The 62126-nt window shown below is 39.6% G+C and overlaps 1 protein-coding gene across 1 annotated transcript; it reads left to right on the forward strand.

Moving 5' to 3' along the window:
* Positions 1-4925: 4925 nt before the first annotated feature.
* Positions 4926-60463, forward strand: LOC128644188 (NADH dehydrogenase [ubiquinone] flavoprotein 2, mitochondrial; the record flags this gene model as incomplete). Its single annotated transcript, XM_053696890.1, is given in 4 exon segments — positions 4926-5085; positions 32770-32829; positions 60131-60193; positions 60347-60463. Coding segments are annotated over 4 exon segments (282 nt in total), but the record flags the coding sequence as incomplete, so codon positions are not given.
* Positions 60464-62126: the final 1663 nt, after the last annotated feature.

Below are 62126 nucleotides of genomic sequence, written 5' to 3' on the forward strand. Positions count from 1 at the left end.
TTTGGGTTAGAGTAGGAGTATGTGGGTGGTGGGTTTTAATGTTGGGGGGGTTGTATTTTTTTTACAGGCAAAAGAGCTGTTGACTTTTGGGCATGCCCTGCAAAAAGCCCTTTTAAGGGCTGATAAAAGAGCTGGTTACTTTTTAATTTAGAATAGGGTAGGGACCTTTATTATTTTGGGGGGGGGGGTTATTTTATTAGGGGGCTTAGAGTAGGTGTAATTAGTTTAAATTTCTTGTAATATTTTTTTATTTTTTGTAATTTAGTGTTTGTTTTTGTAATTTAGTTTAGTGTATTTAATTCTATGTAATTGTAGGTAATTTATTTAATTAATTTATTGATAGTGTAGTGTTAGGTTTAATTGTAACTTAGGTTAGGATTTATTTTACAGGTAATTTTGACATTAATTTTAACTAGGTAGCTATTAAATAGTAAATAACTAATTAATAGCTATTGTACCTAGTTAAAATAAATACAAAGTTGCCTGTAAAATAAATATAAATCCTAAAATAGCTACAATATAATTATTTGTTATATTGTAACTATATTAGGGTTTATTTTACAGGTAAGTATTTAGTTTTAAATAGGAATACTTTAGTTAATAAGAGTTAATTTATTTGGTTAGATTCAAATTATATTTAACCTAGGGGGGGTGTTAGGGTTAGAGTTAGACTTAGCTTTAGGGGTTAATACATTTATTAGAGTAGCGGCGAGGTCCGGTCGGCAGATTAGGGGTTAATACTTGAAGTTAGGTGGCGGCAATGTTAGGGAGGGCAGATTAGGGGTTAATACTATTTATTATAGGGTTTGCGAGGCGGGAGTGCGGCGGTTTAGGGGTTAATAACTTTATTAGAATAGCGGTGAGGTCCGGTCAGCAGATTAGGGGTTAATAAGTGTAGGTAGGTAGCGGCGACGTGGGGGGGGCAGATTAGGGGTTAATAAATATTATGTAGGTGTCGGCGATGTTAGGGGTAGCAGATTAGGGGTTCATAGGGATAATGTAGGTGGCGGCGGTGTGCGGTCGGCAGATTAGGGGTTAAAAAAATTATTATAGTGGCGGCGATGTGGGGGACCTCAGTTTAGGGGTACATAGGTAGTTTATGGGTGTTAGTGTACTTTATAGCACAGTAGTTAAGAGATTTATAAACCGGCGTTAGCCCAGAAAGCTCTTAACTACTGACTTTTTTCTGTGGCTGGAGTCTTGTCGGTAGAGGGTCTACTGCTCACTTCAGCCAAGACTCTAAATACTGGCGTTAGGAAGATTCCATTGAAAAGATAGGATACGCAATTGGCATAAGGGGATCTGCGGTATGGAAAAGTCGCGGCTTGAAAGTGAGCGTTAGACCCTTTCCTGGCTGACTCTAAATACCAGTGGGCGGCCAAAAGCAGCGTTAGGACCCCTTAACGCTGCTTTTGACGGCTAACGCAGAACTCTAAATCTAGGCGTTATTTTCCCAACATAACAAGTTGTTTTGTCAACATAAACTTGTTTTATCGACATAACAAGTTGTTTTGTTGACTTAAAAAGTTGTTTTATGAAGATTTTTTTACACTCAGATTGTTACATTTGCCAGACTAGATTTCAGTCAGGAAGTTTTACAGTGAGGGAGCATAGAGATTGAAAGGGAAAGCAGCTGCCCAGGCTGTCACAGCAGCCCACAACCTACTAAATAATCTTTCCAGCAGTATAGTATATTTACCAGCAGCCAGAGCAAGAACCTTTATTTAGAACTCTGTGCCTGTCTGGGAACATTTATCTTGCCTTCATATCTGTTATCCTGTCAATTCAATGAAGTGGTTTTCTGGCTGCTCTTTAAACACTTGGAGCCTGGAACCCTTTCTCTGTCTTTTACTATTGTGCTTCTCTTCCATGTATATCTCTCCCAGGCTTTATTTCTACTTGTCTCTGCTGCTTTTTCTCTCCTCATGCTGGTATCCCTCTCTGTATCTACATGTGTGTCTCTATTTTACTCCCTTTTCCTGTATTTACCAAGTCCTTTCGACCCTTCCTCCTCCCTTTCAATCTCTATGCTCCCTCACTCTAACAATTCCTGACTGAAATCTAGTCAGGCAAATGTAAGAATCTGAGTGTAAAAAACAATCTTCATAAAACAAACAATTTATGTAGACAAAAACAACTTGTTAGGGCAACAAAACAACTTTTTATGTTAATAAAACAACTTGTTTTCTCAACATAAGTTAGAAAAAATTAAAATTGCCTCTCTGGGCTTCCGTAATTTCTATATAATTGTCCTAATAAAGAACATTAAAAAAAAGAAAAAGTTCTAGTAAACTTCCCATTAATACAGTGAGGAATAAGCAAGAGAAAAGTTGACAGTACCCAGAACTCACATAGTACCATAGGACGACCGCAATATCTAAAACCGGGTCAGTGTCAGAGACTGGTTGTAAAATAAAACGTAACTTTTACTATTCACAGATAAAATTGGCAAAGTGTACCAGAAGGTGTACTACATAGAATAATTGTAAGAACAAACATTTAAAACTTAGAGTAAAAAAGAAGATATGTGCTGATTGTGTGAGACTAAGGAACTCAATTATCAACCGGGATAATTATTAGAAGCACAGTCCAGCTCAACACTCACACAAATGCACGGATTGCACTGAAACTATCTAGAAAAGGGGATTGACCCCAACAACGTTACCTATACTGTGCAATACTGGCATTAAGGGCAGGAGCAGAGCTGAATGACTAAGTGACTCAATTATTAAGAGGCAAGTGCCTAAATTTGTCAAATATAAATTCCCAGGAAAATACACAAATAGTGGTCTCACACGCACAGACAACACCTGATGCGCATTTGCCGCTAGCACAGCTTTCTCAGAGGCTAACCAGAGTCTGGTCATTAGCCCGGTATTTGTATTGTATTCCGCCAATCGGAATTTGCTACAAACACACACCTCTCAGATTGGCCTATCCTGAGAGGTGTGTGTTTGTAGCAAATTCCGATTGGCAGAATACAATACAAATACCGGGCTAATGACCAGACTCTGGTTAGCCTCTGAGAAAGCTGTGCTAGCAGCGAAATGCACATCAGGCGTTGTCTGTGCGTGTGAGACCACTATTTGTGTATTTTCCTGGGAATTTATATTTGACAAATTTAGGCACTTGCCTCTTAATAATTGAGTCACTTAGTCATTCAGCTCTGCTCTTGCCCTTAATGCCAGTATTGCACAGTATAGGTAACGTTGTTGGGGTCAATCCCCTTTTCTAGATAGTTTCAGTGCAATCCGTGCATTTGTGTGAGTGTTGAGCTGGACTGTGTGTCAAATAATTATCCCGGTTGATAATTGAGTTCCTTAGTCTCACACAATCAGCACATATCTTCTTTTTTACTCTAAGTTTTAAATGTTTGTTCTTACAATTATTCTATGTAGTACACCTTCTGGTACACTTTGCCAATTTTATCTGTGAATAGTAAAAGTTACGTTTTATTTTACAACCAGTCTCTGACACTGACCCGGTTTTAGATATTGTGGTCGTCCTATGGTACTATGTGAGTGCTGGGTACTGTCAACTTTTCTCTTGCTTATTCCTATATATAACAGACAGTCAGCACCCCCCTTCCTCGTATATATTACCAGCTTAGCAAACTGGTTTAGAAAGATAGTGTACTAATACTAATTGATATACCTATATATTACATTTGAAGGGGCTCTTTATTAGCGAGATTACACCGTTTCATTATATTTAAACCATTAATATAGTGATTCTCAACCGCGGCCCTCAAGTAACCCCTAACAGGCCAGGTTTTCATTATAGCTGAACTAGAGCACAGGTGAAAAAATAATCAGCTGATGGGTGAGAGCAGGTTAGTAACCATGGTTACTGCCTTACTGATGAGCAGATTATTTCACCTGTGCTCTAGTTCAGCTATAATGAAAACCTGGCCTGTTGGGGGTCCTTGAGGACCGCGGTTGAGAAACACTGCTTTAATAGATATAATTGAAAAGCAAGTGCATGGGTACCAAATGATACTTAGCTGATTGGATATATTATAGCGTTATAATGTTGCAAAGAAAACTAGAGCTGTACCCATATCGTATTTGTATTTCACTGTGTTTATCATTATAGTTGTTATGCAAGTGACTTTATAGTGTGATGTTGTGTGTAAACCTTGACAGTTGGGTTCATTATCACAAACACATTTTCTCAAGACAGACGCGCCTTAATTAAAGGGACAGTAAAGTCAAAATTAAACTTTGTGATTCAGATAGAGCATGCAATTTTAAACTCCAATTTACTTCTGTTATCAAATTTGCTTTGTTTTCATGGTATCTTTTATTGAAGAGTAAAACTAGGTAGGCTCTTAATAGCTCAGAAGTGTGCACATGTCTTTAGTACTCCATGGCAGCAGTATTTTGCAAAATTGTATACCAAAGCTACAAATAATGTTGCAAAACACTGCTGCCATAGAGTACTAAAGCCACATGCACACTCCTGAGCCTAACTAGTTGTACTCTTCAATAAAAGATACCATGAGAACAAAGCAAATTTGATAACAGAAGTAAATTGGAAAGTTGTTTAAAATTGCATGGTCTAGCTGAATCATGAAAGTTTAATTTTGACTTTAGCGTCCCTTTAAAACAAGGCTAACCATGAACCCTGTGTGCATTTTACAGTTAACTACATATTTCTAATATTGTATCTACTGAGATGAACTGCTGTTGCTATTACTTTCGAGCAGTTTAATAACTAGGAGTTATAGTGACTGTATCACGGCATTTGCAAGCATTCTAGTACATTCCCTGCGTAACTGATGTACCGAACACCACCAGGAAAAAGCAGCCGCTAGTCGGCAGCACTACTACACATATCATTGCGCGAAATGACGTTAAAAAACTCCCTGAGCACAGCTTCTGCCTTTACAAGTCTCTATCTACAATTGATTATTCTCCACTGACAAGCTCTCTGACAGTCACGTGTTACCTGTCTTCGCTTCTCTGTAATCATCTACTCTAGCCTTATTAGATAATTCCCACCTGGCTTAGCGGTTGCAAATTAGCTATTCTTGCTGCAGTGATGTTTTTGTGCACAAGGCTCCGGGCCGGGGTCTCAAGCTCGGTAAGTTATAATGTCAGAGAGGGGCACGTAACAAGTTCCAGCGGTTGCATGGAATGGGTGATCGTTTCTAGGCTGGTGAAGTCCAATAGCAAGCGGATGTGACAAGGACATGGAGGCTGGAGCCTATATGTACCACTGGACGACCTTCACCTTCCTGCAGTCTGCGTTACATTAGAAGGGCGAGAGTTTGGGATATCTGCATTATTGTAGGAATAGAGCTCCCCTGATATCAGGTCAAAGTGACAATTTTTTTTCGCTGTATCAAAAACATGGCATGTTTATATCTAATACGTTTTTAATGGATGTGCTGAACAAATGGTATGCTTGTGTTCCATGCCACTTCTTATTGGGCTGTCTTAATTAGTCCGTGAGAAATATATAAGCAACCATTAGTTGTGCACAAACATGCATTTCCTGCTAGTGTCAAAATCAAACTAAACCTTTTTGCACGCAAAACATTTTTGTAAAAAAAATGTTTAAAAGGTGCTTTTCATAGACACATTAGAAATTTTTGTTTCAATGTTACTTTAATTTTTTTGTCTTCAATGAGACTGTGATTTTTATATCTAATTCAGTCTGGTGAATGCTTAATGTTTATATTAATATTTTTTACATTTATTTGCAAGTGATTCCATAATGCTGGGTGCATTAGTAGTGACACAATAGCTTGTTTAAAAAAAAAATAAAGCAAACCAAACAAACTGCATTAAAGTGCCATAAAACATGTTGAGATCTGTGCATTTTCTAAAATGTCTAATTAAAGGGACATGAAACCCAAATTTTTTCTTTCATGATTTAGAAAGAGCATGTCATTTTAAACAACTTTCTAATTTACTTCTATTATCTCATTTGCTTCATTCTATTAATATCACTTGCTGAAAAGCATATCTAGATATGCTCAGTAGCTGCTGATTGGTTGCTGCACATAGAGGCCTTGTGTGATTGGCTCACACATGTGCATTGCTATTTCTTCAACAAATGATATCTAAAGAACTGAGCAAATTAGATAATAGAAGTAAATTGGAAAGTTGTTTAAAATTGCATGCCCTATCTGAATCATGAAAGTTTAATTTTGACTAGACTGCCCCTTTAATTAAAAAATAGTTTGTATAAAAAAATGGTTTTAAAAATTGCTGGCAAGTTTTTTTTTTTTTTTAAATAATTTAAAAAAACAAAACAAAATGACTTACATAGCTGTGCTGTCTGGAGTAGACAGATTCCCCCCTCCCCTTATCAGTGTTTAACATCAGAAACACAGGCATTGCATTTTAACTGAGTTCACAGCAGCGTATTTGCTTCTAGGTATGCTCCAGCAGATAATGACTGTTAGTCTTGCATTATACCATATCAATGGGGGATATATATATGCAGCCATAAAAGGAATTGTGTGGTGAGTTGGATGTACATTTGGACACTTAAAAGAAAGTGTTAATGATGAGGCACTGCAGTATAAATCTGCAGGTAAAGTAATTAAAGTACATATTATATTTCTGTCTCTATCCCAACTTGTTTTATGTCCCTTTTAATACAAGAGAAGAGTAGGGCTTTGTGACAACTTACAATCTACAGCTGCAAGTACAGTGGGTTTTGGAAATGGAGAAATAGAAATATCACAGTACAGCCCATTCTTTAAGATCTTTCAACATTGTGATTATGCAGCTGAATACCAGCTTGCTATTTATTATGCATATGTGTATATATTATACATATGTATTCAACTGTCATATATTGCAGCCTAATCCTAAATACAATTTGGATGTGTAATAAAGGGCATCAATAGTCCCCCCCCCTTCTTCCTTTTTTTTTTTTTTTTCTCCCTTTTTTTTTCTCCCTTTTTTTTCTCCCTTTTTTTTCTCCCTTTTTTTTCTCCCTTTTTTTTCTCCCTTTTTTTTCTCCCTTTTTTTTTCTCCCTTTTTTTTTCTCCCTTTTTTTTTCTCCCTTTTTTTTTCTCCCTTTTTTTTTCTCCCTTTTTTTTCTCCCTTTTTTCTCTCCCTTTTTTTTTCTCTCCCTTTTTTATGCTACAAAAGTGTCATCTCTTTATTTTATAAATCGGCCAATACTGATGTTTTGGGTATAACACTTCAGCATCTTTCAAACTGATTTCTTGTCATTTAACATACACACTCGCACACAAACACATTTATATGCATTCAGTGACTATTACCTCTACCTCTGTGGCCATGCTAAAAGGTTGACATCATTTAAAAAAAAAAATTATCACCAGGACTCATATTGTGTCTAAAGTAAGTAACCAAGCTATCATTTATAAATAGCACAGGCCATATCTGTTCTCACACATACAGAAACATCAGCAGAATGGCGATAGTCATGCTGACCATGTCTGGGAAAAAAATAATTGGAAAAGGTTAAAGCAGCTATAATCAGATGTTAGTTCGTTTTCATTTTTCAGCGTGTGTACTTAAAGCTCTGAGTGATTCTATCAATTCTACATCGAAAGTATATGTATTATCTATATATCTATATATCTCACACATCTAGCAACACAGCTTAGTAACTCACTTGTCTTTTATTTTCAATCCCAGTTACATCCCAACATTTCCGTCCAGGCACTGGACCTTTTTTTTCTAGGGAAACTTCACACAAGTTCACAAAGTATTCCAAACAAGGGAGGAGCCATTGTGGTTCAAAACTTTTCTGATTATAGGCCGGAGGTACTGAGACAAATAAGTGATAAAACAGTGTATGAAAAATTGAGTATGGATCCAAAAATTAAGTTCCAAAAGGAAATAACAGAACTTCTAGATAAAGGTGTGGTTAAAAAGGCTCTGGACACAAATACAAGAAAGTTTTTGGAACAAAAGTTCCTGATAAGACTGATTGAGCTCCTTAATCTTGTTTTGACAAGGAACTATTTAAAATTTGAGAGGGAGTTTTATATACAAAAACTTGGGACGGCAATGGTATGGAGTCTAAAGATTAAGTTTACTATGCATGCAGATTACACGCACATTAATTATCTAGACGTGATGGTTATCAAGAATGAGGGGGATCTAGTGATGGATCTCTATTATAAATCCACAGATAAGAACACACTTCTTTTAGCATCTAGCTTTCATCCAAGAAGCTTGTTTACATAGCTTACCCATAAGCCAATATGCAAGGGTCAAAATAATTTTGTCTCAGGACTCTGCTAAACAGATTAGGGAACAGGATATATATGAACAATTTATTTAGAGGGGGTATAAACCTTCTATGGTTAGAAGGGCTCAGATTAGGGCCAGAGAAGGTCTGTAAAAATTGGCTCCTAATGAACCACCCTTTTTTGTCTTCACCCCAGTCAGTGTATTATTTGCAGTCAATGCAGTTGAGTAAATCAATAATGCAATATTGGCATGTATTATCTGATGATACTTTGGGCAACGTCTGTGCCGATCGCCCCTTGGTGGGATTCCTAAAGAGGAAAGAACCTGAAAGACTTGCTAAACAGCACAGATCCTGTATAGAGCTATGCCATGAGAAGTTGGATAGCGAAGCCAGGATGTTATCATTCAGATGGTTGTATGACATGTAGCTCATTGATTGATGGTCCATCATTCAGTCACCCTCGCACTGGCAAAAATGTAACTCTGAAGCACAGACTCGCATGCACATCAGATATGGTGGTCTATATTATTAAGTGTCCGTGTGGGAAAGACAGGGCGCCCCTTTTAAAGTGAAAGTAAATCCTTGCGTTTTACAAACGCTAGGATTTACTATTGAAACAAAGGGCACTTTCATTCATGAAGTATAAGATACTTCATGTAGAAAGCTCCTTTATTTGATTCAATCAATCGCCGTTTTTAGCTGCTACAGCAGCCCAGGGCTAAAAAAAATTTGGGCTTAGAGGTGATGTTTTTATCTCTTAGTCAATTGCCGTGCGGTAAATCCGGCTTGGCACTCATGGGAGCTGGATTTACCACACTGCTATTGGCTAAGAGGTGAAAACATCACCTCTTAGGCAAATTTTTTTTTAGCCATGCTCTGTTGTAGGAGATAAGAATGGCGATTGATTGAATCAAATAAAGGAGCTTTCTACATGAAGTATCTTTTATACTTCATGAATTAAAGTGCCCTTTATTTGTTTCAATAGTAAATCCTAGCGTTTGTAAAACGCTAGGATTTACTTTCACTTTAAGGAAAGGTTGGCTAACCACCGCTCAATTATAAGAGCAGCATCAAAGGATGGTGAGAGTGATCATCCTGTGGCGCTGCACTTTCTGCAATCAAGATACACTGTGGCAGATTAAAGATGTATGCCTATTGATAGAATTTTAAGACCACCTAGAGGAGGTGATGTGAAGAAATACTGCTGTGGAGGGAGATTGAATAGATCTATAAGCTCGGGACATTACACCCTAAAGCAGGGGTCGACAAATCTGTTTAAAATTTAGGAGCCAATAAGAATATTTAGGAGCCAGACAGTTGTATTTCTATATAGACATATGGAGAATAGCCAAAAAAAAGTTAGGCGCCAGGGGTAAAATTCTAGGAGCCCATGGCTCCTGAGTTTGTTGAGCTTTGCCTGAGGATTGAATAAACCGGTGTCTCTGTCTTGTTTTTTTTTTTTTTTTTGTCTGAATAAAATTCCCAGCCTGGGGCGATCTGTGAAGGAAATTTTGAAAATGTATTTTAAAAAAGTTTTTAAAATTATAGTTGCTCTTAATATGATTTGCCTTCTAATAAGGATATAACTACAAATTAAGTGAAACCGCAGATAAGCAATAGTGATACTGGGGTTAGCCTGGAGCTGTATTGGATGTTATATGATTAAAGGGATAGTGTAGTCAAAATTAAACTTTCATTATTCAGATAGAGCATGCAATTTTAAAGTGACACTGAACCCACATTTTTTTTTTCATGATTCAGATAGAGCAAGCAATTTTAAGCAACTTTCTAATTTACTCCAATTTTTTCTTCATTCTCTTGCTATCTTTATTTGAAAAGCAAGAATGTAAATTTAGAGGCCGGCCCATTTTTGGTTCACAACCTGGGTTGTGCTTGCCTTATTGGTGGTTAAATGCACCCTCCAATAAAAAAGTGCTGTCCAGTGCTGAACCAAAAATTGTCTGGCTCCTTAGCTTAGATACCTTTTTCAAATAAATATAGCAAGAGAATGAAGAAAATTTTGATAATAGGAGTAAATTAGAAAGTTGCTTAGAATTGCATGCTCTATCTGAATTATGAAAGAAAAAAAATTGGGTTTAGTATCCCTTTAAGCAACTTTACTCCTATTATACATTTTTCTTTGTTCTCTTGGTATCCTTTATTTGAATATAAGCTTAGGAGCCGGCCCATTTTTGGTTCAACACCTTGGTAGCTTTTGCTGATTGGTGGCTACATTTAAACACCAATCAGCAAGTGATACCCAGGTACTGAACCAAAAATGGGCCGGATTCTAAGCTTCCATTCTTGATTATTCAAATAAATATACCAAGAGAAAAAAGAAAAATTTATAATAGAGCATGCAATTTTAAGCAACTTTCTTATTTACTCCTATCTGAATCATGAAAGTTTAATTTTGACTAGACTATTACTTTAAGAGTACATATGTTATGTAGTGTATATGATGTTCATAGTATGTAACAATTAGGTTTAGATTGTTTAGGATAAGGTTTTATGACCGTGACATGGGGGCCGTATTGTGTATTGGTTACTATGGCAACGGTTAATAGGATAGTGTTGGTAATCTGGATACATTGAAATGTCAAAACCAAATCGGATCACCTAGTCAGCCCTGTGTAGATCAGTTGGCATTTATTATTTCTTTGAATATGGTTGATAAATGAGCATTTACTAAAAAATGTTTTTTCACAGTGATAGTCAGAACAGGAAGTGCTCTGATGTCACTTCTGGTAGCTGTGAGAAAGCTGTTTGGCACTTTGTTTAAAAGTAGGCATGCATTGTTTAATTTCATTATGCTGTTTGGAATATTTTGTGAACTTGTGTGAAGTTTCCCTTGACAAAGGTCCAGTGCCTGGACCGAAACGTTGGGATGTAACTGGATTGAAAATAAGACAAGTGAGTTACTAAGCTGTGTTGCGAGGTGTGTGAAGCTTTGTGTGATTGTGGTTCTCTGCACCAGCAGTTAACACTTAAAGCGAAAGTCAACCATAGCGTTTTTGAAATGCTAGGGTTGACTGTTGAAACAAACAAAGGGCACTTTCATTCATGAAGTATAAGATACTTCATGCAGAAAGTGCCTTTATTAGTTTCAACTGTTCGCCGTTCTTAGCTGCTACAGCAGCCCACGGCAAAAAAATATTTTGCTAAGAGGTGACGTTTTCACCTCTTAGCAAATAGCCGTGCGGTAAATCCGGCTCCCATGGGCACCAAACCGGATTTACCGCACGGCTATTGGCTAAAAAGTGAAAACGTCACCTCTATATGGTTGACTTTTTCACTTTAAGAGGGAGTGCAGTGGTAAGAGTGTGTGTGTAATATAAATAAAAAAAAAAATAAAAAAAAAATAAAATATATATATATATATATATATATATATATATATATATATATATATATATATATTCATTCTGCAGACTGCCCCCTTATTTAATTTCTTTTGACAGACTTGCATTTTAGCCAATAAGTGCTGACTCCTAGGTAACTGTTGGCTTGAGCACATTATCTATATGACACGTGAACTAACGACCTCTAGCTGTGAAAAACTGTCAAAATGCATTCAGATACGAGGCGGCATTAAAGGGCTTAGAAATTAGCATATGTGCCTACATAAGTTTATTTTTGAACTAAGAATAGCAAGAGAACAATGCAAATTTGATGATAAAAGTAAATTGGAAAGTTGTTTAAAATTACATGCCCTATCTGAACCATGACAGTTTAATTTTGTCTAGACTGCCCCCTAAAAGCACATGGTCAGAGGTGTTATTTTGGCACGGATGTCATTAAACTTATTGTATGAATTAAAAAAAGTGTACTTCCCATGATGAGACACATTTTTTATTTTGTCAGTAATTATCCGCCCTTCCTAGTATACCCCTTACAGTTTCAGTCCCCACCAATGTATAACACCCAATTGTCCTATATTCCTAAATGATAACATGCTGTCTTCCGCTCCCAAATAGCAATGTTTATGCGTCATGTTCTCCTGGGCTGGCATTGTAGGTCATAATGATATTTATTTGCACAACTTGCCTTTCATGGCTTGAATTTAAAAAGTCTTGTCGGGTCAGTGATTCCAAATTTTGCATTTGGCTGTCTACTCTCCAACTGCATATTCGCGTACAAAAGATTTTGCTTCATGTGCTGCGGTTGCCCCGCCTTCATTTCTTCATCCGTATAGTTTCTAACCACCTCATGTTTATATCGGAATGGACAAAATGTATTAATCTGGACTGATGCCACATATTGCTGACCGAAACAAACCTGGTGGTGATGATTATTTGACATGTTAATTTGGTGGGGATAGTGTGATGCTATAACGAGGAAGTTACTTGTTTTGTTACCTGAGAACTTAAACTCTGACCTTAGAGGAATTTACTGCCTATATAAATAATAGAGGCTTTGCTGGGCTGCCTATGGCAGAGGAGCATATATTTTATAGCAGCTTGCAGTTTATACTTCTATGATGCTATTATTTATATGGCTCTGTATTTTTATTTTCTATTAGATACCTGGTACTTTATGCCTAGTTTCGACTAAGTTTATAGCTTCAGATATATTGTTTGTTCACCTGTAGTCCTGTCTGTACTAATTTTTATAACATACCTAGGGCTCCATTTATTAAGCAACGGATGCTAATTCGGAGCCCCATCGTTTCAGGCTCGCCTGAAACAGAAGTTAAGAACCAGCGGTCATAAGATCGCTGATCCTTAACTTGTCTGCCACCTTTTAGTTGGCGGATTGAAATTATCCCGATTTTGATCGGGATGATTGACAGCCCCTACCAGTGACTGATTGGCCTCCAGTGAGTAGTGGGCAGCATTGCACAAGCATTTTACTAGAAATGCTTGTGCAATGTTAAATGTCAAGCAGGCATGATTCGCTACAGCGAATCATGTCCACTCGACTATTAATAAATCTACCCCCTTATCTCACTGAGTTACAATTATTTTAATGTCTGTAACTAAGTGGATCTTTATCTGGTTTGTGCCACCACCATACTAGTCCCATTACAAGTATGTGTCACTGCAATCATGGGCTCTAAAGTGGCCCCTAGATTTTCCTAATTTCTTTTTTTATCAGCTTTTATTCTTTGTTAAATTGCTTCAAGGGTCCAATAGGGATCTGTAGACCTGCTTTAATTTGGTAATGGTTTCCGAGCTACTTATATTGATATAGCAATATTTTTGCCATAAAACCCTTTGCATATTATTTATCTATTACTTAAAGGGACATGAAACACATTTTTCTTCTTCTAGGGTTCAGATAGAAAATAAAATTTTAAACAACTTTCCAATTTACTTATATTATCAAATATGCTTTATTTTCTTGGTGTAATTTGTTGAAGGAGCAGCTATGCACTACTGGGAACATGCTAAACACATCTAGTCAGCCAATGACAAGATACAAATGTAAGCAGGCACCAATCAACAGCTATCTCCCACAAGTGTAGGATATGTACATTTTTATTTTTCAACATTGGATACCTGGAGAACAAAGTACATTTGAAAATAGAAGTGAATTTAAAATTGCCTTAAAATTACATGTTCTAATCTGAATCATAAAAGTTAAATTTTGAATTCCCTTTAATGTCCGTTTTAATACCCCTTTACATTTATATTTCTTCAGATTACTTGAGTCCAAAAGTGACCTTTTTTATCTTTGGGGATTTTTCTCTTTACAATTTAAGTTAAAAAGAGGCAACTTAAAGGGACGTTAAACACTTTGAGAAGGTAATCTTAAGTTATGAATCATACAAAAAACTCTGCAGTTTACTTTTATTATTTATTTTGTCCCCTTTTCCTGTAATTCCATTTTGGAATGTATGAGCTTTTCAGTTCCTGATAGAAATTGAAGTGTAGAACACTTATATTTCTCAAAGTCATTGGCTGCACACTCCTATTTATAACTGTCCCTAATTGGCCACAGCAGAGGAAGCAGCTTCCATTGTTTTATAGACACTAAAACTCTACACTTATTTTGTCAATATTTAAACTGCTAATTAAACTATAAAAAATACATCTACATGTTATTCTCAGACTTATCTTTTCTTTAAATGCATCATTATATCTAGCATTTGATTAATGTTTAATGTCCTTTTAAATAATGCATAGTTGTGTTGTATTTGATGAGATTAGTGTTCTCTATCCGTACTATGTAGTTTTCTCTATTGTATTTCATAGGCATACTGCTACATACTGTATGTTTTGAAAATTCTTGTCTAAATGTACTGTGTACTCCTTTTGTGTTTCTATGTTTGAATGGCCTCAATGAAAAATATTAGGGGAAAAAAGAGAAATTTATGCTGAATATGTCATGGCTTTTTTGATGAAAACAATAATATGAAAATACAACTAAAACAGAGAAGCTATTTGGATTTTGCAGCTCTTTGAAGCTTTAGAGAGTGAAAGCAGTCAATTTCAGCCAACGTTGACCCTGCCCATTCCATCAGGGCCCTAAATGACGAGAACATTGAGTTTTCTGTCCACTTCATTTTAGTTGTCTGTACTCTGATTGGTCCTTTACCCAGGACTTTTTTTTATTTATTTTTTTATTTATAATTCAGGCAGAGTACAGAAGAAAAAGGGGGAAAAAACAATGCAGTTCTCAATATCAACAGTAAATTTAAAAAAAAAATCAAAATTCTTACCATATTCTAACAATGTATTATTCCCTTTAACCCTTAAAGGATTACTTTCTGTTATAATTTTTAAGCTAAACAACTAACATATTAAAGTTAATGAACATTAATTAAAACCTACTGACCTATATTTTCTCCAAAACGAAGTTTCATAACGTTCTAAAAGTTATATCTTTTATTCGCCGATGATGTCACGTTTTCCTGCCCACTATTTTCAGCACTGAGTGTTCAAAATACTTAAACCAATAACTTTGTGTTTAAAGCGCCATTTTGAAACCTAGGTATTGTAAACGGATTGGTACAGAGCAAAGGATACCCACGGAGTGGGTTTGGAAAACAATTAAATTTGCAGACAAGATTTCTGATATACGGTAGAGATATGTTAATGAAATGCTATTGATAAAAAGCGTATTTGGGGTAGTTAGTTAGTAACAGGCATAGAAAATATTTACTTACAGTGGCCCTTTAATGACACAATGCAAATGTTGGCCCATGTCAGGGTAATAAGTTTATGAACCCTGGCTTTTTTTATTTATATCACCACAAATTTTCTAGGAAAGGGGGGGACCCAGGACTTTTATAGTACGGTCAGCCTTAATATCCTCTGTTTAAGTTTGCCCTTCTAAGTTGCAATGGACAGAGCCAAGAGGTAGAACAAGAAATTTCAGTGTTCTCCCAGGACCTATTCATTGGACGCACCACCAGACTTAAATTTAAAGGGACATTTAAACTGCTGGGTACAACTACAGTTGCATGGTTACTACTCACTATGATTTTAAAGTTCTAATATAACCCTAAATCAGGTAATATGGGGGACCAAGGGAGGAAGAAGATGCCTGTGATGTCATATTCAGGGGCTGAAGACTGGGAGCGTGACTACTACTCGGTGGAGTAGCATCAGAACACCACGGATGGACGGATCTTCGCATGAACGCTGATTGCATAGAGGACACAGTCTTGCTTCGGAGGAAAGAGACCGGATCGCTGGGTGAGTCCCCTGCTTCGAGTGGGGTGGTACCACTTTATCCTCCCTCTGTATTCATGCTGAAGGGCAGTTCCACTCATAAGAGTGTGTGGGTTTTTTGTATTTGAGGAGACGTTTGTACCTACCGCATCCATAGTCGGCTTGCCACTTCCTGTGCCCCCCATCTTCTTCCTCCCTTGTTCCCCCATATTACCTGATTTAGGGTTATATTAGAACTTTAAATTTCACATTAGAGCAACTGGTGAGCTCTATGGATAACCTTAACAGTGATATGAGCTACGTGGATGTACCAAGCAATACCGCTATGGGATTAGAAGTGCAGGGTCCTAATGTACCGATTTACACAGATAATGTTACTATGATGGTACCAACCACATATGTTTCATTGATGAATACACAAGACATGGACACACAAATACAGGATTTTGAGAATATTTTTGTAACACATTATTCTCAATTTACATTAAGTAATCTTTTTTCCAAAATAGAACTTTTAATGCTGAAAGAAAATTAAGATTAATTTGAGCAAATGGACTCTAGAAAAAAAATATTGCTTTAAAAATGATCCCCAGAGGACTTCGAATTAATGTTTTCTACATTCTAAGTAGACAACCCATCCTTTAGGGATGAGTGGAACCAGATCCTTGATGAATGTTCTTTCCGTCTTATTCACATGATTATTGTTTATCAAGATACTCTCCTTGCTGATATTAGACAGAAAATTACATGTTTGCAGAACCAACTAAATGCACATCAACATAAATTAGATAACATTTTGATAAAAAAAATTTTTTATTGGAGACCAGTGAGAAATCAGTTGAGGATATAGTAGTATTAAAACATAACACATTTCTCAGGAATTGGACAGATTACCAAACCAACACAGTCCATGTCTGGCAAAAAAGGGACAGATTTGTAAGCTATAGATACAATAATAGATCAGGAAGAAGAGGACATAGAAATCGATCTAGGCCTAGTAATAGACATGTGACTTTTTCAGTTACAGAGGCAGAATCAGCTGAAGGCACAGGTGAAAAGACCGATGTGATTGCAGAACCTCCCCCAATCTTATCAACACACACTATACATCCTAATAACAGAGGTCAAAATACACGTGGGCGATATACTAGGCCCTAGTAACTAGGGGACCCTCAGCTGATGACTGCCACAGAACAGGTACTAAAAAGAAAACAGAACATAATAGATACACAATGCCATACAATCCACCACAACAACAACACTACGAATCAGATAAGAGTAAGTTAGACCAGGCTTTTTTTAGAGCCAGGCATGATAAAAAGCCCAACAGCTATCAGCTAGGAGAAATAAGAGACAGGGAGAAATATGCAACTCACTAGTTATTAATTTTTCCTCCATACAAATGATTCCCATACAAGAGAGTCTTAAATTACGGATTGAATTTTGTACCCAGTGCCCCCAATGCAAAACATACAGTGATCTGAGATGTCATCGCAGAAAATGCAGCCTGTCTGCAGAAAGAACAGGACACATGCAGGAACTGTTAGCGCTTGAACTTTATAGTGCTGCTCCACATTAGACAGTTCTCTACAAACAGAGCTGTGCTGTGGTTGCAGTGTGTAAGTTTTCCTTAACACAGTGCATCAAGAGCAAAGTGCTGTTTGAAGTGAGTTGTCAAATATGCAGTAGCGCTGCAAAGCAGCAGCACATTGCTTTCTGACTGGCTCTCAGATTTTTTCATACCCGCCCCCTAGCCTTTCCCAGTCTGCAAAGCTGTTTATTGTGAATGTAAGACGTTAGTATGATCATTGCATCTTTTTTATTACTACATTTCTATGTTAGACCAAGAGAATAGGAAACAGATTTATTCAAGAGACATTTTAAAAAAATTTTTTTTTTGTATGCAGCTAATTTGCAATGCAATTATTTATAAAGCATTAAAAAAAAAATATTCAGTTAACCAACACATTGCAGTTGAACCTGGTGCCTTAGTGTAACTGTCTAATTTTAAAATTTTATTTTATTTAAAAATTACCTGCAGAAAATTTTTCACTAAAAAAATCTCATTGCAGAAAGTGAAGAAAAGTTCTGCCTCTGGACCCATTGCAAGCTTCAACCAAATTTATCAGAAAGCTCACTCTTTAAAAAACACTTTTCTAATGAGTACACAGAGGTTGAAGCAACACTGGATCGAGACTCAACCATGACAGCCAAAGCACAAACACCTTTTCAAGAACCACATTTGGGTTTCACAGACATATGCACTAAAGAAAGGCTAAGACATTTAGAATCTGAACAACTCCCCGGCATGGCCAATTAATCAGGGAGACGTGGGGTTTAAAAACAAATCTCGGTTTTACCCAATACAATCTCGCGATACTATCTTAGAAGCCTTCCATTCAAGAGTTTGTACAACTGTATGATTCTAATACGGCTAAACCTAGAAATGTTATCTTGAGTAAACATGAATTGAGGTCATTGAAAGACCTTGAAGCTAGGGATGATATGATCAAGAAATCTGATAAGGGAGGGAGCATTGTGGTCTGGGACACTGCCGACTACATAATAGAAGCACACAGACAATTGATATTGATAACTATGTACCCATCAAATTCAGTCAGATATTATCAAGATCAATTAAAACAACTTTTAGATGATGGGCTATATGAAAGCTTTTTGGATTTTGGATCAGACTAAACATGACTATCTGTTTAATCTCCATCCAATAACGCCCGTCCTTCACAGGTTTCCTAAAGAGCATAAGAGCATAGAGAATGTGAAATGTAGACCCATAATATTGGGCATAGGGTCTCTATTGGAACCACTCTGAGTGGATAGATTCTCCAGCCTCTGGTGTTAGAACTCTCCAGCTATTTGAGGGACTCCAAACATCTTATTCAGATCCTTAACAATACCATCTGGACAAGTTTTTCTAGATGGTTAACAGTTGACGTTACCTCCCTATACAGCACAATACCCCATGATAAAGGTTTACAGGCTATCAGGTTTTTTCTATCAAGGGAAAGTAACATGACATACAGTTTCCAAAATTACGTATTAGAGATTTGTTCTTTTTCTGCTCACGCATAACTACAGGTATTTTATTTATGATGGAGTTTTCTATCTCCAGAAATGTGGGACAGCGATGGGGGCCAAATTTGCCCCCTCCTATGCCAATATCTACATGGGCTGGTGGGAGCTGTCCCACATTTTTGGATATAGAAACCCCTATCAAGACCATATAACCCTTTATAGGCGCTACATTGACTACCTTATATTTGTATGGACAGGTGATGAGGGTCATGACAGTTTGTTCAGTACATGAACACCAATGACTTTAATTTCCAATTTACCTTGGAGACAGACAAGTCTACTATTAACTACCTAGACCTACAACTGTATGTAGATGATACCAATCCAGGTGGCATACAAACAAAACTATACAGGAAACCGATATCAAGGAATGCGCTGCTACTACGAATAGCAACCATCCTCAACAAGCCTTTAAAGCAATTGCTAAAGGTCAATTTATGAGGATTAAAATAAATTGCACAAGTGAGGGTTGCTATTCACAGGAAGCAGTGATATTACTAAACCAACTTGAGAGAGGTTTCCCAAAGAAAGTCATAAAAAGTGTGAGAATACAGGTGCAGCATATGGATAGGGAGGACCTAATTCAGGATAAGAACAGTGGTAAAAATGGCCTGAAAGACAAACGTAGTGACAAAATACAGTTCACTACTCCAGTGAATATAGACATATTTGCAACATCATATGCAGGAACAATCCAATGCTCACTGCTGATGAGAAGTTAAGACACACACTATAAAAAGGGGTTGCACATTTGCCTATCGGAAAGGCAGGACAATAGGGAACATACTCTCACCCACTGTACCCAAAACAGTTGCACCCAGGTCCTCGTGGTTGGAAGCTAAGGGAACTTATAAATGCAGTTACCAACACTGCAAAGCATGTAAACACGTCAGAACAAGCTACTCCTTTCGAACCAAAGTTACAGGTGAAATAAATACTTTTGTAAATTGCAGGACAAGCAATGTTATTTACTTGATAAAATGCGACGAGTGCCGCCTGAAGTATGTGGGTAAAACTACCCGTGAGGCTAGGGTCAGGTTTAGAGAGCATATCTCTAATATTTCCATACATGAGTCTAGTTCCCGTTCAAGAGAAAAACGAGAAGAAAAAAATTGCCCCAGTAGGCAAACATTAAAATTATTGATGTACACATTGCTTGTCTTGGAACAATATAGAACAAGTGACCAGAAACTCCAGGGGAGGCAATATAGAGGAAACTTTGAGCAAAAGAGATATATTGGATATTCAGACTTCAAACCAGAATTCCCCAAGGCCTGAATAGTAGGTTTGACTTAATAAATTCTTGGGAATGAATGAGTCAAGCGTAGCACATAATACAAGACTGGACACATTGTATTTATACACACATTTCCAATAATGTCCAATATATCTATCTTTAAGCATCACCATCAGGTATCATAATGTATAAACCATTAACTGTAGAATTCTTTAGTGGATTCAAAAATTAATAAGAATTGTATCGCCAAGGGACTTTTAAGCTATACAGAAAATATATGTAAAATGTAAATCAGTGAGACTATCACATGCATTCAGTTACAATATTATTATTCACATTCCACTATTGGTATTGTTATACATCATCCGTGTAATAGGAACATTATTTATTATGAAATTTGAGCATACAGATATAACATTAGAAAGTGAAAGATACTTCATTATTGTAATTATTTAAGTGTTTAAAGGGACATTAAACACTTTGAGATGGTAATATAAAATGATAAATTGTATATAATAAAACAACTCTGCAATATACTTTCATTATTTATTTTGTCCTCTTTGCCTGTAATTCCATTCTGAAATTGTGAGCTTTTCAGTTCCTGTTAGAAATGGAAGTGCAGAACACTGTTAAATCCAACACAACCATTGGCTGCACACTCTAGTGACCTATTTATAATTGACCCTAATTGGCCACAGCAGAGAAGGTAACACAAGTTACAACATGGCAGCTCCCAGTGTTTTATAGACACTAAAACTTTACACTTATTTTGTCACTTTTTAAACAACTAATGAAACTTTAAAAAATACATCTACATGTAAGTCATGGACTAATCTTTTCTTTGAATGCATAGTGTTTAATGTCCCTTTAAGAGCTGGACACTTATGATTCCAGGTGCACACATTTGTTTTAATGAGACCGGGTGCTTGAGAGGAAGTGAGGAGAATAAGGTCTATGATTACGGCTCCAAGGAGCTCAAAAAACGTCAGACTAATATCCATTGCCACCTGTCTGTTTTACATGTAAGCCGTATTGATTTTATCTGCTGTCACTATGGTATTGTTTTCCCTCCTGTACCTCTTTTTAAAGAAGTTCTCTTATTTTAACCCATTACAGAAGTCTGTTGGTAAAGCATCTATATACTGGGTGCCACCATCTTGTGGCACGTGTATTTGTTACATCCTGTCCCCAAGGCAGAACATGCTGTGATCTGAGATGTCATCGCAGAAAATGCAGCATGTCTGCAGAAAGAATGAGACACATGAGGGAACAGTTAGCACTTTCGTTTTGCAGCGCTGCTCCAAAACAGCACTTTTCTCTGGCTGCATTGTGTACAATTTCCTTAGCACAGTGCAGCCACTGTGAAGCACTATTTGAAGAGAACAGTCAAATATGGGGTAGCACTGCAAAGCAGCAGAGCATTGATTGATGACTGTCTCTTTTTAACTTCTGCAATATAATATATAAAACTTTATTTATTCTCCAGTTAATCAGTATATTGCAATTGATCTGGTGCTTTAGTGTAACTGCATAATTTAAAATTGTACTTAATTTCAAAATGACCTGCAGAAAATTTTTGACTTAAAAAAATTTCAGCGCAGAAAGTGAAAAAAAAGTTCTGCTTCTGGGCATCCTGTGACAGAAGCAGTGCACTTTCACAGATCTGTGATGTTACTGGCTTTTTGACAACTGTACTTTGCACTTCAGTTTAGCTCACACAATAGAGAATGGAAATGTTACATTTTACACAGTTTAAATGTTACATAACAAATAAAACTTCCAAGATGGCGGCGCCCTGGGTGAAGATGCAGTGCTTCACTAACTAATACATGTTAGGGATTAAAAGAAGGGAATGATTGGGGGGGGAACTGGGCACCCCTGTCTGCCGCAGCTCGCCTCTGGCAGGCTGAATTCCCCTTGGCGGAACTCAGCATTGCACACGAGCGTTTTTGCGCATGTGTGCAATCCCGCCCCCTGCCCGCATGGGCAGGAACTGTCAATCTCCCCGGTCGGACTAGACCTCAGAGATTGAATTTCACCATTTTAGAGGTGGCGAAAGATTAAGGAAGCAGCAGTCTAATGACCGCTGCTTGTTAAATATGGCGTGCAGGTTCTCTTGTGAGAACCTGCAGCCATAGTGTGTCGAAAGGCTTGCAAAGCCTTTCATAAATCGACCCCTAAGCATTTACAGTTATTTATCTGCCATAATTCAGCTTCTCTTGGGGACATCTAAACATAATCAGAGCATACCATTGTGCATTGATGGGTGCACTTATTTACTAGTTTTCTTGTATCTCTAATGCAGGCTGATGCTGCCTTTGGCGGCTTGTACGGGTAAGCAGTGATATTGTACTTTGTTAAAGGGATATTAAAGTCCAAATTAAACCTTCATGATTCAGATAGAGCATGTCATTTTAAACCACTTTCTAATTTACTTTTATCATCAAATTTGCTTTGTTCTCTTATTGTTCTTAGTTGAAAGCTAAACCTCGGTAGGCTCATATGCTAATTTTTAAGCCCTCGAAGGGAGCCTCTTATCTAAATGCATTTGACAGTTTTTCAAAGCTAGAGGGTGTTAGTTCATGTGTTTGCCTGAAATGCAAGTCTGTCAAAAAATCTGAAATAAGGAAGCTTAGATACAAGGTAGTTACAGAGGTAAATAGTATATTTCTATAACAGTGTTAGTTATGCAAAACTGGGGAATGGTAAATAAAAGGATTATCTATCTTTTTAAACAATAAAATATTTGGTGTTTACTGTCTCTGGGCACTACATTTTGTTGCTATTGCATCTCACAACTGTACTGCTACATACTGTATGCATTGTTTAGTGCAAATTGTATTTTCTGCTATATAAATGTAAATATCCTGGTCTGTAATATAACTGGACAGCCTTTGTTGAAAAGCAGATGGGTAGGCTCCATGCATATGCACCCGGTTTTCAAGATAACATACATTTATTAATAGAAGTATATTGGAAAGGCCTTTAAAAATAAAACTTGTACGTTTTATTTAAATCATGAAAGAAAAATGTTGAGATTCATGCTAGGTCCTCTGATTGTGGGTGTTCAAAACATATGTGAAATTTACAAAGCAAAAATATTATAATATTCATGTAGGGTCCCCCTTTACCAGTGGTAGTTTTGATATACAAACTGCCTGAATTATGAATAATAATGGTGCTTTTTACTTTTTCCTTGTACTAATGCTTCTAATATTGGCCACTTTGGGATTAAATGGAAATGGTATAGACATGGTGTTGCAGGAGACAGGTCTGGGATTCATTAAGAATCGTGGTGTTGGCATGGTGTGGGTTTAGATACCCCTAACAATATCACATTTTCCTGGTCAGATGTATTGGACCAAAATTTTAAGAGCAGCTAAGTTTAAACATTTTTGCTGCAGCCGAATAAGTGGACATAAAACTGGCATCAGATGCACACAGACTAGAGAGGCCCAGAATTTGTGACCTCTTATCAATATAAAATCTACTAAGGCTGCGATTTAATCATGATTTTCTCATAAATTACTAGAACACCTTAATTTTTCATTAACACATTTATTTAACACTACAGAATCTTAATTTACATGTTTCTCATTGTCAATACAGACTGAGAGAATTTAAAATACGTGAAGCAGCTGCAGTCTGTCAGATCTCACCTTTCTTAGGGGCAGCTTCATTCACACTACCTACATAGGAATTGCGCATCCCTGAGTGACGTGATAGTGGACGTGGTTAGAAATCGCATACCCTCGCATATGCGATTAATCGTGCAGCCCTAAAATCTACATATGTTAATGTGGGATACCTTTCAGTAAGAAACCCTGTAGAATGCTACAGGGTTTCTTACTGAACTCCAAGACCACAGAGCTGATCTTATGGAATTCATATTCATTTGTGATGTAAGCTATTCTCTTCCACTTAAAGGGACGGTCAACACTTAAATTGTTAGTTTAAAAAAGTTAGATAACTTTTACTATCCATTCCCCAGCTTTGTACAACCAACATTATTATTTTAATATATTTTTATTACATTTAAACCTTTACATTTTTTTTTTGCCTGTTTCTAAGCCACTACAGACAGCCTCTTATCACATGCTGCTTTTTTTTTTTATTGAGGGCAATAAAATATATGCTTTTGCAAGTATTAAACAATCATGACCGATATTTACAGCATATCTGATTTTATGTTTTATGTTTAGGAAGTCCAGTCCTCATTTTTTGATCCCACAAGCATTGTAAATCACTCTTGGACCTTAAATATTTTAACATTTCAAAGCTTGGGATTAGTTAAAGAGCTCAAATATAAGGAAAGAACTAAAACAAGAAACATCTCTATAGTTTAGAGTGCGTAAAAGAAGGTTTAGAATATAGTAAGGTAGAGATGTTAGTTACCAGAAATGACTTTAACATAATTATTTCCAGCAAGTTTGTTAAACACCAACATAAAATCTAAAGCTTGTGACAATTAACTGGATCACACAAAATACCATTTGTTTGAATAATAATTGAAGTACATTCATAGTTATTAGGTACCTGTGTATGTACTGTGGTTGGTAGTAGATATTTTTATTCAGTAGTGTTTGAAGAAGATGGTTTTTCAGCATGTTTTGGTTGATACGTTATAGGTTAATCTTTCATCTGAAATGTGATCTATTTGCTAGTAGGCAGCTTTGCATCATGTACTTAGAGTGGCGTTTCACTTGTTTAAAATGTTACCTCTCAAACGTTGTTGCGGCCCCCAGCAACGAGTGAGGCAATAAGATAGACCTGAAATATGTACACCATGAGATTGTATTGTATTTAAATAGTCAAGATATGAGCTGTGTATTTGAATACTTATGAGCAGTGTCTACTATTAGCCTAGATGGCGCTGTGTATGTCTATGCTTCTCAGACTAGACAACATATGTGAGCAAGACTAATTTTTAACATGACCTAGAACAAAGGGTGTAAAACGTATACAATGAATCATCATTTAACTTTACAATATGGCAAACTGAACTTTAACATACGTATCTGTTAAATAGAGCTTTACAGATATATTATCCGCCAGCTGATCGTGCCCGCTGAGCGATCGTGCTCACAGTACCATCATATATGCTGGTAAAAGTGTGTAGGGCTATCTCCAACCTGAAACTGAAACCTGAAACCCAGGGAGTGTTCTAGTAGCGCTCAGAGTTCCTTTGATGTTGTGTGTTACGTTGACAGTCTCAACGTTAAGGACCTAATTTAAATTTTCTCCCGGATTGTTCCCAGCTATCATAGTTTAACCCAGAGTCCTCTGCCGCCCAGGGGTCCCCCTCAAGCTCCTGCGTCGGCATCTCCGAGTCTGTGGTCCGTCCTAATTTGATCTGTGTTCCTGTCGTGCTGATGTAGTTTGAAGAAGCAGTGGGAGGTAATCCCTGATCTCTGCTGCTATCTGTGTGAGTTGAGATCTTCTCTTGTGCTGCATGCTCATCCGGCTTGGAAGTAAACGCCATCTCAGGAAATGTGGCGGCGTGTAACTCTTTCATAATGTCCTGCTCTGTTATATGAAACTTAGCCTGAGCGGCATGCCACATCAAGGTATTCACTGCGTTTCTTCTATCCTTTAGAGTTGTCAGCCGGAGTGGTATTGAAGTACAGCCATTTGATTGATTAGTTGTGATATCGTTTGGCATAATGGTTAGACCATTCTCTTTGGTATCCAAAGCTGAAGCAAGCCCCTCTGTTGTTGCGTGTCTCAGCATGGTGACCGTGTTCCCCATGTTTGTTGTTCTTTCTATTAGCCTTTGTAGGTCCTGGTCTGATGGTGCTTTGTTTATCAAAACTTGGAATAAGACTTTTATTTTAGCCAGTTGAAGATCTGAAGTGATACAGTAGTCGTCGGTCTGCATAGTTGATGATCCGTTCCTAGTATAGCTCATACTATTCATCTGTGTCACTTGAGATGTTATATCCGATTAGGAAGGTGTTATTTGTTTTACAGGAGCCAAGGTTCTGCGATGTTTAGAATATCCAGATCTGGCAAAGTACCTCAGGGGTTTCCTGAGGGGGGGGGGGACGCTGCCTGTGTAGTAGCCGCCGCTTCAGGCCTCAATTGTCCGTTTTCGGCTCAGGGGTCATCAATACAGCTGCTGAAATATGGGTATTAATCGCTAATCTGAGTAAGTACAATGACATGTACTAGTGAGAAAATGCTGTAAAATTTATAGCAACAGTCGGATTAAGTGCTTTTCTCCTGGAGCTTTGAAAAGTGCGACTGCACAGAGCCGCTATTTGGACACGCCCCCATCACATGCTTTTTTTATTTGCTTTTCACAACAGGAGACTGCTAGTTAATGTGGTCCATATAGATAACATTGTGCTCACGCTTGTGGGTTGTGCACAACACAGCACCAATTGGCTAAAATGCAAGTCCATATTTAGTAAATAAAGTCATGTTATCAGGGGACTGTCAAAAGATGCTTAGATACAAGGTAATCACAGCAGTAAAAAGTATATTAAAATAACGGTGTTGGTTATGCAAAACTGGGGAATGGGTAATAAAGGAATTATCTATCTTTTTTTTTTTTTTTTTTTAAACAATAACATTTTTGGAGTTGACTGTCCCTTTTAATAATTGTGTACCTCTTTTGCTGCCTGGTCAATACTTTCCACATAGAGCAAATGTTGGGGGAAATGTAATCACACAACATGGAACACCATTTAGGAAACCGTAGAAAACCTGATTTCTCCAACATAGGTGTGTCCGGTCCACGGCGTCATCCTTACTTGTGGGATATTCTCTTCCCCAACAGGAAATGGCAAAGAGCCCAGCAAAGCTGGTCACATGATCCCTCCTAGGCTCCGCCTACCCCAGTCATTCTCTTTGCCGTTGTACAGGCAACATCTCCACGGAGATGGCTTAGAGTTTTTTAGTGTTTAACTGTAGTTTTTATTATTCAATCAAGAGTTTGTTATTTTGAAATAGTGCTGGTATGTACTATTTACTCAGAAACAGAAAAGAGATGAAGATTTCTGTTTGTATGAGGAAAATGATTTTAGCAACCGTAACTAAAATCCATGGCTGTTCCACACAGGACTGTTGAGAGCAATTAACTTCAGTTGGGGGAACAGTGTGCAGTCTCTTGCTGCTTGAGGTATGACACATTCTAACAAGACGATGTAATGCTGGAAGCTGTCATTTTCCCTATGGGATCCGGTAAGCCATGTTTATTACGATCATAAATAAGGGCTTCACAAGGGCTTATTAAGACTGTAGACTGTTTCTGGGCTAAATCGATTCATTATTAACACATATTTAGCCTTGAGGAATCATTTTATCTGGGTATTTTGATATAATAATATCGGCAGGCACTGTATTAGACACCTTATTCCTTAGGGGCTTTCCCAAAGCTTAAGCAGAGCCTCATTTTCGCGCCGGTGTGGCGCACTTGTTTTTGAGAGGCATGGCATGCAGTCGCATGTGAGAGGAGCTCTGATACTTAGAAAAGACTTTCTGAAGGCGTCATTTGGTATCGTATTCCCCTTTGGGCTTGGTTGGGTCTCAGCAAAGCAGATACCAGGGACTGTAAAGGGGTTAAAGCTTAAAACGGCTCCGGTTCCGTTATTTTAAGGGTTAAAGCTTCCAAATTTGGTGTGCAATATTTTTAAGCCTTTAAGACACTGTGGTGAAAATTTGGTGAATTTTGAACAATTCCTTCATGTTTTTTCGCAATTGCAGTAATAAAGTGTGTTCAGTTTAAAATTTAAAGTGACAGTAACGGTTTTATTTTAAAACGTTTTTGTACTTTGTTATCAAGTTTATGCCTGTTTAACATGTCTGAACTACCAGATAGACTGTGTTCTGAATGTGGGGAAGCCAGGATTCCTATTCATTTAAATAAATGTGATTTATGTGATAATGACAATGATGCCCAAGATGATTCCTCAAGTGAGGGGAGTAAGCATGGTACTGCATCATTCCCTCCCTCGTCTACACGAGTCTTGCCCACTCAGGAGGCCCCTAGTACATCTAGCGCGCCAATACTCCTTACTATGCAACAATTAACGGCTGTAATGGATAATTCTGTCAAAAACATTTTAGCCAAAATGAACCCTTGTCAGCGTAAGCGTGGCTGCTCTGTTTTAGATACTGAAGAGCATGACGATGCTGATATTAATATCTCTGAAGGGCCCCTAACCCAGTCTGATGGGGCCAGGGAGGTTTTGTCTGAGGGAGAAATTACTGATTCAGGGAACATTTCTCAACAGGCTGAACCTGATGTGATTGCATTTAAATTTAAGTTGGAACATCTCCGCATTCTGCTTAAGGAGGTATTATCCACTCTGGATGATTGTGAAAAGTTGGTCATCCCAGAGAAACTATGTAAAATGGACAAGTTCCTAGAGGTGCCGGGGCTCCCAGAAGCTTTTCCTATACCCAAGCGGGTGGCGGACATTGTTAATAAAGAATGGGAAAGGCCCGGTATTCCTTTCGTCCCTCCCCCCATATTTAAAAAATTGTTTCCTATGGTCGACCCCAGAAAGGACTTATGGCAGACAGTCCCCAAGGTCGAGGGAGCGGTTTCCACTTTAAACAAACGCACCACTATACCCATAGAGGATAGTTGTGCTTTCAAAGATCCTATGGATAAAAAATTAGAAGGTTTGCTTAAAAAGATGTTTGTTCAGCAGGGTTACCTTCTACAACCAATTTCATGCATTGTCCCTGTCGCTACAGCCGCATGTTTCTGGTTCGATGAGCTGATAAAGACGCTCGATAGTGATTCTCCTCCTTATGAGGAGATTATGGACAGAATCAATGCTCTCAAATTGGCTAATTCTTTCACCCTAGACGCCACTTTGCAATTGGCTAGGTTAGCGGCTAAGAATTCTGGGTTTGCTATTGTGGCGCGCAGAGCGCTTTGGTTGAAATCTTGGTCGGCTGATGCGTCTTCCAAGAACAAGCTACTAAACATTCCTTTCAAGGGGAAAACGCTGTTTGGCCCTGACTTGAAAGAGATTATCTCTGATATCACTGGGGGTAAGGGCCACGCCCTTCCTCAGGATCGGCCTTTCAAGGCAAAAAATAGACCTAATTTTCGGCCCTTTCGTAAAAACCGACCAGCCCAAAGTGCTACGTCCTCTAAGCAAGAGGGTAATACTTCTCAAGCCAAGCCAGCTTGGAGACCAATGCAAGGCTGGAACAAGGGAAAGCAGGCCAAGAAACCTGCCACTGCTACCAAGACAGCATGAAATGTTGGCCCCCGATCCGGGACCGGATCTGGTGGGGGGCAGACTCTCTCTCTTCGCCCAGGCTTGGGCAAGAGATGTTCTGGATCCTTGGGCGCTAGAAATAGTCTCCCAAGGTTATCTTCTGGAATTCAAGGGACTTCCCCCAAGGGGGAGGTTCCACAGGTCTCAGTTGTCTTCAGACCACATAAAAAGACAGGCGTTCTTACATTGTGTAGAAGACCTGTTAAAAATGGGAGTGATTCATCCTGTTCCATTAAGAGAACAAGGGATGGGGTTCTACTCCAATCTGTTCATAGTTCCCAAAAAAGAGGGAACGTTCAGACCAATCTTAGATCTCAAGATCTTAAACAAGTTTCTCAAGGTTCCATCGTTCAAGATGGAAACCATTCGAACTATTCTTCCTTCCATCCAGGAAGGTCAATTCATGACCACGGTGGATTTAAAGGATGCGTATCTACATATTCCTATCCACAAGGAACATCATCGGTTCCTAAGGTTCGCATTCCTGGACAAACATTACCAGTTCGTGGCGCTTCCTTTCGGATTAGCCACTGCTCCAAGGATTTTCACAAAGGTACTAGGGTCCCTTCTAGCTGTGCTACGACCAAGGGGCATTGCGGTAGTACCTTACTTGGACGACATTCTGATTCAAGCGTCGTCCCTTCCTCAAGCAAAGGCTCACACGGACATCGTCCTGGCCTTTCTCAGATCTCACGGTTGGAAAGTGAACGTGGAAAAGAGTTCTCTATCCCCGTCAACAAGGGTTCCCTTCTTGGGAACAATTATAGACTCCTTAGAAATGAGGATTTTTCTGACAGAGGTCAGAAAAACAAAACTTCTAGACTCTTGTCGGATACTTCATTCCGTTCCTCTTCCTTCCATAGCTCAGTGCATGGAAGTGATCGGGTTGATGGTAGCGGCAATGGACATAGTTCCTTTTGCGCGCATTCATCTAAGACCATTACAACTGTGCATGCTCAGTCAGTGGAATGGGGACTATACAGACTTGTCTCCGAAGATACAAATAAATCAGAGGACCAGAGACTCACTCCGTTGGTGGCTGTCCCTGGACAACCTGTCACAAGGGATGACATTCCGCAGACCAGAGTGGGTCATTGTCACGACCGACGCCAGTCTGATGGGCTGGGGCGCGGTCTGGGGATCCCTGAAAGCTCAGGGTCTTTGGTCTCGGGAAGAATCTCTTCTACCGATAAATATTCTGGAACTGAGAGCGATATTCAATGCTCTCAAGGCTTGGCCTCAGCTAGCGAGGACCAAGTTCATACGGTTTCAATCAGACAACATGACAACTGTTGCGTACATCAACCATCAGGGGGGAACAAGAAGTTCCCTAGCGATGGAAGAAGTGACCAAAATTATTCTATGGGCGGAGTCTCACTCCTGCCACCTGTCTGCTATCCACATCCCAGGAGTGGAAAATTGGGAAGCGGATTTTCTGAGTCGTCAGACATTGCATCCGGGGGAGTGGGAACTCCATCCGGAAATCTTTGCCCAAGTCACTCACCTGTGGGGCATTCCAGACATGGATCTGATGGCCTCTCGTCAGAACTTCAAGGTTCCTTGCTACGGGGCCAGATCCAGGGATCCCAAGGCGGCTCTAGTGGATGCACTAGTAGCACCTTGGACCTTCAAACTAGCTTATGTGTTCCCGCCATTTCCTCTCATCCCCAGGCTGGTAGCCAGGATCAATCAGGAGAGGGCGTCGGTGATCTTGATAGCTCCTGCGTGGCCACGCAGGACTTGGTATGCAGATCTGGTGAATATGTCATCGGCTCCACCTTGGAAGCTACCTTTGAGACGAGACCTTCTTGTTCAGGGTCCGTTCGAACATCCGAATCTGGTTTCACTCCAGCTGACTGCTTGGAGATTGAACGCTTGATTCTATCGAAGCGAGGATTCTCAGATTCTGTTATCGATACTCTTGTTCAGGCCAGAAAGCCTGTAACTAGAAAGATTTACCACAAAATTTGGAAAAAATATATCTGTTGGTGTGAATCTAAAGGATTCCCTTGGGACAAGGTTAAGATTCCTAGGACTCTATCCTTCCTTCAAGAAGGATTGGAAAAAGGATTATCTGCAAGTTCCCTGAAGGGACAGATTTCTGCCTTGTCGGTGTTACTTCACAAAAAGCTGGCAGCTGTGCCAGATGTTCAAGCCTTTGTTCAGGCTCTGGTTAGAATCAAGCCTGTTTTCAAACCTTTGACTCCTCCTTGGAGTCTCAATTTAGTTCTTTCAGTTCTTCAGGGGGTTCCGTTTGAACCCTTACATTCCGTTGATATTAAGTTATTATCTTGGAAAGTTTTGTTTTTAGTTGCAATTTCTTCTGCTAGAAGAGTTTCAGAATTATCTGCTCTGCAGTGTTCTCCTCCTTATCTGGTGTTCCATGCAGATAAGGTGGTTTTACGTACTAAACCTGGTTTTCTTCCAAAGGTTGTTTCTAACAAAAACATTAACCAGGAGATTATCGTACCTTCTCTGTGTCCGAAACCAGTTTCAAAGAAGGAACGTTTGTTGCACAATTTGGATGTTGTTCGCGCTCTAAAATTCTATTTAGATGCTACAAAGGATTTTAGACAAACATCTTCCTTGTTTGTTGTTTATTCAGGTAAAAGGAGAGGTCAAAAAGCAACTTCTACCTCTCTCTCTTTGTGGATTAAAAGCATCATCAGATTGGCTTACGAGACTGCCGGACGGCAGCCTCCCGAAAGAATCACAGCTCATTCCACCAGGGCTGTGGCTTCCACATGGGCCTTCAAGAACGAGGCTTCTGTTGATCAGATATGTAGGGCAGCGACTTGGTCTTCACTGCACACTTTTACCAAATTTTACAAGTTTGATACTTTTGCTTCTTCTGAGGCTATTTTTGGGAGAAAGGTTTTGCAAGCCGTGGTGCCTTCCATTTAGGTGACCTGATTTGCTCCCTCCCTTCATCCGTGTCCTAAAGCTTTGGTATTGGTTCCCACAAGTAAGGATGACGCCGTGGACCGGACACACCTATGTTGGAGAAAACAGAATTTATGTTTACCTGATAAATTACTTTCTCCAACGGTGTGTCCGGTCCACGGCCCGCCCTGGTTTTTTAATCAGGTCTGATAATTTATTTTCTTTAACTACAGTCACCACGGTACCATATGGTTTCTCCTATGCAAATATTCCTCCTTAACGTCGGTCGAATGACTGGGGTAGGCGGAGCCTAGGAGGGATCATGTGACCAGCTTTGCTGGGCTCTTTGCCATTTCCTGTTGGGGAAGAGAATATCCCACAAGTAAGGATGACGCCGTGGACCGGACACACCGTTGGAGAAAGTAATTTATCAGGTAAACATAAATTCTGTTTTTAGTAATGAAACTAAACATATAAACATGTTTTTGTTTTCTTTCTTTCTAAGGTTAGACGATACTTGCACAAAACTACAAGGTGTAATGGAGCCGGTGGAGCCTCGTTTGTGGTAAGCTTGTTTTTTAGTTTCTTTTTTTAGATTTATTTAGTAATGAATCAGGGGTTAGCAATTGTGTAAATACATTGACTAGAAAAGGATCAGTGGATATCTAGTGCTGATGAAGGGAAAAAGGTGTCATCTCGTATAATGTTGAAGCTACATCTTTTGTGTTTTGTCAAGGGAAAGTAAAGTCAAAATGAAATGTTCACAATTCAGATAGAGGAAAGCAGTTTTTAACAACTTGCCAGCTTACATCTATTTTATTTGCCTCATTCTCTTGATATTATTTGTTGAAAAACATACCAAGAGCAAAAATGCACTACTGGGAACTATCTGGTCATTCTTGGCTGCACATGCATTCCTCTTGCCTTTGGCTTATCAGATGTGTTCAGCTAGTTCCCAGTGGTTCATTACTGCTCCTTCAGCAGAACAAAGCAAATTAGATACTATAAGTGAATAGGAAAGTTGTTTAAAATTGTATTCTCTATCTTAATTGTGAACGAGAAAAAAAAAAATCAGGTTTCATGTCCCTTTAACCCCTTCGCTACCGGGAATTTCAGAGAAAAACTAGCCAAAAATACAATTTTTTTTTTGTTCTCTCCATTTAAACAGAAATAGAGCCTTGTTTTCTTCCTAATCTGAAAGATTCTACAGCCGCATTCATTACTTGTGGGAAATAAGAACCTGGCCACCAGAAGGAGGCAAAGACACACCAGCCAAAGGCTTAAATACTCCTCCCACTTCCCCTATCCCCCAGTCATTCTTTGCCTTTCGTCCCAGGAGGTTGGCAGAGAAGTGTCAGAAGTTTTATTTTTTAAAGAAAGTACTTTTACTAATTTTTACATAAAGTGTCTCATGGAGGGTAGTACTCTTCGCAATGGGACGGGAGTTTTAAGTAGTCCTGTTAGTCTCTCAGTGAGGGCCTGGGCGAATGTTAGAGTCCGGAGATGCAGTGGGAATTCTCTCTGCGACACCATCCCGACTCATATTTACAGCTCATCTAGCACTTAGCAGGTAGCGAAGCGAAGGTTCGGCAACGTCGTCTTCTCTCAAGTCCATGCGGAGGCGACGCTACGCTCCGTCACACTTGAAGGGCTGTGTTCCTGTTCCACAGCCGTAGATTCCGGTAAGATCGTTTCATTTTATCAATATGAATGTTATGTTGTTGTTTGACAGATAGGTATGGGTCTCAGTGAGGCTCCTCTGTACGGATCTGGGAATCATGGGATAATTCCTTCCTTAGGGGGGTTTTGTGAACAGGGAAGGGGTTCTTTAATCATGTTATGTGATCAATCTGCTTTGTGTAGTGGGTATTGGCTCTGGGGCTTCGATATCTCGCTATTCAGGAGAATTGCTTGATGGATTTGGTGGGGCCTAATTGCCGTCCTTTTTTGGTGTGCTTTTTTGGGACTGTACGGTTCACCTTATGACCGGGCGTTGTTACGCTGGGTTTTACGCTTTCGCATTCCTGACCGTGTAGTGGCGAAGACAGTCTGTTTCGTATGGATCTGGTCATAGGAGGTGGTGAGTGCCCCAGCCATTGGGGGTGTCGGGTGCCGTTCATTTTTTTTAAATTTTTTTTTTTTTTGCGGTAATTCTCCCCATGTCTCACAAGTACACCACCGGCTGAGACCAAGACCAGTCCCAGGGAATCAAAAATGTCAGCACACAGACCCTGTGTCCTGCGCAACATGAGACCGTACCCTAGCGCCTTCCTGGTCTGGTAATTTTCCACGATCTGTCCATTGGCCCATAGGTCCTCTCCTGTAATGTTAATAAATTTGCATGGCGCATTTGGGGTCTCTGTGCAAGTGAAGAGGCCCCGGGTATGTGTAGTCTCAAATCCTTTGCGGGAATGGCCGCGGGCAGGCACCTCATCAGCCTCGGATAATACAGGCCTCTGGGGGTCCAGGCTGTTAACTTGAATCAATTGCGGTACCTCTCCTATCACAGATTTAACCCTGAAGCTCTCCGCGCAGCCCGCTAGTGCAGCTCTCCATTTCAGATCGGCCAGTCGCTTCGATTTGTCGGACGGTACTCTCGCGGCTACCAAATCTGCGCTGTGGGGAGTTGGTGAGGTTTGAAGAGGCTTCCCTGTTTGGTTTAGTATGGGAACATGGGACAGGCATGCAGAAGGTTTGGTGGGTAGTTTTAATGGAGGCTGCGTTTCTCCCTTTGCTTTGATGCATATGTGTTTTAGTGAGGCGAATTCCTCTTTTTAAATGTTGCACATAGCTCTTTAAAGTGGGCGTCCAGCATGGCTTTCATTTCTCTCAGAATCAGTTCAGTGTTCAGCGCCATTGTAAACGATGCTTGATCGATTGTAATATGTCCCTTGTCACATAGGATGTCAAAAAGAAAGTTCTACTGTATCCTATTATAGGATATCGTAACCCCTGAGTTCGGGGGGGGGGGGGGTAATAGTACGGCAGCCCCAGACCTACAGTCCATAACTCATTCAGGGTCTGTTGCTATATCACAGATTGCTGCGTAGTTCCACAGAGAGAAAATGGCTTCCAGACCTGATATCAAGCTTGTCCCGTAGCTGCCTCAGAGAACATAGGCATAGACTCCATCAAACCATCAGCTCCTAGAGGGAATCTGCTCCCCTTGGTATATATCTAATGCAAGGCAATAAATATTCTAAATTTGGTTATATTTAGTTAGTAAACTTGGAATCCAGTTCAGAGAGCTTCACAAAGATGCGACCAGCCGCAGTGAGTGTAGGCTCCGCCCCTTTTTTTTTTTTTTTTTCTTTTTTTTTTATAGTGTCCTATTTTTTTTTTTTCTTTGGTTTTTGCCATGGAGGATTCTGAAGCTGAAACTGTTGTAATTTCTGATTCGATTCTTCCTCTTCTGAGGAAGGTGCTTCGACCCCACTGACACAGGTATATCAGTCTATTGTGCCTCCTTAGAGCACCTGGTTCCTCTGGCTCGGGGAACCAGGAGCCCACTTAGCCATCAGCCTCGGGGGACTCTGTCTCTCATTCGGCGGATTCCCAACAGCACTCTTCCACTACATTTGCAGGTAACCCTAATGTTGATTTTCCCTCCACTCAGGGTGGTTGGTTTCCCCTGGAGATGGCAGGTCAGTTCCGATTCAGTGTCTTAATGGCGCTGGTTCTCCTGCAGGAAATAAAATGAGAGGTTAAGACACAGTACAACTGCTGTGCTAACCAACAAAATAAAGGGTGCGCCAAACCGGATAAATCAAAATGTGTATATATATATATATATATATATATATATACCAGTCATAAACCTAATTGAATATGCTATAAAATAAATAATTATGTATAAATAAATGTAAATTAAATGTGCCAATAAATGAATAAAATATTAGAGTTACAAATAAAGTGAACATATGATAACCAATATTGTGATAAAGTCCTTTTGAATGGGTTTTAACCCAGGATGGATACAGTTCATCAATCCAGGGGTGAGCTGCTCTCTCCAAGTTGTAAGCAGAAAATATAAGTGTCCTGAAAGACAGAAAAAGAAGAGGCGCTCTTTGTGCAGCAAGTTCCAATACAAACTGAAAATCTATCGATAGTGCTCAAGGTAATATACTCACAAACGTGACTGCACATACAGTACAATAATAGGCAAGCCGAAACTTCAGAGCCGTTCGGCTGACTCCTCAATGGCGAATCTGCCAAGCAATTGCTGAAGCCCAGGTGCTAATGGCAATAGCCTAAGCCAATTGGGCGTTGTCTTCATTCCTGATAGGAGATTGGTTGTTAGTTCTGTTATAAGGTAGCAAGGTAGAGTGTAACAAATGATAAAGCCTGATGAAACGGCATTGTTAGCCGAGAAACGCGTTGCACAGCAACTTTTAAATGTTTTTAATAAACTGACTTTTTATCACTCTTCCTTGTTCCTGTGGGTTTTGTGATCACCCTACATTGACAGCTACTGGATCTTTATTAAGCTGTTTATTGCCGCCTACCACGGAGGTTGTTTGGAGAGACCGGACCATTGCTATTAGCACCTGGGCTTCAGCAATTGCTTGGCAGATTCGCCATTGAGGAGTCAGCCGAACGGCTCTGAAGTTTCGGCTTGCCTATTATTGCACTGTATGTGCAGTCACGTTTGTGAGTATATTACCTTGAGCACTATCGATAGATTTTCAGTTTGTATTGGAACTTGCTGCACAAAGAGCGCCTCTTCTTTTTCTGTCTTTCAGGACACTTATATTTTCTCCTGCAGGACTCAGAGGTTTCTGAGCAGTTTTGTTCCTGCCTGTCTATCCCGAGTGTTCAGGCTTCGGGTGGGTCTATGCAGTTTCCCCCGGGGGTGAATATTCCTCCATGTTGTACCTTTCGTTATCAGATCGGCCGGCTCGGTGTACTACTCCATCGTCTTTTCGACTTATTGGGGGATCCTCTCCTTTATCATTCGGGGAATGTGCAGTCCTCAAATGGTGCATCGAGCTAGACTAAGTGGATTATCTCCTGTCGGTCGCTCATGGTTTTTTTCCCAGATTTTTATTTTGGGGATGCCTTCGGGCTGCCTTATTTTATTTCATCCGGTTAGGATATTTTTTTTATTTGATTATTCCTTCTGGAATTTCTGGGATAAACTTGCCTTTTATTGCTTCCAAGGAAGTTGTTCACGGACTTGTTAGGTCCGGAGTTTTGGGTGCACCTTGTTAAGTTGTCAGTGATGCATGTTGCGCCTGGCAGGCCCAGCGGGATCTTGAGTGTGTGTTTTTTTTTTTTTTTTTTTTTTTTTTTTTTTTTTTTAATTTTTTTGTTATTATATTGTTTGTTTTCACAAACTACACTATACATCTACATCGCAGACTTTAGGGTCCGAATACCGGGAGAGATTGGGTGCCAATCTCTTCCCTGTTGGTGTCTCTCCTGATGGGGGGGTGGTCCTTCTCCGCTGTTGCTAGAGGTCTCCTCTGCCAGGAACTCGGTTCTGTTTTTTTCCAGATTTCTATTCCACCCTCTTTGGATCGGGGGCTGACGTGGCCCTAATTCCTGAATGTCGCAGAGTTTGACTCTGTGTTGAGAGTTTTATCGCCTTGAAATCGGTTCTGTCCTTTTTTTCTCAGGGTTTTCCTTTTTTTTTTTTTTTTTTTTTTTTTGGGTTACTTCCTCGGGTGAGAAGTGTCGGACCGGAAATTCGGTCGGGGTCTGGCTCAGGTCTTGTTCGACTTGGGGTTTCAGTTCGTGGGAGACTCTGACGTTCTCTTCCTTCAGGTCTCTTGCGGATCTGGGAAAGGACTGGGGTTTTCCGGGTGGGGTGCTATAACTCCATTTATACCTGTCCCGTTTTTCCCTCCGGTATTCGGGTTGCACCTGGAAGGGGTTCTTCATTTTCTCTCAGTCTGGTCCCTTCTTCTGGCTGTTCGGGGCCTTTGTTTCTGTGAGAGACTGTGTTCTGTACATCCTTTGGAGTCGGTTGGGCTCTGACCTTGAGCCATCATTCCTGTGGCGTGTCTTGGTATGGGTCGATTTGTCCTCCATAGCTTACACAACAGCATCGGTTGTGGGGCCCCCGAGATTACTCCTTGGGTAGTCTCTGCTCCCTTTTGGGGGCTGGCTCGTTTTGGGTCGTTTTTCTGTGTCCGGTGGGCAAGGTTCCTTTGTCCTTGGAGTTAGTCCCTGGTTCAGGGATGGAGATATTGGGAATTGGCTCCTGGGTTCGGGGTTCCTCTGGTTCTGGTGGGACTCTCCCCATGTTTCTGGTCACATTCTTTTGATGTTGCTGGTTGTTTTCTTCCCTCTCGTTCAAGGGGGAGTGGGACTCTGTCCCTGGACTTTTTTCCTGTCGTTGACAGGTTGGTCTTTACATGTGTGGGTGGTCCTCGCCGCGGCGGTTCTGTGGTGGTGGAAGGCGTTCTTGTTTATCTCAGGATCCCAAGCTGTGGTTTTGGTCATCTTTCGACTTGTCAGATGCCTCTGTTTTCTTTTGGATGCTTTGGGTCCCTGTTGAGGTGCTCTCGGGGTGGGGGGGGGGTTGGATCCACTGAATTTTCCCTCCATGGAGGGGTGTTTCGCCTAGGAACTTAGTTTTGCTGGTTCCTTTTATCCCGGGCTGCGTTGTTTTCGTCGGGAGGCGCCTTGGTCTCTTCTACAGAAACTCCTTGGTTCCCTCCAGCTGGGGAGCTGGACAGGGTTTTTTGTTTTTTTTTTTCCCTTTTTGTTCTGTGACTTGCACTATGGCGTACTACTTAGCCGTCTATGCGGTTTTTCTGTTTCTTGAGATGCATTTCGTTCTCTCTTGCGGTCTCCGCCTTGGTCGCGTTTTGGCTGATGAGGCCCCCTTTTTTTTTTTATTGGTATCTGGTGAGGTCCTTTTGAGTCTCGCGAGCTAGAATGATCTGTCTTTTGGAAGACAACGTTTCTGGTTAGTTATCCCTCTACCTTACCTCTTATTTTGGGGAGTTTGTTGGTCAGGGCCTCTTTATGGGGCGTGTCTGGGATCTGCCTTTGGGCGATAGTGTGATTCGTGTCCTGTTGGCTTGGTTGCGCTACGTGTGGTTTGTTGCCAGGCTTGGGACTGTCGTTTGTGTCCTTGGGGCCATTTGTTCCCAGTTTTTGGATGAAGCTGGACTTTTTTGTTTATGGGATGTGGTTCAGTTCTGGTGCCCTCAGATTGGGCTGCCTCTTACCCTCCCATTCTTGGCATTCAGTGTCCTCTTTGGCTTAGGTATAATTTTCCCACAAGTAATGAATGTGGCTGTGGACTCTTTCCCATTAGGAAGAAAAACATAAATTATGCTTACCTGGTAATTTCATTTTCTTTCCCCCGCCCTTTTTTGATGAGTTTTTCTTTTCGTGTTTAGTCTTCTGGCACCATTTCACATTGATATTTCTTTCACTGGTCCTTGTTCCTCTGCAGAATGACTAGGGGAAGTGGGAGGAGTATTTAAGCCTTTGGCAGGTGTGTCTTTGCCTCCTCTTGGTGGCCAGGTTCTTATTTCCCACAAGTAATGAATGCGGCTGTGTTTTTTTTTTTTTCGTTTTTTTCCACGGAAGAAAATGAAAGGTAAGCATCAGGTAAGCATTATATATATATTTTTTTTTTTTTTAAATATTTGCCTATCAAAACTATTTGGGTTTTTCAGTGAAATTATTTAAATACTGCTTATGCAATCATGACACAAATGATTATAAAAGTTTCTCTGGGATCCCCTTTGTTTGGATATAGCAGACATTCATGGCTTTGGCATTGCTTTTTGGTGATTAGCAGGTCTCTAATTGCAGCTGTCTACCACAGTTCTGAAATTCCCGGCATTGAAGGGATTAAATTAATTGGCTGGTAAGGAAAATACTATATTAATAAAGGTATTACCCTCCTACCTCCCACCTCTATGATCCCCTCCCAAACAGCTATTTCTCCCCCACCCACACTCATCCCCACCATATTATGTACTGTCATACAGTCTGCCATTATGCAGTTTAGGGCTTATATTTTGTATTACTATTTTTCTGTAGTGATCCCCCAACCCTTCCACCTCCCTGATCCCTCTGAAACAGCTCTCAAACCCTCCCGCTTGTGGCAGCCATCTTTGGTGCTGGCAGCTATCTGGTAATTTTGGGTTTTTTTTTTTAATTGTTTAAAAAAAAAAAAAAATATTTTCCATAGTGTAGTGGTTCAAAAAAAAACCCACCTCCCTGCGATCATTTTGTATGGTACCTAAAAACCCAATTTCACTACTTTTCTGTAGCGCAGTGCCCCATCCCTCCCACTCCCTTTAAAAATAATAATTCTGTAGGTAGATTGCCACCCACCTACCTTCCCTCACACCTCCTGCCGGCACCAGCAGATGAATGTCACCATCTGTAATGATCAGGCATCTGCCTTCATCTGGTAATAAGCAACTGATCCTGCTGTGTTACAATGTGTAGAGAGATGCCTACAGCTCTTGGCTGTCACTTTACAGCTAAGACCGCTGGAACTTCTTGAAGCTGGGATGTATGTATGTTTTATTTTATGCAGTATGATAGGCAATGTAACACATGACTTATATAGACGTCCGTATAGGTTAAGGTTAGAATAATAAAAATCGGGATTATTAAAAGAAAATTAAAAAAAATTCTCTTGATCTCCTTTGTTGAAGGGCATACCTAGGTAGGTAGACTAAGGAGCATGCATGCTTATGGGGACCTATATGTGAGTAGCTTTTCAAGTATGCTTTTAACAATATCGTTTTGAGCACTAGATGGCAGCAGTGATTTTATCATTTACAGCATAGCTAAAAGCATTGGCACAAAACTGCTTCAGAAACGTGCACACTCCTGAAACTTAGTTATGTTTAGTGATTTTCAACCTTTTTTTTTGCCACGGCACATTTTTTTTTACATTAAAAAATCCTGCGGCACACCACCATCCCAAAATTTTACAAAATCACACATTCTAGTCTAATACAGTGTGTGTGTATGTATTTAGTCAATTCAATTAAGCTTTATTAGCATGACGGTAACTACAACTGTATTGCCAAGCTAGAGGCACAATAATAACAAGCAAAAGTTCCACGTATTGAGGCTGTTAGGGGGGTACCAGAGATGAAAATAATTAGGTGATATGCAGTAGTTCCATGCAAGTAAAAGTTCCACTTGTTAGGGCAGTAAGCAGTGCTCAAGTATTGAACCCAAAAGCAGAAACTACTGGGGCCCAAGTGATCCTACTGTTAAAGTCTCTAAGCCTTGGGGGCACCAGTACAAGAGTTTCACAATCCGTGGAGGATAAGCACCAATTCACAGCGGCACACCTGACGATCTCTCACGGCACACTAGTGTGCCACGGCACAGTGGTTGAAAGTCACTGCTCTAACAAAAGATACCAAGTGAGCAAAGTCAATTTTAAAAATATAAGTAAATTGAAAGCTTTTTAAAATTGTATATTAACTGAATCATCAAAAATGTTTCTTTCATGTAATTAGCAAGAGTCCATGAGCTAGTGACGTATGGGATATACATTCCTACCAGGAGGGGCAAAGTTTCCCAAACCTCAAAATGCCTATAAATACACCCCTCACCACACCCACAATTCAGTTTTACAAACTTTGCCTCCGATGGAGGTGGTGAAGTAAGTTTGTGCTAGATTCTACGTTGATATGCGCTCCGCAGCAAGTTGGAGCCCGGTTTTCCTCTCAGCGTGCAGTGAATGTCAGAGGGATGTGAGGAGAGTATTGCCTATTTGAATGCAGTGATCTCCTTCTACGGGGTCTATTTCATAGGTTCTCTGTTATCGGTCGTAGAGATTCATCTCTTACCTCCCTTTTCAGATCGACGATATACTCTTATATATACCATTACCTCTGCTGATTCTCGTTTCAGTACTGGTTTGGCTTTCTACAAACATGTAGATGAGTGTCCTGGGGTAAGTAAATCTTATTTTCTGTGACACTCCAAGCTATGGTTGGGCACTTTATTTATAAAGTTCTAAATATATGTATTCAAACATTTATTTGCCTTGACTCAGAATGTTCAACTTTCCTTATTTTCAGACAGTCAGTTTCATATTTGGGATAATGCATTTGATTTAATCATTTTTTCTTACCTTCAAAAATTTGACTCTTCCCTGTGGGCTGTTAGGCTCGCGGGGGCTGAAAATGCTTCATTTTATTGCGTCATTCTTGGCGCGGACTTTTTTGGCGCAAAAAATTCGTTTCCGTTTCCGGCGTCATACGTGTCGCCGGAAGTTGCGTCATTTTTTGACGTTATTTTGCGCCAAAAATGTCGGCGTTCCGGATGTGGCGTCATTTTGGCGCCAAAAAGCATTTAGGCGCCAAATAATGTGGGCGTCTTATTGGCGCGAAAAATATGGGCGTCGCTTTTGTCTCCACATTATTTAAGTCTCATTTTTCATTGCTTCTTGTTGCTAGAAGCTTGTTCTTTGGCATTTTTTCCCATTCCTGAAACTGTCATTTAAGTAATTTGATCAATTTTGCTTTATATATATGTTGTTTTTTCTCTTACATATTGCAAGATGTCTCACGTTGCATCTGAGCCAGAAGATACTACAGGAAAATCGCTGTCTAGTGCTGGATCTACCAAAGCTAAGTGTATCTGCTGTAAACTTTTGGTAGCTATTCCTCCAGCTGTTGTTTGTATTGATTGTCATGACAAACTTGTTAAAGCAGATAATATTTCCTTTAGTAAAGTACCATTGCCTGTTGCAGTTCCTTCAACATCTAAGGTGCAGAATGTTCCTGATAATATAAGAGATTTTGTTTCAGAATCCATAAAGAAGGCTATGTCTGTTATTTCTCCTTCTAGTAAACGTAAAAAATCTTTTAAAACTTCTCTCCCTACAGATGAATTTTTAAATGAACATCATCATTCTGATGACTCTTCTGGTTCAGAGGATTCTGTCTCAGAGATTGATGCTGATAAATCTTCATATTTATTTAAAATGGAATTCATTCGTTCTTTACTTAAAGAAGTACTAATTGCTTTAGAAATAGAGGATTCTGGTCCTCTTGATACTAATTCTAAACGTTTGGATAAGGTATTTAAAGCTCCTGTGGTTATTCCAGAAGTTTTTCCTGTTCCTAATGCTATTTCTGCAGTAATTTCCAAAGAATGGGATAAATTGGGTAATTCATTTACTCCTAAACGTTTTAAGCGATTATATCCTGTGCCGTCTGACAGATTAGAATTTTGGGACAAAATCCCTAAAGTTGATGGGGCTATTTCTACCCTTGCTAAACGTACTACTATTCCTACGTCAGATGGTACTTCGTTTAAGGATCCTTTAGATAGGAAAATTGAATCCTTTCTAAGAAAAGCTTATCTGTGTTCAGGTAATCTTCTTAGACCTGCTATATCTTTGGCTGATGTTGCTGCAGCTTCAACTTTCTGGTTGGAAACTTTAGCGCAACAAGTAACACATCATGATTCTCATGATATTATTATTCTTCTACAGCATGCTAATAATTTTATCTGTGATGCCATTTTTGATATTATCAGAGTTGATGTCAGGTTTATGTCTCTAGCTATTTTAGCTAGAAGAGCTTTATGGCTTAAAACTTGGAATGCTGATATGGCTTCTAAATCTACTTTACTTTCCATTTCTTTCCAGGGTAACAAATTATTTGGTTCTCAGTTGGATTCCATTATTTCAACTGTTACTGGTGGGAAAGGAACTTTTTTACCACAGGATAAAAAATCTAAAGGTAAAAGCAGGGCTAATAATCGTTTTCGTTCCTTTCGTTTCAACAAAGAACAAAAGCCTGATCCTTCATCCTCAGGAGCAGTTTCAGTTTGGAAACCATCTCCAGTCTGGAATAAATCCAAGCCAGCTAGAAAGGCAAAGCCTGCTTCTAAGTCCACATGAAGGTGCGGCCCTCATTCCAGCTCAGCTGGTAGGGGGCAGGTTACGTTTTTTCAAGGAAATTTGGATCAATTCTGTTCACAATCTTTGGATTCAGAGCATTGTTTCAGAAGGGTACAGAATTGGTTTCAAGATGAGACCTCCTGCAAAGAGATTTTTTCTTTCCCGTGTCCCAGTAAATCCAGTAAAAGCTCAAGCATTTCTGAAATGTGTTTCAGATCTAGAGTTGACTGGAGTAATTATGCCGGTTCCAGTTCCGGAACAGGGGATGGGGTTTTATTCAAATCTCTTCATTGTACCAAAGAAGGAGAATTCCTTCAGACCAGTTCTGGATCTAAAAATATTGAATCGTTATGTTAGAATACCAACGTTCAAGATGGTAACTGTAAGGACTATCTTGCCTTTTGTTCAGCAAGGGAATTATATGTCCACAATAGATTTACAGGATGCATATCTGCATATTCCGATTCATCCAGATCATTATCAGTTCCTGAGATTCTCTTTTCTGGACAAGCATTACCAGTTTGTGGCTCTGCCGTTTGGCCTAGCTACAGCTCCAAGAATTTTTACAAAGGTTCTCGGTGCCCTTCTGTCTGTAATCAGAGAACAGGGTATTGTGGTATTTCCTTATTTGGACGATATCTTGGTACTTGCTCAGTCTTTACATTTAGCAGAATCTCATACGAATCGACTTGTGTTGTTTCTTCAAGATCATGGTTGGAGGATCAATTTACCAAAAAGTTCTTTGATTCCTCAGACAAGGGTAACCTTTCTGGGTTTCCAGATGGATTCAGTGTCCATGACTCTGTCTTTAACAGACAAGAGACGTCTAAAATTGATTGCAGCTTGTCGAAACCTTCAGTCTCAATCATTCCCTTCGGTAGCCTTATGCATGGAAATTCTAGGTCTTATGACTGCTGCATCGGACGCGATCCCCTTTGCTCGTTTTCACATGCGACCTCTTCAGCTCTGTATGCTGAAGCAATGGTGCAAGGATTACACGAAGATATCTCAATTAATATCTTTAAAACCGATTGTTCGACACTCTCTAACATGGTGGACAGATCACCATCGTTTAATTCAGGGGGCTTCTTTTGTGCTTCCGACCTGGACTGTAATTTCAACAGATGCAAGTCTCACAGGTTGGGGAGCTGTGTGGGGATCTCTGACGGCACAAGGAGTTTGGGAATCTCAGGAGGTGAGATTACCGATCAATATTTTGGATCTCCGTGCAATTTTCAGAGCTCTTCAGTTTTGGCCTCTTCTGAAGAGAGAATCGTTCATTTGTTTTCAAACAGACAATGTCACAACTGTGGCATACATCAATCATCAAGGAGGGACTCACAGTCCTCTGGCTATGAAAGAAGTATCTCGAATTTTGGTTTGGGCGGAATCCAGCTCCTGTCTAATCTCTGCGGTTCATATCCCAGGTATAGACAATTGGGAAGCGGATTATCTCAGTCGCCAAACGTTGCATCCGGGCGAATGGTCTCTTCACCCAGAGGTATTTCTTCAGATTGTTCAAATGTGGGAACTTCCAGAAATAGATCTGATGGCGTCCCATCTAAACAAGAAACTTCCCAGGTATCTGTCCAGATCCCGGGATCCTCAGGCGGAGGCAGTGGATGCATTATCACTTCCTTGGAAGTATCATCCTGCCTATATCTTTCCGCCTCTAGTTCTTCTTCCAAGAGTAATCTCCAAGATTCTGAAGGAATGCTCGTTTGTTCTGCTGGTAGCTCCGGCATGGCCTCACAGGTTTTGGTATGCGAATCTTGTCCGGATGGCCTCTTGCCAACCGTGGACTCTTCCGTTAAGACCAGACCTTCTGTCACAAGGTCCTTTTTTCCATCAGGATCTGAAATCCTTAAATTTAAAGGTATGGAGATTGAACGCTTGATTCTTGGTCAAAGAGGTTTCTCTGACTCTGTGATTAATACTATGTTACAGGCTCGTAAATCTGTATCTCGAGAGATATATTATAGAGTCTGGAAGACTTATATTTCTTGGTGTCTTTCTCATCATTTTTCTTGGCATTCTTTTAGAATACCGAGAATTTTACAGTTTCTTCAGGATGGTTTAGATAAGGGTTTGTCCGCAAGTTCTTTGAAAGGACAAATCTCTGCTATTTCTGTTCTTTTTCACAGAAAGATTGCTATTCTTCCTGATATTCATTGTTTTGTACAAGCTTTGGTTCGTATAAAACCTGTTATTAAGTCAATTTCTCCTCCTTGGAGTTTGAATTTGGTTTTGGGAGCTCTTCAAGCTCCTCCGTTTGAACCTATGCATTCATTGGACATTAAATTACTTTCTTGGAAAGTTTTGTTCCTTTTGGCCATCTCTTCTGCCAGAAGAGTTTCTGAATTATCTGCTCTTTCTTGTGAGTCTCCTTTTCTGATTTTTCATCAGGATAAGGCGGTGTTGCGAACTTCTTTTGAATTTTTACCTAAAGTTGTGAATTCCAACAACATTAGTAGAGAAATTGTGGTTCCTTCATTATGTCCTAATCCTAAGAATTCTAAGGAGAAATAGTTGCATTCTTTGGATGTTGTTAGAGCTTTGAAATATTATGTTGAAGCTACGAAATCTTTCCGTAAGACTTCTAGTTTATTTGTTATCTTTTCCGGTTCTAGAAAAGGCCAGAAAGCTTCTGCCATTTCTTTGGCATCTTGGTTGAAATCTTTAATTCATCTTGCCTATGTTGAGTCGGGTAAAACTCCGCCTCAAAGAATTACAGCTCATTCTACTAGGTCAGTTTCTACTTCCTGGGCGTTTAGGAATGAAGCTTCGGTTGACCAGATTTGCAAAGCAGCAACTTGGTCCTCTTTGCATACTTTTACTAAATTCTACCATTTTGATGTATTTTCTTCTTCTGAAGCAGTTTTTGGTAGAAAAGTACTTCAGGCAGCGGTTTCAGTTTGAATCTTCTGCTTATGTTTTTCGTTAAACTTTATTTTTGGGTGTGGATTATTTTCAGCAGGAATTGGCTGTCTTTATTTTATCCCTCCCTCTCTAGTGACTCTTGTGTGGAAAGATCCACATCTTGGGTAGTCATTATCCCATACGTCACTAGCTCATGGACTCTTGCTAATTACATGAAAGAAAACATAATTTATGTAAGAACTTACCTGATAAATTCATTTCTTTCATATTAGCAAGAGTCCATGAGGCCCGCCCTTTTTTTGTGGTGGTTATGATTTTTGTATAAAGCACAATTATTCCAATTCCTTATTTTATATGCTTTCGCACTTTTTTATCACCCCACTTCTTGGCTATTCGTTAAACTGAATTGTGGGTGTGGTGAGGGGTGTATTTATAGGCATTTTGAGGTTTGGGAAACTTTGCCCCTCCTGGTAGGAATGTATATCCCATACGTCACTAGCTCATGGACTCTTGCTAATATGAAAGAAATTAATTTATCAGGTAAGTTCTTACATAAATTATGTTTTTGGGTTTTATGTCCCTTTTTGTAATGCTTTTTAATGCTAAAGTTTCTGAGTGATATTATTCAGGATTAACTGTACAAACAGCATTGCTTAACAAATGCTGTGTACCATGGTACCTCAAAAATGATAATACACAAACTGGAAATTAGCCTGACCAAGTTGCTTTGCTGCAACGAGTTTTACAGCTGCATTTTTACCCTTTTCTCTTGTTAAGTGTATCCAGTCCACGGATCATCCATTTCTTATGGAATATATTCTCCTTCCCAACAGGAAGCTGCAAGAGTCCACCCACAGCAAAGCTGCTATATAGCTCCTCCCCTAACTGCCATATTCAGTCATTCTCTTGCAAGCCTCAACATAATGCCCTTCCTCAGGATAGGTCCAAATCAAGGGCAAAAAATTGATAGGATCCCTAGGCATTGGAATTTATATCCCAGAGATATCTTCTGGATTTCAAAGATTCCCCCCCCAAAAAAGGGGAGATTTCGCCTTTCACAATTATCTGCAAACCAGATAAAGAAGGAGGCATTCTTACATTGTGTACGAGATCCATCCAGTTCCAAGAGAGGAACAGGGACAGAGTTTTTACTCAAATCTGTTTGTGGTTCCCAAGGAGAGGGAACCTTTGGATCTAAAGATCTTAAACAAATTCCTCAGAATTCCATCATTTAAGATGGAAACTATTCGTACCATCTTAACTATGATCCAGGAGAGTCAATAGAGGACTACAATGGATTTGAAGGATGCTTATCCTCACATTGTGATGCATAAAGATCACCATCGTTTTTCAGGTTTGCCTTTCTAGACAGGCATTACCAGTTTGTAGCTCTTTCCTTTTGGAGGTTCTGGGGTCGCTTTGGCGGTCGGGGCATAGAAGTGGCCCCTTATTTAGACGACATCCTGATACAGGCGTCAAACATCCAAATTGCCCAGTCTCATACGGACGTAGTACTGGCATTTCTGAGATCACATGGGTGGAAAGTGAACAAGGAAAGAGTTCTCTATCCCCAATCTCAAGGGTTTCCCTCCTAGGGACTCTGATAGATTCTGTAGAAATGAAAATTTACCTGACGGAGTCCAGGTTGTCAAAGTTTCTAAATTTCTGCCGTGTTTTTTTTTTTTTCATTCCATCCGCGCCCTTCGGTGGCTCAGTACATGAATGAAATCGGCTTAATGGTAGCGGCAAGGGACATAGTACCGTTTGCACGTCTACATTTCAGACCGCTGCAACTATGCATGCTCAGTCAGAGGAACGGGGATTACACAGATTTGTCCCCCTGTTAAACCTGGACCAAGAGACCAGAGATTCTCTTCTCTGGTGACTATGTCGGGTCCATCTGTCCAAGGGTATGACCTTCCGCAGGTCAGATGGGACAATTGTTACAATAGATGCCAGCCTTTTAGGTTGGGATGCAGTCTAGAACTCCCTGAAGGCTCAGGGATAGTGGACTTAGGAGGAGACCCTCCTTCTAATAAATATTCTGGAACTGGGAGTGATATTCCATGCTCTTCAGACTTGGCCTCAGTTAGCAACTCTGAGGTACATCATACTCAGTCGGACAATATACACGACTGTGGCTTACATCAGCCATCAAGGGGGAACAGAAGTTCTCTAGCGATGTTAGAAGTCTTACAATAATTCACTGGACAGAGACTCACTCTTGTCTATCAGCTATCCATATCCCAGGTGTTGAGAACTGGGAGGTGGATTTTCTAAGTAGTCAGACTTTTCTTCCGGGGGAGTGGGATTTCCTCCGGAGGTCAAGACCAAGCAGGAGAGGGCTTTGGTGTTTTTGACAGCGCCTGCGTAGCCACGCAGGACCTGGTATGCAGATCTGGTGGACATGTCATCCTTTCCATCACAGTCTCTGCTTCTGAGACAGGTCCCTCTACCTCAGGGTCCTTTCAACCATCTAAATAGAATCAATCTGAGATGGACTGCCTGGAGACTGAACGCTTGATGTTATCAAAGCATGGCTTCTCCGAGTCAGTCATTGATACCTTAATACAGACATGAAAGCCTGTCTCTAGGAAAATTGAACATAGATATGGTGTAAATATCTGATTGTTATGAATCCAAGGGTTACTCATGGAGTAAAGTCTGGATTCCCAGGATATTATCTTTTCTCCAAGATGTTTTTGAGAAAAGGGTTGTCAGCTAATTCCTTAAAAGGGGACAGATTTTTACTCTGTCTATTTTTTTGCACAAGCGTCTGGCAGGTATTCTAGACGTTCAGGCATTTGGTCAGGCTTTTGTTAGATCCAAGCCTGTGTTTAAAACTGTTGCTCCGCCATGGAGCTTAAACCTGATTCTTAAGGTTCTTCAAGAAGTTCCGTTTGAACCTTTTTTGTTCCATAGATATCAATCTTTATCTTGGAAAGTTCCTTTTGGGTAGCTAATTCCTCGACTCGTAGAGTCTCCAAGTTATCTGTGTTACAATGTGATTCTCCTTATCTGGTCCTTCGTACGGATAAGGTAGTCCTGCGTACCAACCTGGGTTTTTTCCTAAGGTGGTATCTAACAAGTACATCACTCAAGAGATAGTTGTTCCATGCTTGTATCCTAATCCTTCCTCAAAGAAGGAACGTCTATTACACAATATTGGACGTGGTTTGTGCTTTAAAGTTTTACTTACAAGCTACTACAGTTTTCATCAAACGTTCACCTTGTTTGTTGTCTATTCTGGACAGAGGAGAGGTCAAAAGACTTCAGCAGCCTCTCTGTCTTTTTGGTTAAAAAGCATAATTCATTTAGCTTATGAGACTGCTGGACAGCAGCCTCCTGAAGGGATTACAGCTCATTCTACTAGAGCTGTGGTTTTCACATGGGCCTTTTTTAAATGTGGCTTCTGTTGAACAGATTTACAAGACGGAGTCTTGGTCTGCGCTTCATACTTTTCAAATTTAACAAATTTGATACCTTGCTTCTTCGGAGGCTATTTTTGGGAGAAAGGGTTTTTTACAGGCAGTGGTAACTTCCGTTTAAGTACCTGCCTTGTCCCTCCCATCATCCGTGTACTTTAGCTTTGGTATTGGTATTCCATAAGTAATGGATGATCCGTGGACTGGATACACTTAACAAGAGAAAACATAATTTATGCTTACCTGATAAATTTATTTCTCTTGTAGTGTATCCAGTCCACGGCCCGCCCTGTCACTTTAAGGCAGGTAATTTTTTCATTTGAACTACAGTCACCACTGCACCCTATGGTTTTTCCTTTCTCTGCATGTTTTCGGTCGAATGACTGACTGAATATGGCAGTTAGGGGAGGAGCTATATAGCAGCTTTGCTGTGGGTGGACTCTTGCAGCTTCCTGTTGGGAAGGAGAATATATTCCATAAGTAATGGATGATCCGTGGACTGGATACACTACAAGAGAAATAAATTTATCAGGTAAGCATAAATTATGTTTTTGCAAGGGGCACTAGCACAGCTGTCTTTCCATTATACAGCTAGGGTAGGAGCGATAGAGATATATCTATATCTATATTATCTATATCTATATTATCTATATCTATATCCTTCTAATCTCCTTATTGGAAAGAGGGGAGTCCCACCATACAAAAACTTGTTGCTGTCAGTTTGTCATCATGGTAAAAATGATTACCTGACAGTAACCTCTACCCTTGTTGTGTCTTATAGATCCTTTCTTCTCTCTGCTATTAAAAATTATAAAAATTCATATTAATGGTAGAGCTTGAATGAATATATAGATAGATATAGAGAGAGAGAGATTATTTTATAAGGATCTCTCGCATTGCACTACTGGCAGCTAGCTGAACACATCCAGTAAGCTAATCACAGCAGACAAATGTGTGCAGGCATCAATCAGTAGCTAGCTCTCACTAGTGTATGATATGTGCTTATTCTTTTTCAAAAAAGGATAATAAGAGAACAAAGCGCATTTGAAAATAGAAGTGAATTTTAAAGTGTCTTAAATTTATATGCTCCATCTGAATCGTGCATGTTTAATTTTGACTTTCTTATCCTTTTTAATATTTTTTAATACAGCGGTAGGAACATGTGTGTATATATATATATATTATAAAGTTTTTTTACCCCTCTGTAAAACCAGAGGTTTGTGTAGTGTTTGTGTTTTGTTTTTTTAAGTCCTACTCCATTTCTGCATAAAATGGCTTGGATTTGATACTCTTTAAAACAGCTTAAGGCAATTTTTCTTCATCCTAATAACCTTTTTAAAATAGGGGATGTAAAAAATAATTGAGAATTAGGGAGAGCTAAACTGTGGTATAAAATTAATGGGGGGCTTTTATTTAAAAATAAAAAAATATTCTATCATTTTATTGAAGAAATAAGTGTCCTAGCACAACTGTCGCCAACCTGTGGTCCGTGACACCATCAAGCAGGAATTAATCTCCTCTGATGATGGTGTCACCCCCGTCGTGCCACAACTCCCTACAGTTCCTGGCTGGACATCGGTGAAAACTGACGGAGGAGAAGTTAAATTACAATCTACCTACGCAAGTTGCGTAGTACTGCGCAACTTGTGTAGCTAGATTGTATTTTTAACTCCTCCCACCTGGCACGTTGCTCAGAGGAAGATGCTTCCATTCTAAAGCCAGCAGAGGCTGGTATAGTCTTGGCTTAAAATAGTGGAATTAAAGTAAAGTATATCAAAAAAAGAAAATCTTACAAAAAAATTCTCTCATATTTAATTTATTTTCTTACCTATACCTGTCTCTTTGTTGTAGTTTTCCTAATTCTTTCAGATGGACTTACGTTACTGTTTGTCTTTCTTCTTCCTCCTTTTTTATTTATTTTTTTTAAATATTAATTATTTTTCATTCTAATATTTTTTCCGCACACAAAGCCATTTCACCTAAATTCCAGTAATTACCATCCAGCAGATCAGCCATATCCCACCGGTATTATAGTGATTGCCAGTAACATCAGTTGTGGTTAGCTCACATCCATATTGAGAGCTTTCTGATATAAACTTAATTTATGACTCAAATGTCTGTCAATGATCATAAATAGATTTGAATAATTCCTAACTGGAGAGGTGACTTGGAAGTCTTGTGGTCCTTTTAAACATAATTCTTTCTTTTTTTCCTTCTTTCTGCCCTTCTGTTTCCAGCTCAAAAGTTGGCACTCACCCTTTATCTGTAATTTGAAAGTATTCTCTCAGTTCTGTCATTCAGTTAGTTAATTCCAAAAATTATTATATTAATAAGGTAAACTTACGTATGTGTGTATATATGTATGTATGTATATGTATATATATATGTATGTATGTGTGTATGTATGTGTGTGTATATATATATATATATATATATATATATATATATATATATATATATGTATATATGTATGTATGTATATATATATATATATATATATGTATATATATATATATATATATATATATATATATATATATATATATATATATATATATATATATATATATATATATATATATATATATATTTCTTCTGTTAAGTGTGATCAGTCCACGGGTCATCATTACTTCTGGGATATTACTCCTCCCCAACAGGAAGTGCAAGAGGATTCACCCAGCAGAGCTGCATATAGCTCCTCCCCTCTACGTCACTCCCAGTCATTCTCTTGCACCCAACGACTAGATAGGATGTGTAAGAGGACTATGGTGATTATACTTAGTTTTATATCTTCAATCAAAAGTTTGTTATTTTAAAATAGCACCGGAGTGTGTTATTACCTCTCTGGCAGAGTTTGAAGAAGAATCTACCAGAGTTTTGCTATGATTTTAGCCGGAGTAGTTAAGATCATATTGCTGTTCTCGGCCATCTGAGGAGTGAGGTAAACTTCAGATCAGGGGACAGCGGGCAGATGAATCTACATAGAGGTATGTAGCAGTTTTTATTTTCTGACAATGGAATTGATGAGAAAATCCTGCCATACCGATATAATGTCATGTATGTATACTTTACACTTCAGTATTCTGGGGAATGGTACTTCACTAGAATTACACTGTAAGAAATACATAAAGCTGTTTAATAACTAGAGATTATGTTTAACGTTTTTGCTGGAATGTAAAATCGTTTTCATTTGCTGAGGTACTGTGTGAATAAATGTTTGGGCACTATTTTTCCACTTGGCAGTTGCTTAATCTGTTTTTCTGACAGTTTCTGTTCTCCCTCACTGCTGTGTGTGAGGGGGAGGGGCTGTTTTTGGCGCTTTTACTATGCATCAAATATTTCAGTCAGCAACTCATTGTATTCCCTGCATGATCCGGTTCATCTCTACAGAGCTCAGGGGTCTTCAAAACTTATTTTGAGGGAGGTAATTTCTCTCAGCAGAGCTGTGAGAATTATAGTTTGACTGAGATAAAAAACGTTTATTCTGTAATTTGTTTCCTGCTTTCAGAATTTGTTATCTTTGCTAATGGGATTAAACCTTTGCTAAAGTTGTGTTGTTTACAAGGATTGAGGCTATAACTGTTTCAATTTATTAATTTTCAACTGTCATAGATCTTCTGTGCTTCTTAAAGGCACAGTACGTTTTAATATTATTCTAATTGAATTGTATTTCCAAGTTGCAAGTTTATTTGCTAGTGTGTTAAACATGTCTGATTCAGAGGATGATACCTGTGTCATTTGTTGCAATGCCAAAGTGGAGCCCAATAGAAATTTATGTACTAACTGTATTGATGCTACTTTAAATAAAAGTCAATCTGTACAAATTGAACAAATTTCACCAAACAACGAGGGGAGAGTTATGCCGACTAACTCGCCTCACGTGTCAGTACCTACATCTCCCGCTCAGAGGGAGGTGCGTGATATTGTAGCGCCGAGTAAATCTGGGCGGCCATTACAAATCACATTACAGGATATGGCTACTGTTATGACTGAGGTTTTGGCTAAATTACCAGAACTAAGAGGTAAGCGTGATCACTCTGGGGTGAGAACAGAGTGCGCTGATAATATTAGGGCCATGTCAGACACTGCGTCACAGGTGGCAGAACATGAGGACGGAGAACTTCATTCTGTGGGTGACGGTTCTGATCCAAACAGACTGGATTCAGATATTTCAAATTTTAAATTTAAACTGGAAAACCTCCGTGTATTACTAGGGGAGGTGTTAGCGGCTCTGAATGATTGTAACACAGTTGCAATACCAGAGAAAATGTGTAGGTTGGATAAATATTTTGCGGTACCGACGAGTACTGAGGTTTTTCCTATACCTAAGAGACTTACTGAAATTGTTACTAAGGAGTGGGATAGACCCGGTGTGCCGTTCTCACCCCCTCCGATATTTAGAAAAATGTTTCCAATAGACGCCACCACAAGGGACTTATGGCAAACGGTCCCTAAGGTGGAGGGAGCAGTTTCTACCTTAGCTAAGCGTACCACTATCCCGGTGGAGGATAGCTGTGCTTTTTCAGATCCAATGGATAAAAAGTTAGAGGGTTACCTTAAGAAAATGTTTGTTCAACAAGGTTTTATATTGCAACCCCTTGCATGCATTGCGCCGATCACGGCTGCAGCGGCATTCTGGATTGAGTCTCTGGAAGAGAACATTGGTTCAGCTACTCTGGACGACATTACGGACAGGCTTAGAGTCCTTAAACTATCTAATTCATTCATTTCGGAGGCCGTAGTACATCTTACTAAACTTACGGCGAAGAATTCAGGATTCGCCATTCAGGCACGCAGGGCACTGTGGCTAAAATCCTGGTCAGCTGATGTTACTTCTAAGTCTAAATTGCTTAATATACCTTTCAAAGGGCAGACCTTATTCGGGCCCGGGTTGAAAGAGATTATCGCTGACATTACAGGAGGTAAAGGCCATGCCCTGCCTCAGGACAAAGCCAAGACTAGACAGTCTAATTTTCGTTCCTTTCGTAATTTCAAAGCAGGAGCAGCATCAACTTCCTCTGCACCAAAACAGGAAGGAGCTGTTGCTCGCTACAGACAAGGCTGGAAACCTAACCAGTCCTGGAACAAGGGCAAGCAGACTAGGAAACCTGCTGCTGCCCCTAAAACAGCATGAATTGAGGGCCCCCGATCCGGGATCGGATCTAGTGGGGGGCAGACTTTCTCTCTTCGCCCAGGCTTGGGCAAGAGATGTTCAGGATCCCTGGGCGCTAGAGATAATATCTCAGGGATACCTTCTGCACTTCAAATACTCTCCTCCAAGAGAGAGATTTCATCTGTCAAGATTGTCAACAATCCAGACAAAGAAAGAGGCGTTTCTACGCTGCGTACAAGAGCTCTTGTTAATGGGAGTAATCCATCCAGTTCCACGATCGGAACAGGGACAGGGGTTTTACTCAAATCTGTTTGTGGTTCCCAAAAAAGAGGGAACTTTCAGACCAATCCTGGACTTAAAGATCCTAAACAAATTCCTAAGAGTTCCATCCTTCAAGATGGAGACTATTCGGACAATTTTACCTATGATCCAAGAGGGTCAATACATGACCACTGTAGATTTAAAAGATGCTTACCTTCACATACCGATTCACAAAGATCATTATCGGTACCTAAGGTTTGCCTTCCTAGACAGGCATTACCAGTTTGTGGCTCTTCCATTCGGATTGGCTACAGCTCCAAGAATCTTCACAAAGGTTCTGGGTGCTCTTCTGGCGGTACTAAGACCGCGGGGAATCTCGGTAGCTCCATACCTAGACGACATTCTGATACAAGCTTCAAGCTTTCAAACTGCCAAGTCTCATACAGAGTTAGTGCTGGCATTTCTAAGGTCACATGGATGGAAGGTGAACGAAAAGAAAAGTTCACTCGTTCCACTCACAAGAGTTCCCTTCCTGGGGACTCTTATAGATTCTGTAGAAATGAAGATTTACCTGACAGAGGACAGGCTAACAAGACTTCAAGGTGCTTGCCGCACCCTTCATTCCATTCAACACCCGTCAGTGGCTCAATGCATGGAGGTAATCGGCTTAATGGTAGCGGCAATGGACATAGTACCCTTTGCACGCTTACACCTCAGACCACTGCAACTGTGCATGCTAAGTCAGTGGAATGGGGATTACTCAGACTTATCCCCTTCTCTGAATCTGGATCAAGAGACCAGAAATTCTCTTCTATGGTGGCTTTCTCGGCCACATCTGTCCAGGGGGATGCCATTCAGCAGACCAGACTGGACAATTGTAACAACAGACGCCAGCCTTCTAGGTTGGGGTGCCGTCTGGAATTCTCTGAAGGCTCAGGGACAATGGAGTCAGGAGGAGAGTCTCCTGCCAATAAACATTCTGGAATTGAGAGCAGTTCTCAATGCCCTCCTGGCTTGGCCCCAGTTGACAACTCGGGGGTTCATCAGGTTTCAGTCGGACAACATCACGACTGTAGCTTACATCAACCATCAGGGAGGGACAAGAAGCTCCCTAGCTATGATGGAAGTATCAAAGATAATTTGCTGGGCAGAGTCTCACTCTTGCCACCTGTCAGCAATCCACATCCCGGGAGTGGAGAACTGGGAGGCGGATTTCTTAAGTCGTCAGACTTTTCATCCGGGGGAGTGGGAACTTCATCCGGAGGTCTTTGCCCAAATACTTCGACGTTGGGGCAAACCAGAGATAGATCTCATGGCGTCTCGACAGAACGCCAAGCTTCCTTGTTACGGGTCCAGATCCAGGGATCCAGGAGCAGTCCTGATAGATGCTCTGACAGCACCTTGGGACTTCAGGATGGCTTACGTGTTTCCACCCTTCCCGTTGCTTCCTCGATTGATTGCCAGAATCAAACAAGAGAGAGCATCAGTGATTCTAATAGCACCTGCGTGGCCACGCAGGACTTGGTATGCAGACCTGGTGGACATGTCATCCTGTCCACCTTGGTCTCTACCTCTGAAACAGGACCTTCTGATACAGGGTCCCTTCAAACATCAAAATCTAACTTCTCTGAAGCTGACTGCTTGGAAATTGAACGCTTGATTTTATCAAGACGTGGATTTTCTGAGTCAGTTATTGATACCTTAATACAGGCTAGGAAACCTGTTACCAGAAAGATTTACCATAAGATATGGCGTAAATACCTATATTGGTGTGAATCCAAAGGTTACTCTTGGAGTAAGGTTAGGATTCCTAGGATATTGTCTTTTCTACAAGAAGGTTTAGAAAAGGGTTTATCTGCTAGTTCATTAAAGGGACAGATCTCAGCTCTGTCCATTCTGTTACACAAACGTCTGTCAGAAGTTCCTGACGTCCAGGCTTTTTGTCAGGCTTTGGCCAGGATTAAGCCTGTGTTTAAAACGGTTGCTCCACCATGGAGTTTAAACCTTGTTCTTAATGTTTTACAGGGCGTTCCGTTTGAACCCCTTCATTCCATTGATATAAAGTTGTTATCTTGGAAAGTTCTATTTTTAATGGCTATTTCCTCGGCTCGAAGAGTCTCTGAATTATCAGCCTTACATTGTGATTCTCCTTATTTGATTTTTCATTCGGATAAGGTAGTCCTGCGTACTAAACCTGGGTTCTTACCTAAGGTAGTTACTAACAGGAATATCAATCAAGAGATTGTTGTTCCTTCTTTATGCCCAAATCCTTCTTCAAAGAAGGAACGTCTACTGCACAACCTGGATGTAGTCCGTGCTCTAAAATTTTACTTACAGGCAACTAAGGAATTTCGACAAACGTCTTCTCTGTTTGTCATTTACTCTGGGCAGAGGAGAGGTCAAAAAGCTTCCGCTACCTCTCTTTCTTTTTGGCTTCGTAGCATAATTCGTTTAGCTTATGAGACTGCTGGACAGCAGCCTCCTGAAAGAATTACAGCTCATTCTACTAGAGCTGTGGCTTCCACTTGGGCCTTCAAGAATGAGGCCTCTGTTGAACAGATTTGCAAGGCTGCAACTTGGTCTTCGCTTCATACTTTTTCCAAATTTTACAAATTTGACACTTTTGCTTCATCGGAGGCTATTTTTGGGAGAAAGGTTCTTCAGGCAGTGGTTCCTTCTGTATAAAGAGCCTGCCTATCCCTCCCGTCATCCGTGTACTTTTGCTTTGGTATTGGTATCCCAGAAGTAATGATGACCTGTGGACTGATCACACTTAACAGAAGAAAACATAATTTATGCTTACCTGATAAATTCCTTTCTTCTGTAGTGTGATCAGTCCACGGCCCGCCCTGTTTTTAAGGCAGGTAAATATTTTTTAATTTATACTCCAGTCACCACTTCACCCTTGGCTTTTCCTTTCTCGTTGGTCCTTGGTCGAATGACTGGGAGTGACGTAGAGGGGAGGAGCTATATGCAGCTCTGCTGGGTGAATCCTCTTGCACTTCCTGTTGGGGAGGAGTAATATCCCAGAAGTAATGATGACCCGTGGACTGATCACACTACAGAAGAAAGGAATTTATCAGGTAAGCATAAATTATGTTATATATATATATATATATATATATATATATATATATATATATATATATATATATATATATATATATATATATATATATATATATATATATATATATATATATATATATATATATATATATATATTGTGTCAATGGTGGTGCGGCACTCTCAGACATAAAGCAGGTATATTTCTGCCCGGGGTGCACTTTAAAGTACAATCAATCCAAAATGAAAGGCACTCACCGGGTCTTTAAATGAAGAATTCTTCGATAAGGTGACGTTTCGGGGGTTTCCCCTGTCCTCAAACCAACATACATGAATGAGTGTGTTGGTTTGAGGACGGTGGAACCCAGAAACGTCACCTTATTAAAGAATGTTTCTTCTTTTAAAGACCCGGTGAGTGCCTTTCATTTTGTATTGTGTGTTTTATATATAGTTTTTTTTTTTTTTTTTTTTTTTTTTTTTAAAGAAAAAAATTTGTTAGTGGTCCACGGATTCAAAATTGTGATTTTAGTGGTCCCTGAGGTCCAAAAGGTTGGTGATCCCTGTCCTAGCATGTTTTAAATTAAGTTTAACTTGTTTACAAAGTTCTGGCCAACCTTCCTTTTCAGTGACTTTGGAGGCAAGGACAGCCAGAGGCTCAATTGCTTAAGTCATTATGAAATAAAATTGTATGGGAATAAATAAATGTATGCTAAAAGAACCAAGGTGGATACCTTTTTTGAAATACGGTATATACATATTTTAAGTTTTAACAGAACTAGACCTTGCAAAAGTAAATAAAATGGTGTGTTAGTGATTGGACTGGAAGTGCTGCACTAAAATATTAAAATTATATTTAAAAAAAATAATAAAAAAAAATTGTGTATATATATATATATATATATATATATATATATATATATATATATATATATATATATATATATATATATATATATATATATATATATATATATATATATATATATATATATATATATATTACACACTGTAAAATGACAGTTGCCTAAATGCTATGCTATTTGCTAATGCCTGTTATAAAAAATACTATTTCCCCACTAGTATGCCGGGATATTACAAGACATCACTGAGATCTGTGACTTTATTATATAAAGTCTGCATGTGACATTGTACCTGTCTTCCAACTGCCTGTGATGTATTTTTTTTTTTTTATATATATATAATGTACAGCAAACTGGATATGCCACGTGTTTGCATGCAGATTATAACGAATCATACTTTGTTGCAGCACAGAGATACTCCTGAGAACAACACAGACACTCCCTTTGACTTCACTGCAGAAAATTACAAGGTACAGTGTTCTGGAATATGTTTACATAACATGCATGTTTGAGATCAGTTTGGACCCTTAGATAATACAGTACAATTGCTTGTTACTGAGTTTGCTGCTCCATTTCTAAAGTGGGTTAGGTTTCTGATAGACTTTTGTTTTCTGTTTTGTAAGAGAATAGAAGCTATAATTGGCAACTACCCAGAAGGTCACAAAGCAGCAGCTGTAATCCCAGTGCTTGACTTGGCACAGAGGCAACACGGATGGCTGCCCATTTCTGCTATGAACAAGGTAAGGTAGCAATTACTAAGGAAAATGCTCTCTACTTTCCAAACAGTATTTTGTCTGGTCTAGTTACTTGTTGTTGTGCCTTATAAGCAGACACATGAATCTGGTTTATTGGCCTAATTTGGGATGTAGAAACCATGTTTAATTGATTATTAATTACAGTAGAATTGCATAATAAAAAAGTACATAATAAAAAGACAATGCAATAGCACTGAATTCTATGAGCGGTAGATTTTGTTTTGAGCATTTTCAAAATGTACTTTACCGGCCCCCTGTATTATGTGACAGCCAATCGCAGGCTCATATATGTATAGCTTGTGAGCTCTTGCACATGCTCAGTGTGCATAAAAAGACTGTCCAATATTAAAGGGACAGTCAACACCCAAAATACACTTACTTTATTGTAATAGTTGCCACCCGATTAGTCTATACATCGTTATTCACAGGAGTAATCCACACGGAATAGCTACTTTTTTTGTAAAAGTTTAGTGCCGTTTTGAAAAAAACATGGATCCCAAACTCCTCCTCTCATCGTCGTCTTCCCCACAGCTTCTTTCGCTTTTTTTTAAAATGCTCTTGTGCCCGGAAAAGTTGATGACATCAGGAGGCCAAGCTTTTAGCTTAACACATGCAAATTCTCTTCGCTTTGTGTCATACAATGGGAATCTCTATCTCTCTATCTCTCTCTGTCTCTCTATCTCTCTGTCTCTCTATCTCTCTGTCTCTCTATCTCTCTCTATCTCTCTCTCTATCTATCTCTCTCTATCTCTATCTCTCTCTCTCTATCTATCTCTATCTCTATCTATCTCTATCTCTCTCTCTCTCTCTCTCTCTATCTCTATCTCTATCTCTCTCTATCTATCTCTCTCTCTCTCTATCTATCTCTATCTCTCTCTATCTCTCTCTATCTCTATCTCTCTCTCTATCTATCTATCTCTATCTCTCTCTCTCTCTATCTCTCTCTATCTATCTCTATCTCTCTCTCTCTCTATCTATCTCTATCTCTCTCTATCTATCTCTCTATCTATCTATCTATCTCTCTCTCTATCTATCTATCTATCTATTTATTTAAATTTTTAATTTTCCCTTTAAAAAAAAAAGTAGTTTTTTCTCTTGTAAGGTGTATCCAGTCCATGGGTTCATCCATTACTTGTGGGATATTCTCCTTCCCAACAGGAAGTTGCAAGAGGACACCCACAGCAGAGCTGTCTATATAGCTCCTCCCCTAACCTCCAGTCATTCTCTTGCAACTCTCGACAAGATAGGAAGTCTCAAGAGATATGTGGTGACTTAGTGTAGTTTTACCTTCAATCAAGAGTTTGTTATTTTTAAACGGTACCGGCGTTGTACTGTTTTACTCTCAGGCAGAAATTATAAGAAGAATTCTGCCTGGAGGTTGATGATCTTAGCGGTTTGTAACTAAGGTCCATTGCTGTTCTCAAACATAACTGAAGAGTATGGGAAAACTTCAGTTGGGGGAACGGTCTGCAGATTACCTGCTTTGAGGTATGTTCAGTATTTTTATTTCTAGAGAGATAAGTTCTAGAAAATGCTGACAGAGCCTTGTGTATTTGAGGTAAGCTAGATGCAGTGATTTAACAACGACTGGGATCATGCTTACAAAACAGGGTAATACTCATGTTAATACTCCTATTACTTGGTGACA

Source organism: Bombina bombina, unplaced genomic scaffold (genome assembly GCF_027579735.1).
Source record: "Bombina bombina isolate aBomBom1 unplaced genomic scaffold, aBomBom1.pri scaffold_1330, whole genome shotgun sequence".
In the NCBI taxonomy this organism is placed as follows: domain Eukaryota; kingdom Metazoa; phylum Chordata; class Amphibia; order Anura; family Bombinatoridae; genus Bombina; species Bombina bombina.